This window comes from Trematomus bernacchii, unplaced genomic scaffold (genome assembly GCF_902827165.1).
Source record: "Trematomus bernacchii unplaced genomic scaffold, fTreBer1.1, whole genome shotgun sequence".
Taxonomy (NCBI): domain Eukaryota; kingdom Metazoa; phylum Chordata; class Actinopteri; order Perciformes; family Nototheniidae; genus Trematomus; species Trematomus bernacchii.
This window is the reverse complement of record NW_022987342.1, coordinates 4,443,801-4,504,748: the sequence shown is the minus strand read 5'-3', so window position 1 is coordinate 4,504,748 and position 60,948 is coordinate 4,443,801. Positions and strand designations below refer to the sequence as shown.

General features: G+C 40.6%; 5 protein-coding genes and 1 pseudogene across 5 annotated transcripts; all 6 read left to right on the top strand.

Moving 5' to 3' along the window:
- The first annotated feature begins 1,144 nt into the window (after nucleotides 1-1,144).
- On the top strand, nucleotides 1,145-6,406 carry LOC117482048 (zinc finger protein 501-like). Its single transcript, XM_034130027.1, has 2 exons — nucleotides 1,145-1,424; nucleotides 4,676-6,406. Exons 1-2 carry the CDS (start codon nucleotides 1,253-1,255, stop codon nucleotides 5,812-5,814), a joined length of 1,311 nt encoding a protein of 436 aa, XP_033985918.1. The 5' UTR covers nucleotides 1,145-1,252; the 3' UTR covers nucleotides 5,815-6,406.
- Nucleotides 6,407-9,381: 2,975 nt separating this feature from the next.
- On the top strand, nucleotides 9,382-12,181 carry LOC117482040 (zinc finger and SCAN domain-containing protein 31-like). Its single transcript, XM_034130013.1, has 2 exons — nucleotides 9,382-9,672; nucleotides 10,642-12,181. Exons 1-2 carry the CDS (start codon nucleotides 9,480-9,482, stop codon nucleotides 11,760-11,762), a joined length of 1,314 nt encoding a protein of 437 aa, XP_033985904.1. The 5' UTR covers nucleotides 9,382-9,479; the 3' UTR covers nucleotides 11,763-12,181.
- A 2,996-nt stretch (nucleotides 12,182-15,177) lies between these two features.
- Nucleotides 15,178-17,317, top strand: LOC117482035 (zinc finger protein OZF-like). The gene is made up of 2 exons (XM_034130000.1): nucleotides 15,178-15,478; nucleotides 15,597-17,317. The coding sequence occupies exons 1-2, from the start codon at nucleotides 15,286-15,288 to the stop codon at nucleotides 16,715-16,717; spliced, it is 1,314 nt and encodes a 437-aa protein (XP_033985891.1). The 5' UTR covers nucleotides 15,178-15,285; the 3' UTR covers nucleotides 16,718-17,317.
- Nucleotides 17,318-21,614: 4,297 nt separating this feature from the next.
- LOC117482083 (zinc finger protein 184-like) lies at nucleotides 21,615-24,681 on the top strand. Its single transcript, XM_034130085.1, has 2 exons — nucleotides 21,615-21,887; nucleotides 22,006-24,681. The coding sequence occupies exons 1-2, from the start codon at nucleotides 21,716-21,718 to the stop codon at nucleotides 22,698-22,700; spliced, it is 867 nt and encodes a 288-aa protein (XP_033985976.1). The 5' UTR covers nucleotides 21,615-21,715; the 3' UTR covers nucleotides 22,701-24,681.
- An 11,783-nt stretch (nucleotides 24,682-36,464) lies between these two features.
- Nucleotides 36,465-39,027, top strand: LOC117482072 (annotated as a pseudogene).
- A 2,191-nt stretch (nucleotides 39,028-41,218) lies between these two features.
- On the top strand, nucleotides 41,219-44,155 carry LOC117482067 (zinc finger protein 62 homolog). The gene is made up of 2 exons (XM_034130062.1): nucleotides 41,219-41,502; nucleotides 43,148-44,155. The coding sequence occupies exons 1-2, from the start codon at nucleotides 41,343-41,345 to the stop codon at nucleotides 43,945-43,947; spliced, it is 960 nt and encodes a 319-aa protein (XP_033985953.1). The 5' UTR covers nucleotides 41,219-41,342; the 3' UTR covers nucleotides 43,948-44,155.
- Nucleotides 44,156-60,948: the final 16,793 nt, after the last annotated feature.

Sequence of the window (60,948 nt, the reverse complement as noted above, 5' to 3'; positions counted from 1 at the left end):
AACTAAAGTCTGATTTAAGACTTGGTTATGTTTCACATCATTAATACAAATATGCAAAGTAACTAAAGCTATTCAATAAATGTAGTGGAGTAAAAGTACACCATTTACCTCTGAATGAGTAGAAGTACTAAGTAGCAACATACTTAAATACTCCAGTTAAGTACAAGGACCTCAACATTTTACTCAAGTACATTAATTATATATATTGTATTTATAACTTATATAAATATAACTGAATTAGTTTAAAGAGAGAAAACATTTTGACTAAAAGTTGACTAAAATGTAAAGATTTTTCATCGACTAAAACGTTTTGAGTTTTCGTCGACTAAAACTAGACTAAAACTGAAGGATAAAAAGGACTAAAATGTGACTAAAACTAATAGCTCCTTCTCCAACACAAGGACAGATACAGGGAAACATTCCTGCCAACAGCAATAACACAGTATAAATCACCTCTGGCTGGCAGAGAACGCACTGCTCCATAGTTTCTATTTTGTTAACTGGACTTATAACTTCTCACTCTACATCTTGATTTATTTTAATATGCCATTCCGTGCACACTTAATGTAAAAAGTATCCTACTTTTGTATTGTGTTAGCTGTAAATTGGCCCTTTAATAGTGTTCTATTTGTCAGATAGTTTACAGATTTGTATCTTCACTGTCAACCTGTATATTTTTTTTGTTCTGTTGAATTGCTATTTTTGAAATGTTTATATTTTATAATTGTTTATACTAAATATGTGCAATGCCTTGCTTTTTATGCTACTGTAACGAAAGAACATCTTAATTTGGGATCAGTAAAGTATATCTTATCTTACGACAAGAGAAGAGTGTTAGTTTCAGGGTTAGCTGATGAAAGTCAGCATGCCTGTGGGAATCTGGTAAGATTATCAGACAAAGTATTCAGTTAAGTGTTATTAAGATCAACCAAAGTTATAGAAAGAATGTAGTGCTTGTTTTTTGAGTGTTTGTGTTGGTTTTTCCTGACAATCGACAAGAATAGATAACTACATTACAATAAATTAGAAAATGTGCCCTCATTGTTTGGTCACATTAGGAAAGTAACACTCCAGTCCAGTAGGTGGCGGCAACGCACCCTAAACGCTGGGGGCCACCCGCGATCAAACCGGAAGTACAAGGAGCAATGCTAACATCATTAGCTGAGCTCTGAGCGGTATTTCCGAGGGCGCGACGCCTGTTACGACGTTGTAGTGGTTTCGTGGATAATTGTTAACTTATATTTTGGCAACGATGTATTCAGTTGAGTGTTTTAGGACATATGTCAACCAGCGACTAGCTGCTGCTGCTGAAGAAATAGTTGGAGTTTTTCAGAAAACTATCGCCGAGTACAAAGAAGAGATCGATCGTCAGAGCAGACTGGTGGAAGTCGTTCGGACACAGGAAATAAAGATACACACGATAGGTGATTATCATTATCAAACAGGGACATGTGAATTATATATGAATCTGTGTTTTCATATATAATGTATCAGGTACTAAAATGCTCTTGTGGCTGTAATAGGACAGGGAGACTGGGGATGGCTGCAACTCGCCTTATTCATCCAATCAGAAACATGCTAGTCTCGGATGACTTCATGCTGTAGTGTAGATGCTCAGCAGATACAGTGTGCATGTGCTTCTGCAATTATTGAAAAGATAGGTTTTGCAGGTGTAAAAGTATTTTCTTTTTAGAGTGGACAAATATGCTTTATATGTTTGTTTATTATCATTTGAACAATGACAAATATTCTCATGAATATTAAACACAACAACCTCTGAACATTACAAATAATCGCCTCAATTCAACCTGGAAGTGTGTGTGTGTGTGTGTGTGTGTGTGTGTGTGTGTGTGTGTGTGTGTGTGTGTGTGTGTGTGTGTGTGTGTGTGTGTGTGTGTGTGTGTGTGTGTGTGTGTGTGTGTGTGTGTGTGTGTGTGTGTGTGTGTGTGTGTGTGTGTGTGTGTGTGTGTGTGTGTGTGTGTGTGTGTGTGTGTGTGTGTGTGTGTGTGTGTGTGTGTGTGTGGTGGCGCAAGGCATATGCTCGAACGGGAGCTGCCTGAACGCTGCAATCATGTTGCGCGCACTATCTGTGCTGACTTTTCGTACAATGTCCCACTGTCTGGCTACCTGCATAAAGTCAAGTGCTCGGCGCAGTTGTCGGCGAAATGTCGGCCAGAAAACTGTGAAAAAGTACCCGCTAGCCGGAACTACACCTAGTAGAAACGCAACCAAAAACATATGTTCAAATATGTGTGTGTAGCTAGCACATGGTTTTATGTCACGGCTGGCTACTGGAACATGTTTTTGTCCATAGTTAATGAGCCATGTTGTGATAGACCAGGGGTGGGGAACCTCCGGCCTCCGGGCCGTATACGGACCGCGAGACCATTTGGTACGGCCCTCAAGGTAATTTATAAACACACGCAAAAAATTAAAGAAATCTAGACCGCAAAATAATTAAACAAGCGAGTGCCTGTTTTTCCTGGCCAAGGTCTGGGTCCTTGAACACAACACGAGCCTAACGTGTCATCACATGGTATATGTCTCGTCTGACAGGGGTGCAGTTCTGACGCAGAGCACCAGAACGCCGCTCCGACACTTCAGGAATTGCAGTACCCATAAGGAGCCGTACACATGCCGCAGTTTTTACGTGGCTGTGTCTTTAGTTGAAAGCCCAGTGGCGATCTGTTCATCTGTCATACTGATCATACAGTCAATAACTTTGTTGTTATTAGCATCTGGTTAGCTAGCTATGCTAACGAATATAAGAAGCTTCTACAACCAGTGAGGTAAAGGCACATCTTTATATGATCATTATAGTTATACAAAAATAAGAGAATAAAGTAAACAGGTATAAAATACTTTATGACAGTAAAAAAAAGTTGTTATTAATAAACAAGAATACAGTTTGAAAGGGGAGTGATTTGTAAAATATCCATAAAGAAAAATAAAATCTGCTTACAGTTCTGTTTCATATGGGTGTTGAGAGATCATCAGATGTATCCATAGATCTCTTCATTTTGCTCTCAAATTGCATCAGATTGATGCTTTTAACTTCAACATTTAAACATTTAAAATCTTCCCGGGGTAGCATGCCCCCCGGACCCCCTAGAGGAGGTTAGGTCCCCCCCCCCACTTGAATCATGTTCACATGGATAGGAAACTAAATACATTTGCACACATCTTGTGTCCATATCTTTCTGTTTTGGTGGTCATGCCACAACCGTGCACATGAATGCATACGTGAGTCATGTTAAGATATCTGGATTAAGAGGTTGCTTTTTCTTTGCACAGCAAGTTATTTTGGGGTGATTTAAAGGATGTTTAACCCAAATACAAAGTTATATTGCTTATTTGAACATGCAAAAGTGATTTTGAGGTAAATAATGAGGATAGTTCACCCAAAACCCAAGGTTCATATTTAGCAGAGTGGGCAAAAAAATCAGTTTTAAATCAGTTGCCGTTTTGGGCTATAAATAATACTATCTTATTATTGTATGAATACAACAATTACATATTTTAAGAATACTATGCTCATTATTAGGGATGCTCCGATCGCCAATTTTGGGGCCGATCGCCGGAATCAGTATCGGCCGATGCCGATCGAGTGGGCGGGGCCTAAATGGAAGATTTAAACATCACTTTAAATCTTCCATTTAAAGTGATGTTTAAAACTCAGTTAATGGGGCTCATTCACTGGAGCTTCCACAAACAACAACCAACATAATTATTACATTCAAATGATGTACATTATTCAAGTTTACATTAACTTTGGATAATAACACGGGAGAAATGAGCGGAAGCGCTCTCTTTTCCTCTCTCCCCCTCTCTCTCTCTCTCTCTCCTGACAGCCCGTCAGTATCTCATGCAGCTCACTGATCCAGTAATGTGTGAGGCCGACAGTGAAGAATAAACATATTTATAACTAGTTTAGCTTGTTCCAGAGGTAGATAAAATAGCTAAGTGTGTTAGGTCTAACTCTTAATGTGTTTTTCTGCTCGGCTCACCGGTCCGTCACAGCGGGTGGAGCTGCAGGATTTCTGCTTCACACACACGTTGCATACCGCTATTTTACTGTCTTTTTCGGGCACCTTAAAATAATGCCAGACCGGTGAAGCCATTTTGGCGAGCTTGTTTTGCCGCGCACAGAGAAAAGTGTCATGTATTTTACGTCATGCGATCGGCTCTCGCGATCGGCATGTTTAGAGAGCACCGATCGATCAGTAGAGAGTGAGTATCGGCAGATCTCGATCGGTGACCGATCGATCGGAGCATCCCTACTCATTGTGGCAAAAACGGAAAGTTAAATAGTGAAATAGAGTATTGTTTAAATGTTGCGACTTGCGACCGTCCCTGATGTGTGTTGCAACTGTCCCTGGTTTGGGGTCTATTGCAATATTCAACCTTTTACCTTTGAAATGTATATTGTTAACAATCTGTCATATTTATTCATCTTTAAATTATGTGGGTAATTAGGACATACTGTAGTGTATATGATATGTATGTTTATTATATAAAAACTGTGTTGGTCTAGTCGAATAGTCTCTGATAAACTAAGAGAAATGCAAAAAGTGATGCAATTGTCCCCAGTCTCCCCTACAACGTTACATGTAGCCTACTAAAGTCTCCTTATGTCTGCAGTAGTATTTATTCCTCTGGTTTTCTGTCCCTTCAGATCTCCCAGAGCAACACGTCTGTAAGGAGGAGGACGACGAAGAGGAAGAGGAAGAGGATGAGGAGGAATTCTTTGATGAGCAGGAGCCTTTAAAGATTAAAGAGGAGCAGGAGGAGCTGTGCACCAGTCAGGAGGGAGAGCCGTTTAGATGCATAGTGAAGCAGGAGATCGATGCCTTTATCCTGACTGCATCTGATGAGGAAAGTGAGCACCAGCTCCTCTCTCATGTAGCTGAGAGCCAAGATCAGGTAGGAGGCGAGCAAGCCTCAGGATCAACTAGAAGTGCAGAGCCAAGACCACAAAATCAACATTTTGAAAGCAAAAGTCCCAGTAATGATGTAAACAACACTAACTTGTCAGAGATGCACAGTGATACTCACACAGGTAAACAGCTTTTAATATGCGTCACATGTGGAAGAGATTTTAAATTTAGATCATCGCTGGAGAGACACCTGTTAATCCACACAGGTGAGAAGCCATTTTCATGCAACCAATGTGGGAAAGCTTATCAAAGTAATAGTCACCTGGTAAACCACATCAGAACCCACACAGGGGAGAAGCCATACTCTTGCCAAACATGTGGGAAACGATTCTGTCGACCATCAGAATTGAAAAACCATATCAGAATCCACTCAGGTGAGCGGAACGAATTTCCCTGCAACACATGCGGGAAGATATTCACTCAGAAATCAGTATTGAAAATTCATATTAGAACCCACACAGGTGAGACGCCATATTCCTGCCAAACATGTGGGAAAAGTTTCCGCTATTACGGTCACTTGACAGAACACATGAGAATCCACACAGGAGAGAAGCCGCACACATGCAGCTTCTGTGGGAGAGCTTTCAGGCTTCGAAGTAACTTGACAGACCACATGAGAATCCACACAGGGGAGAAGCCGTATCCTTGCAGCTTCTGCGGCAAAGATTTCAGTTCTAAAAGTAACTTGAGGAGCCACATGAGAACCCACAAAGGGGATAAGCAGTTTTCTTGCTGCTTCTGTCAAAAAGATTTTAGATCTAGCTGTAACCTGACAAGACATATGAAAACGCACACGGAGGAAGAGCTGTATGACGTCAGCACAGCGGCTCCAGAGACTCAAGAGAATCAGGAGGAAGCCAGTCGGGAAAACCTGTAAATGGATTGGTTATTCATTGTGAAAATGTTAAGAATGTAGTGTACTTGATGTTCTTTAAACTGAAAATAAGCAAAACATTCTGGTCAAGTCCACTTAAGATCAAGCTGGGCTGTGTGTGGCCGATTAACTGAAATTAGTTTGACACTATATATATATATATACTATTCATATACACTGCCTCAGCAATGAAGCAACTGAGGTTATACCCGTGGATGTCGTTCTACTTGTGAAAATACTGGAGCGCCCAATGACGCCTGCACACAAGTTTGGCATATTTCGGATATGTAACCACTGTCAATTCATGCTCTCCCGCAGGGCCGCCCCTCCCTACACGCAGAATGCATGGAGCCTTATCTTGCGGAGGGGGCCTCATCTTATGCGCAAATGCGGCGCAATTATGCGCTCCACAGTTTCCTCGCTGCGAGGCTCCGGCGGCGGCACTAACAGTTATCTTATGCCATAACTTGCTAACATGCTTGTATATAATGTATATATTGAACTTCCAACACTATATTGAACCCAAAGGTCAAACTTTGAATGATTTGCTGATTACTGTTGTTACATGATCAAATAAAGTAAACATTTCACGGTATATTGAGTTGTGAGAGTTTCTTTAGCACACTTTTTTTATTAAATGTGTTTAAAGGGTGATATGGTCATCAATAGAGTTGTATGGCTGACAATGTATGCAGAAGTGACATTAACATATAAAAATGTATTGTGAAAAGGAATCTAACTTCGACAACCAATGTTAATATCTAGGCCGTCTCCGATACCGAACTCCGATGCTGATAAGGCTCCGGTGAATGGCCGTCCAATCTTTTTAGGACTAAACCCCCCAGAATCTACACGCAAGATCAACGTAATCTGCTTAGGGGGGCGTTTACAGCGTGGCCTCTTAACACCAAACTGCCCGTCGTATCCCTATTTTAGGCACTCCAGCCACGGATGTCCGACCGCTAGGATAGCAAAACGGAGTGTGTAGTGTAGTAGGTGTTGGTGGGCTGGTAGAACCCCAGAGCAGTATCTAAACTGCCCCTGGAGGGGAAACCCTGTGTCGTTGGGAGACCCCTTGGTAATTAGGGCAGCTTCAGGACCCACAATCCCTAACCCCCTATTTTGATCCCCTTATACCAATTAAAACAATGCAAATGTAAAATCAAACCCAGCCAGAGTCAAACATTAATATCACAGCAGTGATATTACCACATCAGCAGAGCATATGTCATATTTCAACATCAATCAAAACCCAGTAGCCAATATGAAACTACAGTTTAACCTTAGCAGAGTTTCTATTCCCTTAAACAATTTCAAATCCAAATTATCAACTAATGTCAGCCTTTTCCAAGGAAGGGTGTTCTTACCTCACTCTAAGACCAAGCAGATACCTTCAGAGACCACGAGAGAGACCAGGAGTTGGGTCGAAATGTACAAAGTACAAACCGGTTTTATTAAGGTTTTAACAAAAATAGAGGATTACAAGAATCCAAAAAATAACAAAAGACACAAGGTCAAAATACAAAAGTCCTAAAGCCGTCTAATGGCGCATTTCCACTACACGGTCGGCCTCGGCCACGCTCGGTACGGCTCGGTACGGCTTGGCCTTAACAGGGCCGACTCACTTCATGCTGCGCTTCCATTACAGTTTAGGAACTGGGGTAGTTACTATAGTAACGCAGTGTAGGCGGAGCCGTGACGTCATCTTCAATGAGAACTCCAGAAACACAACACAGCCGTTAGCTGTTAGCACTCAGAGCTCACAGCTCCTTATATATGTTCAGAAACTCGACAAAAGTTAAACAAGTACACACCACAGACTGCCTGTATCATGGTGAATACAGTCGCTGCTTTATTTATGTCTGTATAGGCCGTTGTTGTGAGTGTGGGCGGTCGGAGCATATACTGCGTTAGCTTAGCCAATCTCCACCTAGAAAAACACGCATTTTAAAAGGTTTTTCGCCTGCCGTCTGTCTGCAGACTTGACAAAGCATTAATTCATGGTTTTTACTAACCGGTATCAGTATGTTGTTACTTCGGCATCATTTTGAAACGTGTATTACAATTAAATCACGGTCAAATATGTCCATCTTGTTGTAGTTGTAGCCCCCTTGCCAGCGCTCCTCTCTCTAGTTTAGCATACTCAGCCCGACTCAGCCCTGTTTGTTGGCCTCGATAGAACCACAATTTTCTCGGGCCAGAAAAGACGTGAAAAAGTGGCCCCGGGCCGGGCCGGGCCGGAACTAGGCCTAGTGGAAGCGCAACCAAAAACGGGCACGGCACGACACGGCACGCTTAAAGCGAGCTCCGCGCTGTAGTGGAACTGCGCCATAAAAGAGCCCAAACCCAGGCCCAGGGCCCAGGGCTTGGGCCTCAGAAAACGTCCTCCAAGCTCTCATGCCTCCAAGCCTCAAAAAGCCCCCCTTTCTCTTCACACATCATCTTTTATAGTCTCTAGCCTCCTCCCTCTCTGTGTCAGGTGGTTTACCCTTTTCTATCTTTGAGGGAGAAGGAGGTCACATATGTTCAACTTTTACTTAATGAACAATTAAAAATGTAAAGTTAAAATAAAACAAATAAAGACTTATAGTAATAATATGCCATTTAACAAGAGGGAATATGAACGTTTTTCATGAAAGCAGAACACATTGTCAATGTCATGTTTAGAATCAAGTTTTTTTCTTTAAACATTTAATTTCAAATATGCAAACTTTATACTTTAAATTATTAACAGAGACTTCATTTATTAACAGAGATACGGACAGCTTGTCTCTATGATTCGCTTGCCCAGGAAGTTGATTCGACCCTTTGCGTAGGCCGCCTGCATCCTGTGCTAAGTTCATTGTCTTCATACCTGCTGTAACCGCTCTCAAGGTGTCAAAAACCACAAGCGCCTTCTCAGAATTGTAGCTGGAACTTTTACGCTTTTATTGCCCCATCTAGCATAGGTCAAAAGTTCAGGATGTTCTATCTAGTTTCACATGCCTGGTTTCACACGTCTGAAAAGACATGATGGAAACATACATCCTTTCTATTTACAGCCAATTTAGCATCTTTTTATCAATGGTAAGCTTAATAGAGGTAGGTGAGGTAAAGGTCAGGTCTGACACGGCCACTTAAACAGCAGAACTGTCAACAATTGGTGGTTGTATTTTAATTTAAATCTGCGAAGTAACAAACTAAATCTGTAAATAAATGTAGTTAGAAAGTACAACATGTGCCTGCAAAATGTAGTGGAGTAAAAGTATAAAGTAGCAAACTTTGAAAATACTCAACTTAAACAAGTTCCTCGTTTTTTTTACTCTTTTTCAAGTACTTGTGTAAATGTACTTAGTTACTTTACACCACTGGTAATTACGTTACATTTTAATCTGTTACTCACCAAGCCGACACACTCATTTGGATTCATGTCCATTAATACAAGTGGACACGAAGGCGAGGGTGAGCAACCCACTTCTTTTATTTTTTATTATGAATCCTGACTTCTGCAAACTCCAGCCCAGTAGAGGGCGGTAAATCACTAAGTCGTTGCTCACAAATGCCAATTAAATAAGAAGTAGAAGAAGAAAACATGCAGCGGAAGTAAACAATAAACGCTGTTACCGTTAGCTCAGCGCTATCGATGTATTGATTCAACTATTGTTGTATTCTTTTCATGTGGTGAAACAATGACTTCTATTATGGCAACAATGTCTTCAGTTGACTTTTTGAGAGAGTTTGTTAACGAGCGGCTCTCTGCTGCTGCTGAAGAAATATTTGGAGTTTTTCAGAAAACTATCGTAAATTACGAGGAGGAGATCAGACGGCAGCGCAGACTGCTGGATGTCGTTTTGAAACCGGAAATAAATATATACAGAATAGGTAGGTAACAGGTGTACTAACTGCATTAACAGAAAACATAGACATTCGCAACGTTGCTTTTACTTAAAGTGGACCTATCATGCTATATTTGAAAAATATATTGTAGGGCCATACCTATATAAAACATGTCTGTGAAGTTTTTTTTTCAAAATACCAAACAGATCATCCATTGTAGCCATGCCTCATATTGCTCAAACCCCTCTTTTGCAGCCCTGTTAGAGAAACGCAGATTTTGGGTCCTTAGCTTGAAAAAAATAAATAAGAGGAGGCGGAGCTAATGCCTGATCAGAATTCTACCGGAGATAAAGTTAAATTCGGTTGTGATAAAACGCCATCCTGTTTAAACCACGTCAAGGATTATTTCTGAAATAGTATGGAGCTCAAATGCTTTTTCTCTTGCAGGTTTATCACAAGGTGAGTTCTTTTTTTATTTCCTGCTTTTTAACACTAGAACCGCCAGAGATTCTTTATACCTAAAACCGCCACTTGGGTCAAATTGACCCGCTATTAGAATGCATTGATTTTCAAGGTAAAATGTTCTTTTATTGAACAGAGAGTTTTGATCGCACAGGGATGAAACGTATACCAATATAATCTGTGGACTCTCAGGGCTCGACATTATAAATGGCCCGCTGGGCCGGAAGCATTATTTAGACACCGCGGCCAGCATAACGTACTTTCAACTCGCCCCACAGCTGTTTGCTGCGGAGCGCAGCGCGAGCAGTCTCCCGTGAGTCAGTTCGGATGGAAATCTGTATCAGCTCGTTGTACACCCGTTTTTTAAAGGTTTGCGTACGGAGGAAAAGAGAGAGGGTTTTATTTTCTGACGCTGCGTGAGTTCCCAGACGCACCGGGGACACATATGTATGTATAAAAGACATCACAAAGTGCATTTTGCATGATAGGTCCCCTTTAAGTTCCATTATGTGTACAGCATTATCCTATTTTATTTGTTCTCTGTCCCTCCAGAGCTCCCACAGCATCCTGTCTGTGAGGAGCAGGTTCTCTCTGAGCAGCAGCTCTGTATTCAGGAGAGGAACTCCAGTCTGGACCAAGAGGACCCAGAGCCTCCACAGATTAAAGAGGAGCAGGAGGAGCTGTGCACCAGTCAGGAAGGAGAGCAGCTTGGACTGGAGCCGGAGACTGATGCCTTCATGTTGACTGCTACCAAGGAGGAGAGTGAGCACCAGCTCCTCTCTCACAACTCTCATGTAGCTGAGAGCCAAGATCAGAAAGGAGGCGAGCAAGCCTCAGAGCCAAAACCACATCACAAAGGCAAAAGTCAAAGTAAAGATGTAAACATGAACTTGTCAGAGATGCACAGTGATACTCAACAGTCTTTAAAATGTGATACATGTGGAATGTATTTCCAGGAAAAATCATCACTGGACAAACATCTGAAAATCCACACAATAAAAAAAACACTTTCTTGCAACACTTGTGAGAAAATATTTGCTAATAAATCAGAATTAATCATTCATACAAGAATCCACACAGGTGAGAGGCCATATTTGTGCCAAATGTGTGGGAAAGCTTTCAAAAAAAATAGTCACTTGAAAGAGCACGTGAGAATTCACACAGGGGAGAAGCCATTTTCGTGTCAGACGTGTGGGCAATGTTTCCGTCGATCATCAGCTTTGAAAAATCATCTGAAATTCCACATGAGGGGAAGCCATGTTCTTGCAAAACATGTGGGAAACGTGTCCGGTAAAAATACCATATTCAGTAGTAACTTGGGAAGCTACACAGAAACACACACAGGGGAAAAGTTGAATCCCTGCTGCACAGAGCCTCCACAGATTGAAGAGGAGCAGGAGGAGCTGTGCACCAGTCCGGAGGGAGAGCAGCTTGGACTGGAGCAGGACACTGATGCCTTCATGTTGACTGCTACTGAGGAGGAGAGTGAGCACCCGCTCCTCTCTCACAACTCTCATGTAGCTGAGAGCCAAGATCAGGAAGGAGGCGAGCAAGACTCAGGGTCAACTGGACATGCAGAGCCAAGACCACAGAATGAATATCACAAAAGTCAATATAATAATGTAAACAACACACATTTGTCAGAGTTGCACTGTTATACTGACTCGGGTTAACAGCCTTTAAAATATAACAAATGTAGAAAAGATTGTACCTCTAATTCATTACTTGAGACACCTGAAAATCCGCACAGGAGACAGGCCACTTACATTCAAAACTTGGTAAATCTTTTCAACATAATGGTCACTTGCAGGGTTAGGAGTACTACTTTAAAAAGGTCTTCCATTGCAATTACAAATGGCCTTTTAAACCATTCAAGTAACCTAATGCAAGTCTCACAAAATACAACTAATGGGACCTGATAACTGTCCATTACTTTTGTTTTGTACTTTCTCTATGAAATGCAATGCCAATAAATACAAGAACAAAATAATATCAATAAGATGGAGTAAACTTAAAGGTGGGGTACGTCATTTTGGAGAAACCAGCTCGAGTGCGCTAGATTTTGAAAATACACAACCGGAAAAAATCTGCCACTTCCTTACAGAACCCCTCCTCCAACACACACGAACGCGCACATGACCAATGAGGGCACGAGATAAGTTTGTGCACAGATGAAAGGCTGACAGGCAGGTAGGCCATCCAGTTATTTTAGCCGGGCCGGCTAAAATGATTGGTCGTGCTTTTTACAGTACTGCGGCTTCCACAGATGACATTTTTTTATGGATCTTTTGTCAAAGCACTTAAGATATTCATTGCTATCGGGATGTTAAGAGCGTTCCATGGAATATAACAAAAAGTGTATCTCGAGCCGGTTTCTCAAACGTACCTATCCCACCTTTAAGTGTATGTAAGACGACAGAAATCCTATACTTTAGAAAATAATAAACAAAGATATCTTGAAAACAAAAAAGGTATCTTCTGCTCATTGTTTTTGTTTTTAAGAGAAACCTGCCTTTTATTAAGCATATGTATGAAAAAATAAAAAATGAACGAGGAATGTGATTACGTCTTATTTTCTGCAACTGTATGAGAATACAGTTTATATTTTTACATTTGATGATGTTATTACCAGGGGTGGAGGGATTACTCGTATTATTTACTACAGTAAAGGAAGCAATACCACAGTGTAAAATTACTCTGTTAGCCTACTTGTAAAAGTCCTGCACTCAAAATTGTACTTAAGTTAAAGTATAAAAGTTTTAGCATCAAAATATACTTTAGGTACCAGAAGGATAAGTACTCATCATTCAGAATGGCACACATAGGCACCACATGTTTTAAACTAGAGAATGCAATTCCTGAAGAAATTGCTAGTGGGAATGCTTTATGCTGAAAAGCTGACGCTAAACTGCTATGCTGAAATGTAATGTGTAAGAAGAAAGTGAAGAATTTAGATTGAAATTATACATGAACACTGGGGGCTTGAATGTGTGATGAGAGAAGAAAATAAAGTAAAAAGGCTTGGAAAAGCAGCAGAATATTTGAACTGCAAACTTTTGAACTAACTTGATGGTGAATGATCTGTCGCCATGCCAACGGCATTTGATGACATCCCATAATATGCTTAGATGCGTTGATGGCTGCATCGTTACCAAACCTGTGAAGTTTTGGGCCGTTTGGAGCATTTTCACTGAAGTTATGAGAAAACCGTGTTTCATGGTGAGCATTGTGTCGCCATGGCAACGGCATTTGAAGAAATCTCAAAACGGTCCCGTAGATGTCTTCACGGCTGGACTGTTAGCACATGTGAAGTTTGAGCACTTTTTGAACATTTTCATAGGAGTTATAGCGACATAGTTTTATGGCGAGGGATGCGTTTCCATGGAAACGGCATATGGTGAGATGTCAGATTTGACGTAGAGCTGTTGAGGCATGGAGAGGTGATATACAGGTGAAGATTGTGGGACGACCGGACCGTGTCCATTGGAGTTACAGCGACATCGTGTTTTATGGCGAGGGATGCGTTTCCATGGAAACGGCATATGATGACACCCCATAATTGACGTAGAGCTGTTGAGGGCAGGACCATTAACCATTATCTGAAGTCTGGTGCTGTTTTGACCCTTTTCATAGGCGTTACGACAACATCGTGTTTTATGGCGAGGGATAACAGATATCGGTGAAATTTCAAAGCGTGAAACATGTCAAGGAACTTGAGCATCTGAAGTGTACTTTTTGTGTACTTTCGGGTTAATAATGTGGCCTTTTTGGCAGATTAACTAAAGGTGTGCGGCTGCTGTGGTGGGGAAAGGTGAGGCTGAATTTACAATGGAGTATAATGGAGACATGTTGAAAGTTTTTGTCACTTCATGCCCTCAAGAGGCATTTTGTTTAATTATTTTGCTTAATTTCTTTTATCTTTCAAGCTACGAGATGTTTTTCTACGTTTGTCATGAAAAATTATGTCTCAGGAATGTAGGGTTTGGGAATTATGGCAGGTTTAAAAGAAAATATGAAGGCAAAATTAAATCTGTCCTCCACTCTAGCTGTGACATCACGCACTCTAAAATCTGAAGAAGGCCTCTTTACCAAGGTCTGAACAATGTTTAATATCTCTAAAAGTAAGAATCAGATTTAGAAGTTGTGTTACACGAATAATGTCAGAAAGATGTGTGACATTTTAAAGTTGGAATGAGGTTTCTGAGTGAAAGTATGAAGGAGCAGTTAGCAGTTGAAGAAGGAGCAGTTAGCAGTTGAAGTTGCATGAAGATTGTTGAAGTCTGAAGAGTTTCTCCATTGACTTCCATGTTAAAAATGGGATGTATTATGGGATGTATCTCTGGAATTATGAAAGTTATGAATGATAAAAGTAATAGCCATTGATTCCCGACCGAGCTGAACGTTTTGATCTTTGAACGGAGTTTCTGCGATGTTCAATGTGGGAGAAGAAGCAGCGCAAATAACCCGGCGGAATAATAAAGAATTTTGTGCGTAGCATAACAGATAGTTGGAATGCTGTGTCAGCATTTCAACTAAATGATTGTATAATAATTATTTATGTATGAATGTGTTCATAACTTGACCTTGGTAAAGGTGGCTTTTATTATAATTATTTTATACACACAAGCTGGCTAGCTTAACATATACAAATGTATTGGTGCATTTTTATTTTGCATTATAATTTAAATCTGCGAAGTAACAAACTAAATCTGTAAATAAATGTAGTGAGTAGAAAGTACAACATTTGCCTACAAAATGTAGTGGAGTAAAAGTATAAAGTAGCACACTTTGAAAATACTCAACTTAAATACAAATTCCTCGTTTTTTTACTATTCTTCTAGTACTTGTGTAAATGTACTTAGTTACTTTACACCACTGGTAATTACGTTACATTTTAATCTGTTACTCACCAAGCCTACACACTCATTTGGATTCATGTCCATTAATACAAGTGGACACGAAGGCGAGGGTGAGCAACCCACTTCTTTTCTTTTTTATTATTAATCCTGACTTCTGCAAACTCCAGCCCAGTAGAGGGCGGTAAATCACTAAATCGTTGCTCACAAATGCCTATTAAATAAGAAGTCGAAGAAGAAAACATGCAGCGGAAGTAAACAATAAACGCTGTTACCGTTAGCTCAGCGCTATCGATGTATTGAGTCAACTATTGTTGTATTCTTTTCATGTGGTGAAACAATGACTTCTACTATGGCAACAATGTCTTCAGTTGACTTTTTGAGAGAGTTTGTTAACGAGCGGCTCTCTGCTGCTGCTGAAGAAATATTTGGAGTTTTTCAGAAAACTATCGTAAATTACGAGGAGGAGATCAGACGGCAGCGCAGACTGCTGGATGTCGTTTTGAAACCGGAAATAAATATACACAGGATAGGTAGGTAACACGTACTGACTGCATTAACAGAAAACATAGACATTCGCAACGTTGCTTTTACTTAAGTTCCATTATGTGTACAGCATTATCCTATTTTATTTGTTCTCTGTCCCTCCAGAGCTCCCACAGCATCCTGTCTGTGAGGAGCAGGTTTTCTCTGAGCAGCAGCTCTGTATTCAGGAGAGGAACTCCAGTCTGGACCAAGAGGACCCAGAGCCTCCACAGATTAAAGAGGAGCTGGAGGAGCTGTGCACCAGTCAGGAGGGAGAGCAGCTTGGACTGGAGCCGGAGACTGATGCCTTCATGTTGACTGCTACTGAGGAGGAGAGTGAGCACCAGCTCCTCTCTCACAACTCTCATGTAGCTGAGAGCCAAGATCAGAAAGGAGGCGAGCAAGCCTCAGAGCCAAAACCACATCACAAAGGCAAAAGTCAAAGTAAAGATGTAAACAACATGAACTTGTCAGAGATGCACAGTGATACTCAACAGTCTTTAAAATGTGATGCATGTGGAATGTATTTCCAGGAAAAATCATCACTGGACAAACATCTGAAAATCCACACAATAAAAAAAACACTTTCTTGCAACACTTGTGAGAAAATATTTGCTAATAAATCAGAATTAATCATTCATACAAGAATCCACACAGGTGAGAGGCCATATTCGTGCCAAATGTGTGGGAAAACTTTCAAACAAAATAGTAACTTGATAGCGCATATGAGAATCCACACAGGGGAGAAGCCATTTTCGTGCCAAATGTGTGGGAAAGCTTTCAAAAAAAATAGTCACTTGAAAGAGCACGTGAGAATTCACACAGGGGAGAAGCCATTTTCGTGTCAAATGTGTGGACAAGGTTTCTGTCGATCATCAGCTTTGAAAAATCATCTGAAATTCCACATGGGGGGAAGCCATATTCTTGCAAAACATGTGGGAAACGTGTCCGGTAAAAATACCATATTCAGTAGTAACTTGGGAAGCCACACAGAAACACACAGAGGGGAAAAGTTGAATCCCTGCAGCACAGAGCCTCCACAGATTGAAGAGGAGCAGGAGGAGCTGTGCACCAGTCCGGAGGGAGAGCAGCTTGGACTGGAGCAGGAGACTGATGCCTTCATGTTGACTGCTACTGAGGAGGAGAGTGAGCACCAGCTCCTCTCCCACAACTCTCATGTAGCTGAGAGCCAAGATCAGAAAGGAGGCGAGCAAGACGAGCCAAAACAACAGAATCAACGTCCATAAATTCAATATAATAATGTAAACCACACACATTTGTCATTGTTGCACTGTTATACTGACTCGGGTTAACAGCCTTTAAAATATAACAAATGTAGAAAAGATTGTAACTATAATTCATTATTTGAGAGATACCAGAGAATCCACACAGGAGACAGGCCACTTACATTAAAAGCTTACATTAAAAAGCTTACATTAAAAACTACTTACCCCTAGTAGTACTCCTACCCCTAGTACTCGGGGTAGGAGTACTACTTTAAAAATGTCTTCCATTGCAATTAGAAATTACCTTTTAAACCATTCAAGTAACCTAATGCAAGTCTCACAAAATACAACTAATGTGGCCTGATAACTGTCCATTCATTTTGTTTTGGATTGTCTCTATTAACCCTTATGCCCTCCTCGGGCATTTTCGTACATCTTTCCCGACTTTTTTTAATTTTTATTTAGTGATAATTTCAGCTGTGTTACAGCTTTTGGTATGGAATTTTGCCAGAAGTCTTCTTTTTAAATCCATTGTTGTTTACTCTTACATGTTTTATGTACTCTCGTGATGCATTTTGCACCCTCTCGACACCTTCGTGGCAAAAATGTACACGCCCAAAAAACTGCTATTAAATCCATGCATCAATATTTTGTCGTCCTGTTTTTTTCATGAATCTCTTAAACAACTTCTAACGTGCTCAAAACTTTGGTGGTTATTAGAGTCTTGGATATGTCAAAGATTAGCAACAAAGTTGATTTGACTGCATTATTATTTTTTACGTAGTGTCAGATACTACCTCTGGACACCTTCGTGGCCAAAAATGCCTCATTGACTTCCATTCAAACCACATTTTTTGATCTCACTGCCATTGCAGTATAAAACCATGCATTTTGTAATGTCAGCATTTCCTTTAGAAGAAAAGTAGTGATATTTGAAATGTCTACTACACCAGATTCAACCGTTTTCCCACTGCAGGCCGATGCATGAAATTCTTACATTTTTGCCAGTTATATTATGGAGCAGTGTGACTACCAGGGGGCCCCGAGAGTGGTGTGTGTGTGTGTGTTTGTGTGTCTGTGTGTCTGTATTTGTGTGTGTGTCATTTCCAGCAGCAGACCAGCAGGTCCTGCAGCATGTGACCTGGTGCTCTCTCTCAGGTGGTAGAAAAACTATTTCTTAGGCCTGTGCACAACAGCACACACCTCTCCTCCCTCTCTGTGTGTGTGTGTGTGTGTGTGTGTGTGTGTGTGTGTGTGTGTGTGTGTGTGTGTGTGTGTGTGTGCGTGTGTTTGTGTGTGTGAGAGAATCTGTAAGCATGCACGGATCATTTCATGGGTAAAAAAAGGGCATCTTTTGAGGGATGTGTTTCATGTGTCTTTGAAGAGCTGCTTGATTACTCAAAAACAAAAACAACTGTTAGTGTGTTTATGCACCTAGCTGCCAAAGACAAACATGCAGTTTGACGAGGGGTTATTTCATTAGTGAGCAGAGAAGGAGAAAGACCTGGAGCAAAGAGAAGGAACAAAAATGAAGAAGCATTTCAGTGCAGAAGAGACTTTAGAAATAATCATGCAGCCTTCATCTGCCAGCGAGCTGCAGGACTCACCTGAAGAAGACACAAGCTTCGAGGGGGGGTCTGACACGGAATGCTCTCTGGAGTCCAGCATTTCTTTGAGTTCCTCTGACCTTTCCTCTGAAAGTGGAGAGGATGCCATTGAACACAACTTTTGATCAGAAAAACAGCAAAGGTAAGACATATTTGCCGTTTTGGCTCCGTAAAGCTACGTGGTGTGTTGTCTGGGTTTGCCTTCGCTGCCCTGAGTTTTGGTCGTACAGTGATGATACTTATACCTCTAGAATCTGTGGAATCTCAGCTTTAATCTGATATCTTGTTTGTGCAGATCCGATAAGTAATAAAGTATTTCTACCGTGAGTTCTGTGCTAAGTGCGTTAGCATTTTTCCGCTCAGGGCTAATTCAGAGGCTTGATATTACCCTTGTGTTTTGTTTAGCTAAAAATGGTTAATATTGTCGGATAGCTGAGTTTCTTCCCGTTAAGTGGGTATGACACATTCATAGTTTGTTAAATGTTAAGAAGCCCTAACCCTAACTGGTTAAGAGAAACCTGTCTTTTATTACCTGTTACGCACCGCCCCCCCGGTACCGGGCGGATAAACGCGTCATTTGCAGGAAACAACGTCTAAGGAATCTTAATATTTAATAAACTATGAATGTTTTATATCCATGTAACGGGAAGAAACTCAGCTAACTGATCTTTTTAATTTTTTTTCCCAAAAAAACCCACAATGCTAACACTCAGCCTCTGAATTAGCCACGAGCGAAAAAATGTAACCTAAAACTGCACCTAAACTCACTCATAACTCCCTTATTACTTATCCTAGATGCACAGCCAACCCCTCGTTTTGCATCACCTGGAGACACAGAATCTGTGTAAAAAACCTCAACACTCAGTGATAAACATTTGCAACGCTATAAACGAAAGCGTACATCAGAACATGTGGAGCTAGGTAGCTAGAAACGCTAACATGGCTTACCTTGGTCAAAACTGGTCTTCAATGGCATTAAAACGATAAAAAAACGATGCTGCAGTTAATCCATAGGTTAATCCAATGTGTCTGTGTCCTCTTTGAAATGATTTCTGATAATTCATAAGCAATAAAACTGCTTTTTCGTTTCCAAATGTCAGAGCTAGAGATAGGTCCACTCTGACGCAAAACTATAATTTACAGTTTTTTACTAAAAAAGAAAAATCTGAATTTTCTTTAAAATAAAAAACATCTATATTGATTCTGACACTTCTACATCCAACTCACAGATGTAACCTTGCTTTGATAAAAGAAATTATTCATATAACCCTTTTAGAAGTTAAGTTGTAGTCATTTGTTTTGGGCATGTCATTTTCGAGCCTGAAACATGAAAAACAGGCTTGGTGCTTAACAGGTTTATTAAGCATAAGTATGAAAATATAAAAAATGTACGAGGAATCTGATTACGTCGTATTTTCTGCAACTGTATGAGAATACAGTTTATATTTTTACATTTGATGATGTTATTACCGGGGATGGAGGGATTACTCAGATACTTTACTACAGTAAAGGTAACAATACGACAGTGTAAAAGTCCTCAGTTACTTCTACTGACTACGTCCTGCATTCAAAATTGTACTTACGTAAAAGTACAAAAGTATTGCCATCAAAATATACTTTAGGCACCAGAAGGATAAGTAAGTAGGCCTATTCATCATTCAGAATGGCATAAATAAGCAGCACATATTTTAAATGATTGTTTAATAATTCGTTATGTATTCATGTGTTCATAACTTGCACTTGGTAAAGGTGGCTTTTATTATAATTATTGTATACACACCCACAGGCTAGTTTAACCTATAATAATGTATTAGTGAATTTATTACATTACATTGCATTTAGCTGATGCTTTTATCCAAAGCGACTTACAATAAGTGCATTCGACCAGGAAGATACAAACTTGAATAAAACAGAATCACATAAGTACATCAGGTTTCATAGAGCCAAAACATTTCAAGTGCTTTAGATAAGCCAGTCCTTTATTAGTATATAAGTGCTTTGTTAGCAATTCTTTGTTAGTAATTCTATCGCTCCAAGTGGAGTCGAAAGAGATGAGTTTTCAGTCTGCCCCGGAAGATGTGTAGGCTATCTGCTGTCCTGATTTCATTGGGGAGCTCATTCCACCATTTTGGAGCCAGGATAGCAAACTGACGTGTTTTTGCAGATGGGAACTTGGGTCCCCCTCACAGTGCTGGTGCAGCGAGCCGTTTGGCCGATGCAGAGTGGAGTGCATGTGCTGGGGTGTACAGTTTAACCATGTTCTGGATGTAGGAAGGGCCAGATCCATTCACAGCATGGTACGCAAGTACCATTGTCTTGAAGTGGATTCTAGCAGTTACTGGAAGCCAGTGAAGTGAGCGGAGGAGCGGCATGGTGTGGGAACATTTTGGAAGGTTGACGACCAGACGAGCCGCTGCATTCTGGATGAGCTGCAGAGGTCGGATGGCACATGCAGGTAGACCAGCCAGGAGGGAGTTGCAGTAGTCTAGGCGTGAGATGACGAGAGCCTGGGCCAGAAGTTGCGTAGTTTTCTGGGTCGGGAGGGGACGTATCCTTCTGATGTTGTAAAGAGTGTATCTGCAGCAGCGGGTTGTAGCAGCGATGTTTGCTCTGAAGGACAGTTTGTTATCTAGGGTCACACCCAGATTCCTTGCAGTCTGAGTCGGGGAAACAACAGAGGTGCTGATGTTGATTGTAAGGTCAAGAGTGGGACAATCTTTTCCCGGAAAAGCAGTTCAGTCTTGTCAAGGTTGAGCTTGAGGTGGTGAGCAGACATCCACTGAGAGATGCCAGCTAGACAAGCAGAGATGCGTGCGACGACCTGGGTCTCTTTATATATATTTTGTATTATACATCTTCGAAGTAACTTGCAACTAAATCAGTAAATAAATGTAGTGAGTAGAAAGTACAACATTCCCCTACAAAATGGAGTGGAGTAAAAGTATAAAGTAGCTAACTTTGAAAATGCTCAACTTAAGTCAAAGTTACGTTTTTTTAGTTTTTTTTAACGCTTTTCTAGTAGGCCTACTTGTGTAAATGTACTTAGTTACTTTACACCACTGGTAATTACGTTGCATTTCAATCTGTTACTCCCCAAGCCTACACACTCATTTGGATTAATGTCCATTAATACAAGTGGACACGAAGGCGAGGGTGAGCAACCCATTTCCTTTCTTTTTTCAAATGATGTTTTACTGGCAATAGACTTATGCTTCTCCAGCCCAGTAGGGGGCGGTAAATCACTAACTCGTTGCTCACAAATGACAATCAAAAAGAAGTAGAAGAAGAAAACACGCACCGGAAGTAAACAAACCACGCTCTGTTACAGTTGGTTCGGCGGTATCGATTAATGAGTGAACTAAGATACGATGTTATAGTAGTTTTGTGGGAAAAACACTATATTTAGGCAACAATGTCTTCGGCTGAGTTTTTGAGAGAGTTTGTTAACGAGCGACTCTCTGCTGCTGCTGAAGAAATATTCAGTGTTTTTCAGAAAACCATCGTCGAATATGAGGAGGAGATCAGACGGCAGCGCAGACTGCTGGATGTCGTTTTGAAACCGGATATACAAATACAAAGGATAGGTGTGTAAAACGTACTCACTTCAATAGCAGAAAACAAAAGAATTGTCAACGTTGCATGTCCTCAAGTTCCATTATGTGTACAGCATTATCCTATTTTATTTGTTCTCTGTCCCTCCAGAGCTCCCACAGCATCCTGTCTGTGAGGAGCAGGTTTTCTCTGAGCAGCAGCTCTGTATTCAGGAGAGGAACTCCAGTCTGGACCAAGAGGACCCAGAGCCTCCACAGATTAAAGAGGAGCAGGAGGAGCTGTGCACTAGTCAGGAGGGAGAGCAGCTTGGACTGGAGCCGGAGACTGATGCCTTCATGTTGACTGCTACTGAGGAGGAGAGTGAGCACCAGCTCCTCTCTCACAACTCTCATGTAGCTGAGAGCCAAGATCAGAAAGGAGGCGAGCAAGCCTCAGGGTCAACTGGACATGCAGAGCCAAGACCACAGAATGAATATCACAGAAATCCCAGTTACGAAGGAAACAACATTAATTTGTCAGAGATGCACACAGGTAAACAGCCTTTCAATTGTGACTTATGTGGAAAAGACTTTCAAAATAACTCGTCACTGAAGACGCACCTCAGATTTCACACAGGTGAGAGGCCATTTCCTTGCAATACATGTGGGAGAGCTTTCAGACATAAAAGCCACTTGAAACAGCATATTAGAATTCACACAGGGGAGAAGCCATTTCTGTGCCAAACGTGTGGGAAGCGATTCTGTCGAACATCAACATTTAAAAGGCATATTATGAAATTCCACATGGGTGGAAGACGTTTTCTTGCAAAAGATGTGGGAAATGTGTCCGATATGATGTTCGATTGAGAGTCCACATGAGAAGCCGCACAGGGGAGGATCCGCATTCTTGCATCATCTCTGGTAAAAATGTCGTATTCAGTAGTAACTTGGGAAGCCACACAGAAACACACACAGGGGAAAAGTTGAATCCCTGCTGCACAGAGCCTCCACAGATTGAAGAGGAGCAGGAGGAGCTGTGCACCAGTCATGTAGCTGAGAGCCAAGATCAGAAAGGAGGCGAGCAAGACTCAGGATCAAATAGACATGCAGAGCCAAGACACACTGCTCTGCTTTCTGCAGTGACCTCAGCAGCTGTTCTCACTGTAAACATCGCGTCACGATTGAAGCAGTTAATAAAACAAAATAAGTAGCCTATTATCCAGGGGAGAGACCGTTTGCAGAGCTGTCATTGGTTGAGATCGGTCCAGCCGTGCATCACGCCTCTTTTAAACATTACTGTTGCCGGAAATACATCCGCAGAGGATACATCAGTATCCTCGGTCATAGCCCCTCCAGAGAGCCTCCTTGATGCTCGATCCTCGATGTGCATTTAGAGAAATTAGATGTCCTTCATCATGGCACGTTGAAATCGATTTCCGGGTCACTACCGGAGGACCGAGGAGGCAGAAATTTGACAATTGAGAAAGGGCTACAGTCAACTAGACATGCAGAGCCAAAACAACAGAATAAACGTCACAAAATTCAATATAACACTGCAAACAACACACATTTGTCAGAGTTGCACTGTCATACTCACACAGGTTAACAGCCTTTAAAGGTCTCTTATCATGCAAAATGCACTTTTTGATGTCATTTATACATAAATATGTGTCCCCGGTGTGTCAGGGAACTCACAAAGTGTCAGAAAACAAAACCCTCTCTCTTTTCCTCCGTACCCGAATATCTCAAAACGGGGGTACAACGGAGTTGATCCAGATTTGCTGGCGATATGACGTAATATCGGAAATGTAGGCTGGCTTTACTCCCACGGCACTATCAGAAACGTCGCGTCAGAAACAATGCGTGACATGTTTTGGAAGTAATATGGTCTTTGTTTACATTAGCAAGCATCGATAACACTCGGAGCCAACCTCTACTGGAGAGAGTATGTGTAGAAAAGCAGGAAATTAAAAAAGGAACTCACCTTGTAGTAAACCCGCAAGAAAAAAAGCATTTGAGCTCCATACTGTTTCAGAAATAATCCTTGATGTGGTTTGGAACATGATATGGCATTTAATGACTGCAGCATGTAACTGTATCTGAGCAGTGCAGCCACTCATCTCTCTGCAGCTCACAGCTTGTCTGCGTGCTCTAAAGGGGGAAGGGCCAGCAGCTACTGACCCAGAATCAGCAGTTCTCTAACAGGGCTGAAACAGAGGGATATGAGGGATGTCTAAAATGCATGATACGTTTGGTATTTTGTGCAACACACTTCATAGACATGTTTTTTGTATTTATTTTATATATCTGAGACCCATAATATATGCCTAAAAATAGCATGATTGAATATCTTAAAAATATAACACATGGGGAAAAGATTGTAACTATAATTCCTTACTTGAGACACCTGAGAATCCACACAGGAGACAGGCCACTTACATTTAAAACTTGGTAAATCTTTTCAACATAATGGTCACTTGCAGGGTTAGGAGTACTACTTTAAAAAGGTCTTCCATTACAATGACAAATTAGCTTTTATTTAAACCATTCAAGTAACCTAATGCCAGTATCACAAAATACAACTAATGGGACCTGATAACTGTCCATTACTTTTGTTTTGTATTGTCTCTCTGAAATGCAATGCCAATAAATACAAGAACAAAATAATATCAATAAGATGGAGTATACTTAAGTGTATGTAAGACGACAGAAATCCTATACTTTAGAAAAGAATAAACAAAGATATCTGGAAAACAAAAAAGGTATCTTCTGCTCATTGTTTTTGTTTTTAAGAGAAACCTGCCTTTTATTAAGCATATGTATGAAAAAATAAAAAATGAACGAGGAATGTGATTACGTCTTATTTTCTGCAACTGTATGATAATACAGTTTATATTTTTACATTTGATGATGTTATTACCAGGGGTGGAGGGACTACTCGTATTATTTACTACAGTAAAGGAAGCAATACCAGTGTAAAATTACTCTGTTAGCCTACTTGTAAAAGTCCTGCACTCAAAATGATACTTAAGTAAAAGTACACAAGTATAAGCATCAACATGTACTTAGAAGGAAAAGTACTCAGAATGGCACAAATAAGCACCACATAATTTAAATGAATGTATAATCATTATTAATATATTTATTTGTTCATAACTTTCACTTGGAAAAGGTGGGGTTTATTTGAATTATTTTATACACACGCTGGCTAGCTTAACCTATAATAATGTATTAGTACATTTATATTTTGTATTATCTAAATCTTCGAAGCAACTATACTAACTCTGTAAATAAATGTAGTGAATAGAAAGTACAACATTCGCCTACAAAATGGAGTGGAGTAAAAGTATAAAGTAGCAAACTTTGAAAATACTCAACTTAAGTCAAAGTACCTAGTTTTTTTTAACGCTTTTTCTAGAACTTTTGTAAATGTACTTAGTTACTTTACGCCACTGGTAATTACGTAGCATTTTAATCTGTTACTCACCAAGCCTACACACAAATGTGGACACGAAGGCGGGGTGAGCAACCCACTTCCTTTCTTTTTTCAAATGATTTTTTACTGGCAATAGACTTCTGCATCTTCAGCTCAGTAGGGGGCGGTAAATCACTAACTCGTTGCTCACAAATGACAATTAAAAAGAAGTAGAAGAAGAAAACACGCACCGGAATATACAAAGTTCCAGGGGTGTGGGTTTGGCCCATGGATGTATAATAGAGAGGCGAAGTCCCTCCCTTTCCGGTGGACCTCCGTGGGACCTTATTTCGGAAAAATTATGTATTGAAGTCAATACAATGGTCCCGTTTGAATTGTGCCACGAATTACACATAATGATGTTTGTCAATTTAAAAGATAATTTTGCAAGTAAAAAAAAAAAATGTTTTGCCGTAAAACTGTGAAGTAAGACTTTTTTTTGTGTGAAACCGTTCAATGAACTTCATCTCTGGTCCCGCACAACAACACACGTCACCAAGATGGCCGTCACATGTCTTGCCAAAAAAGGGATTGACTACCCTCACTATCACCACAATGAAACACGTCCAGAAGAATGTCATGCAAAGCTGCCTGCCTGCCTGCCTTCCTTCGATTCTCCCTGAACTGCCTGATCTTTTTAATGTTCAATGTTAACCATTTGTGCAGATAGCATGAAGTAGAAAAGATCGCCGATGCTAATGTAGCGTCAATGTTAGCATGTCTCCCCCGGGGGCATCCGGGCTTAAACGGTGTATTATAGAATGATCACACCGGTGTGACAGTACTCTTCAAAGGGTTCACGAAATATGACTACTACTCTACTGTTTAACACTTTGGTTAACTTAATGTTACTTCATGTTAAGGCTAATAAAAATTACACGGCTAAGGCTGTAATGCTAACTAACGTGCTTGCTACTAGCTAGGTAGCTAACTTGATCCAGCCACTCCTGGTCCTTTCATCAGACGGGAAGCGAAAGAACGAGCAACACCCATTGCTGGTATGATTACAACCTGGTACTAAGCACACAGGCATCTTGTTAAAGTTATCTTATCTTAGCTATCTCTTATATTTAGTGGAGGAAAACAGTTATGACATCACTTATGCGACTCTGGGATTTGTAGTCTTTCTAGTTGCGTATTTTTCATAGTCTTTCAGTTTTACGACAAACTGACTTTTTTGACATGGAAATTATTTTTTAAGATTGACAAACATATGTAATATCATAATTCATGGCACAATTCAAACGGGATCGAAAGATACGTTTTCTCTCCCCATTGACTTCAATACATAATTTTTCCGAAATAAGGTCCCATGGGTCGGAAGTAGATGGGCGGGACTTCACCTCTCTATAAGAACTGGATACAGCGTGGGAGGCGGGGGTCTCGTTCTTTTCCTATGAGAGCTGCTCATTGGCGCATGAAGTCAAAATGGCCCAACTTTTGAGAGAGCGAAACGTCACAGATTACCCGTCATGCCTGGCTGTCAGAGCAGAAGAACCCGTATGTGCGCTCACAGAGCATGCGCCCCTTAAGCCCCGCCCCCCGAGCTCCCACTCTCGGCACACTAGAATGAATGGAGAAAGAAAATAAATCTAGATTCGGCTTTTAGTGCATTTTACAACCTTAAGGACCTAATGATTATAATAAGGGCTATAAAATAGTTAATACTGGGTAGTTTATTTAGTTACAAAAAAACTATCCACCGATTTACAGACGTCTCTTTCCCCATGTTAGTCAATGGGAAAAAGTTGTTTTTGGCCGGGTGACGTCACGGACTGATACGGGAGTTGCAGTACCGCCGTTTGGACACAACAAATGTTGAGCACAGAGTCCGGCGCACTTCCTGGGGGCTTGGTTTGGCCAACAGTATCCAGCTGCAGCCGCAGTAGCAAGACGGTACACGACACGCCCCCCTAAACGACATGCCCACCTGACACGACACTACGGTGGCTGAGAGACATTAGGCTTGTTTGAGATGAGCGAGACCGACGCAGACCTGCGCAATTGCGATCGCCGTCTTGCTAGTGCGTTGCATGATGGTTAGTCATTTTGTCCGACTTGGGCTGAAGTCGAATAGTCCATTTAGCTTAGGAACCTTCCTAACGGAGTGAAATGACCCGGAAGTCCCTCAGTGGCAGCCATGATAAGTGCCGTTCGAATTCTCTAGATCAGGGGTTTTCAAAGTGTGGGAAGGTGAGCCTCCCCTCAGAGAACATAAGAACAGCCGCGCCCCCCCTCCCAATTATTATTGCTATTATTATTATTATTGTTGTTGTTGTTGTTGCTATAATGCAGGGGTATTATTATCCAGTGGAAAAGTTACGGTGCTTATTAAGCATTTTAAAACGTATGTGGTAACTTGCCAAAGTGCTTTGTTTTGAACGTTCATCAGTATTATAATCAAAAAGAGAAATATGAACGTTAGTTTTTACTGAAATGATCAAATAAAGTCAACATTTCACAGTCTTTACTGAGCTGTGTGGGGTTTGTTCAACTTTTAAAAGATGTTTGAATGGTGATATACACAGTGATAGATGTTAAGGACTAACGTTTATAATAAATACATCTGTATTTATTTTAAAATCTTTTCATAGTTCATACAATCATACGTATTGGGATCATTTGTATTAATGTGGACCGGAGGGAGAGGGTGACAAGCATAAGTTTCACTTTCCTTTTTTATTTCAATTCCAACTTTGGTCATGAAGAATATGTTTCTCTGTTGTCCACGTTCATAAAGCATAAAACAACAGCATCAGAGCACGATGCAGAGTCTCTAGATGAGTTTACAGTAGTCCCTCATTCTTATTGCTCCATAGTTTCTCTAGAAATAAAACCACCTTGTACATTTTACTCACACATAATCTGTTTCATATTTAATACTCCATAATTCCATATATTTTGAATATATATATATTTGTATATATATATAATATCTGTATGTATATTTTCTATTTTGTATTTTGACATGTATATTTTATATTTTATTTTATATTTTATTTTATTTTATTTCTATTCTTGTATATTTTGTTTTATTGTAAAATGCCTTTTATGCTGCTGTAACAAAAACAATTTCCCAATTTGGGATCAATAAAGTACGATCTATCGATCTATCTATCTATCTTATTAAACATCCATGTTGTAGTCCGCTGTATAGAAAACTGTAGTTTACATAGTTTCCCCACAGCAGCAGACGCACATTTATGACGTCCGCTGGCGCATCATAAACACGTCGGATAGTGAAAGTGCAGTCGGATTCTCTAAAGTACCGCAGTCTCTTCTCCTAAGTCCTTTTGAATTCTCCTATCGACTATCCCTTAACCCTGTGACGTTTCACTCAGAGGTCAAGGGATAGACGATAGGGATAGACGTTAGGAGCTGATTATTGGATTATTCGACTGCAACCTTGCTCTGGAGGCTCGACTACATGAGACAGTAGGCTTGTTTGAGACAAGCGAGACCTGCGCAGACCTGCGCAATTGCGATCAACGTCTTGCTAGTGCGTTGCATGATGGTTAGTCATTTTGTCCGACTTGCTCTGGAGGCTCGCCTACATGAGACGTTGAAATCTCGCGGGACAAAGACGCCCGCAGACTTGAGAGCGAGGCGGCGCAGTTTCTCTCCACGAGCTGCGGAAGCGAAATGCTTGATGGGAAACGACTTGCTGGTATCTCGAGCTGAGCGCTCATTGGTGGTTTTTACCCCGTGCTGGTGATGAAACTCTCCATTGGCTCGGCAAAAGTGTGTTGTTGTTTTGTGTCAGTTTTACGTCGCCACTTCCATTCACATTTTTCATCATTGTTCCACAATGTTTATCATCATTAAATTAATATCTATATATTTGTATACTATACTTGCACTGCTTACCGTTGTCATACTTTATATATCTTAGCATATTCATACAACACACTGTTCATACTAGGCTAGGCTACTGTGTATATAGTGTATTCATACCCCTCACTGTTTATTCATCATTCAATTCATTCTATATTTTATTCTGTAGATTGTGTACATTACTTTTCACTTTACTGCTTTATGCACTCCTGGTTAGAAGCTAAACTGCATTTCGTTGTCTCAGTACCTGTAATCTGTGCAATAACAATAAAGTTGAATCTAATCTTGAGCAGGAACAAATGTATTTACTTAGTACATATCTGACATTAACGATTAAACACATTTGTGCATTCTTTATAAATGCAAACTGGTCAAGACCACTGACGGAAGTAGTTTTGAAAAGTAGTGGTTCTGTCTTTTACATGTAGGATTCAACCCCCCTTGTATTGATTTGTTTTAAAATGAACAGACACTTGAGTCATTCATTTGTAGTGATATAATAATTGTGGGATTTCTATTGCATCCACTTCATCTGCAATGAAGAACGCCAACGCAATTCCCGCCATTGCAAACCGAGTCAAGCCGACTCCGAGCTGTCCGACTTCAGGCGAGCTTTTTGAGACCTCCCCTAGCTGCAATCGGCTATTCTCGTCTACTTTCGAGGCGAGCCGCAGCTCATCTCAAACAAGCCTAGTGATACCGTACATGGCAGATTAAAAACGAATTGCAAATGTTATTGTAGCGTTTTAAGCAACTATTTGGCAAATAAATGAATAGTCTATCCGTTAGAGACACAACAGTATATGACTTTAAGTACAAATCATTGTCTAATTAATACATTAAAACAAAAAGGGGGCTTAGTAAACTTTATTTTTATTTTTTAGTACATATAAAATAGGTAATAATGAGATAATCTATTAATTATGTATGTCTAACTGCTACACATGTGTTTATACATAAATGTAGATATTTATGAACATCTAAATATAGTTGTTAAAGGTTTTAAGATATAAATAATCACATCATGGGGTCATTAAGGTTTCAAACAGGTTCATGTAAGGTAGGCCTACTATAACATGAAAACATGATTTTTAAAACTAATTTCTGAATCTAACATGAGCCTGTAGTTTGGTATGTTGATATGGGCTGGACACCCCTTCACAATGAGCATCATTGACTTTTTTTAGACCAGATTAGGAGGGCCAGTCAGGCCACTAATGAGCTCAATCATTCACATGTATTATTATTACTTTATAAATTAAGAGTACTAGGGGTCTATTACAAAACCTTTGAAGGAATCGTCATGCATTCTGAATGTTTCTGTACTTTAAAAACAGGCATCATGGCTCAAGATCCTGTTCTTGTTTAAGATTATTCATACTAATTTGTGAATTTAACATCCATATTCACTCTTCAAAACTGAAACAACTAAAACATTTTTTTTATAAAGCATTGCAGGCCTAAAGCTCCACGTCAGTGACCTATATTTTAATTTCTTCCATCAAACTTTAAAAATGGCAAACAGCATGTTTTTAAAGATTTAATCTTTTAAGAAACAAAATATCAATTTTGAACAGAAGGGTTTAAACACACGTTTTTAATGCAAATAAACTTGAAACATAAACCTATTTGTCATTTCAAAATTCACTTTTATTGTCTGCGTGAAAGGCACAGTATAGGCTATGAGCGAATACATATCAACATTCAACAATTACAAAGTCGTATATATACCATGTGCTATGTCTAGGATTAAGTATGAGACTTTTCAGCCCGCGACCCCCAAAATAACAGTGCCAGAGACTGGCGACCCCCGACGGGATAGTGATCTCCAGTGTGCTGGGCAGTGTGTCGGCGGAGGGAGCCGAGGGCACCACCGGAGGAGAGGCGAGCGATGACAGCATCACCGTGGTGCAGATAGGGCAGAATGGGGAGTACCTGGGCACGGCGCGGCTCCCCGCACAGACTGAGGGGACTTGTTACACGGAGCCCATCACCGGGGAAGCTGCCGGACCCGAGAGTTTTGATCCTGCCTGCGGCGGGAGAAGGCGGTCTCGGCCTGCCCTTGGCTCTGGGGTCCCTCCTTAAACAAATAAATAAAAACCTTTTAAATAAAACATTCATCTTAACAGATAAGATTTGATCATTTATTTTAAACGTCAGGCCTACAGCATGGCCACAAACCCCATCTAAAAACAGATGCTCTGTCCTAATTACCTGATTGCATCCACCTGGGTTACTTGGCTCAACCAAATAACTTTATATAAGTTTACTTTAAACCACACTTAAAATAATAATATAATTATACATATGTCTACAGTATAGCTAATAAATAAATAAACATTCAAATGTGAAAGACACCTTCAATGAATATTTAAAACTTACACAAAATCTGATTCTTGTAAAAATTAGAGTACACGCATTGTTCCATCTGTCAAGCTAAGATATATCTTAGCTCTTAGCTTGACATGCTCGTTCAGTTACCATGTATGCTAACTGGACATGCTAGCTCAGTTAGCATACACATATATATATTATTTATGTATTCCATTCCTTTAAATTGAATATTTAAAATACAAATTAGCAAAATAAACACAATTACACTGCGCTAAATAGCCAAATCGACAAACAACCGAGAACCTAAATAGTATGTAATTATATCTAAAACCACAAGACGTTAATTACCTGTACTCGGTGTGCCATATTGTCTGTTGTGTGTTCTCTGTAAACCTCCATCTCTCATTAAATATCCTTGCGTCAGCGTCTCACGTGTTGGGCGCGCTCTCTTCTGACCATATTTGGAAGTACAACTTCCTACAACTTCCTACAACTTCCTACAGGTTCAACCTCCACCGTCTGGCTGCGGCTGCAGCTGGACCCTTCTCGGTTTGGCTGGACAAGTAAGGAGAGAACGAGGGCATTTGGAGTGGAGTGGAGACCATAAAGTTTGCCAAAGCAAGCCCATTTAGCAGTGTTCCCCCATGGCTTTTCCCAGAAGCTAATATAGATGTGAGTATCATAGAAAGGAAAAAAGAGTGGCAAATAAATGAAGTGAGAATTAAAACGAGTATGTACCTGAACGAAAAGTATTACAATTACCTCAACATTTACACAGATGGATCTAAGAAGCAAGAATGCGTGGGGATAGGCGTGTATATCCCAAAATTCAAAATATCAATCTCAAAACGAGTGTCAAAATAACTTATCAGTTTATACAGCAGAAAATACTCGCACAATTATTGGGCTACAATAGGTTGAAGAGGTCAGACCTGATAGGGTGGTGATATGCACAGACTCACTATGCTGGCTTGAAAAGCATACAGTCGACAAATAACTGTTAGAAAAGATTTAATCATTGAATTTAAAGGGTGGGGTAGGTAATTTTGTAGAAACCAGCTCGAGTGCCACTAGAATTTGAAAATACACAACCGGAAAAAATCTGCACTTCCTTACAGAGCCCCTCCTCCAACACACACGAACGCGCACATGACCAATGAGGGCACGAGATAAGTTTGTGCACCGATGGAAGGCTGACAGCAGGTAGGCCATCCGGGCCCGGTTAAAAATGATTGGTCGTGCTTTTTACAGTACTACGGCTTCCACAGATGACATTTTTTTAGGATTTTTGTCAAAGCACTTAAGATATTCATTGCTATCGGGATGTTAAGAGCATTCCATGGAATATAAACAAAAAGTGTATCTTGAGCCGGTTTTTCTCAAACTTACCTACCCCACCGTTAACATTGCTTACTGAAGTTGCGGTCGAATAGTCCAAAAATCAGCTCCTAAGTTCTAACCCTATCGTCTATCCCTTGACCTCTGAGTGAAACGTCAACGGGGTTAAGGATAGTGGATAGGAGAATTAAAAAGGACGAAAGGAGAAGAGACTGCGGTACTTTAGAGAATACCGACTGCACTTCACTATCCGACGGTTTATGATGCGGCCAGCGGACGTCATAAATGTGCGTCTGCTGCTGTGGGGAAACTATGTAAACTACAGTTTTCTATATACAGCGGACTACAACATGGATGTTTAATAAGAACGAGGGACTACTGTAAAACTCATCTAGAGACTCTGCAACCGTGCTCTGATGCTGTTGTTTATGCTTTATGAACGTGGACAACAGAGAAACATATTCTTCATGACCAAAGTTGGAATTGAAATAAAAAAGGAAAGTGAAACTTATGCTCGTCACCCCTCTCCTCCGGTCCACATTAATACAAATGATCCCAATACGTATGATTGTATGAAAAGATCTTAAAATCAATACAAAGGTATTTATTATAAACGTTAGTCCCTTAACATCATATCACTGTGTATATCACCATTCAAACATCTTTAAAAGTTGAACAAACCCCACACAGCTCAGTAAGACTGTGAAATGTGACTTTATTTGATCATTTCAGTAAAAAAACTAAACGTTCATATTTCTCTTTTGATTATAATACTGATGAACGTTCAAAACAAAGCACTTTGGCAACTTACCACATACGTTTTAAAATGCTTAATAAGCACCGTAACTTCATGATATCATTTCTCGTTCATAATCGGTTGTTTCCTCCGTGAACGGGCCGACTGTTGTGTGACGGCAAATGCCGCGGCCCGCAAGGCATTGTGGGGCAGCATTTTTCTCCTCTCCTTCGGTTAGGAAGGTCCAGTGGTTCCTAAGCTAAAGGAGGTTATAAAGGAAGTTTGAAACCTCCTTTCCTTTCATTTAGAGAATTCGAACGGCACTTATCATGGTCTGCCACTGAGGGACTTCCGGGTCATTTCACTCCGTTAGGAAGGTTCCTAAGCTAAATGGACTATTCGACCGCAACCTGAGAACGTCAGAGGAGGGGAATAGAGAGGCGAAGTCCCTCCCCTTCCGTGGGACTCATGGGACCTTATTTCGGAAAAGGTTTGTATTGAAGTCAATGGAGAGAGAGAAAGATTATCTTTTGATCCCGTTTGAATTGTGCCATGAATTACACATATGATTGTTTGTCAATCTTAAATAATAATTTCCATGTCAAAAAAGTCACAGTTTGTCGTAAAACTGTTGAACTTATAAGACTATGAAAAATACGCAACTAGAAAGACTACAAATCCCAGAATCCGGTCCCGGTCCCGCATGCTGGCTCTTATGGAAACGACTAGCTCCCCTTGTGTGTATGTACAGCTCTCAACATGCCCAGACTTGTAGTGATTTTCACCTCTTTTAATACTTTTCGCCTCATTCTTGAAAGAAAGAATTGAAATGTGCCACCGTGACGTGCCGTCTTGGTGTGTGGTGCGAGACGGGAGATGTAGTTCATTGAGCGGTTTCACACAAAAAAAGTGTTACTTCCTTCACAGTTTTACGACAGCATTTTTTTTTTTTGACTTGTAAAATGATCTTTTAAATTGACAAACATCATATGTGTAATTCGTGGCACAATTCAAAAACGGGATCGAAAGATAATCTTTCTCTCTCCATTGACTTCAATACATAATTTTTTCCGAAATAAGGTCCCATGGAGGTCCGACCGGAAGGGCAGGGACTTCACCACCTCTATAGAGAGGCGAAGTCCCCTCCCCTTCCGGTTATCTCCAATATCTTTCGATCCCGTTTGAATTGTGCCACGAATTGCACATATGATGTTTGTCAATTTAAAAGATAATTTTGCAAGTCAAAAAAATAAAATGTGTCGAAAACTGTGAAGTAACACATTTGTTTGTGTGAAACGCTCAATGAACTACATCTCTGGTCAACAACACACGTCACCAAGATGGCCGTCAGTACTGTCTTGTCAACAAACGATTGACTACCCTCACTATCACCACAATGAAACACGTCCAGAAGAATGTCATGCAAAGCTGCCTGCCTGCCTGCCTTCCTTTGATTCTCTCTGAACTGCCTGGTCTTTTTAATTTCAACCATTTGTGCAGATAGCATGAAGTAGAAAAAGATCGCCGATCGCCGATGCTAGCGTTAGCGTTAGCATTTCTTCTCCCCCGGGCTTAAATTGTGTATTATAGAATGATCACACCGGTGACAGTACTCTTCAAAGGGTTCACGAAATATGACTACTACTCTTACTGTTTAACATGTTTGGGTTACTTAATGTTACTTCATGTTAAGGCTAATAAAAATGACAAGGCTGTAATGCTAACTAACGTGCTAGCTACTAGCTAGCTTGATCCAGACACTCCTGGTCCTTTCATCAGACGGGAAGTGAAAGAACGAGCAAGACCCATTGCTGGTATGATAACAACCTGGTACTAAAGCAACACAGGCATCTTGTTATGGCCAGCGCCATATAGATAGATTATATCTATATGGCGCTGATCTTAGCTATCTCTTAGTGGAGGAAAAACAATTGTGACATCACTTACGCGACTCTGGGATTTGTAGTCTTTCTAGTTGCGTATTTCCATAGTCCCAGTTTACGACAAACTGTGACTTTTTGACATGGAAATTATTTGTTAAGATTGACAAACATCATATGTGTAATTCATGGCACAATTCAAACGGGATCGAAAGATAAGTTTCTCTCTCCATTGACTTCAATACATTATTTTTCCGAAATAAGGTCCCATGGGTCGGAAGTAGATGGGTGTGACATCGCCACTCTATAGATGTGCAGTGATGGGTGCCTGCACATGAGGGGGTTCAAGGGGAATGAGCATGCTGATAAATTAGCAACAGATGCGTTACAAAAGGAAATAGCAATACCAGTTTCACTTTGAAAAGGAGAAGGAAAAAGCAATAATTAAGAAAGAAGGGTATGGAAATATGGCAGAAAAGGTGGGAGGAAGATCAGAAAGGGAGGAGATACCACAAGTTACAGAAATCAGTCATAACAAAGATCTATACAGAAAGGAACAGACGGGAGGAGATCACCATCACGAGACTCAGATTGGATCATACAGGATTAAACGGCACAATGGTTTTTAATGGGAAAAAAGCGAAGTTGAAGAATGCAGGGGGTTGTGGAGTGAAAGAAAACGTGGAACACATCATTAACACTGCAACATGTACAAAACAGAGAGGGAAAAACTAAGAGACAGGGTCAGAGAGGCAGGAAGGAAGTGGAGCCTGATGGGGATACTGAGAACAGAAGGTGAGGGGGTAAGAGCTACCAGGAAGGCCATTCTTAAGTATTTGAGTTAAACAGGATTGATTGGAAGAATTTAAAACAACGTAAATACAGTGGTATAATTCCACAAGTGGTGATAGGATGATATGGTGATACACACTCTTGTACAGTAGGTGGCGGTATGCACCTTAAAGTTGTTTGCAATCCGCCAAAAACCGAGAGGAGAGAAGAAACACGCACCGGAAGTAACAAACCACGCTCTGTTACAGTTGGTTCGCTGCTATCGATGAGTGGAGTAAACTAAGATACGATGTTATAGTAGTTTCGCGGGGAAATACTACACTTATATTTAGGCAATAATGTCTTCGGTTGAGTTTTGAGAGAGTTTGTTATCCGAGCGACTCTCTGCTGCTGCTGAAGAAATATTTGGAGTTTTTTCAGAAAAACCATCGTCAGAATATGAGGAGGAGATCAGACGGCAGCGCAGACTGCTGGATGTCGTTTTGAAAACCGGAAATACAAATACCAAGGATAGGTATGTAAAACTTACTCACTTCAATAGGCAGAAAACAAAGGAGAATTGTCAACGTTGCATATACTTAAGAGTGGACCTATCATGCTATATTTAAATGATATATTGTAGGGCCATACCTATATAAGATATATTTATACGTTTCTGTTTTCAAAATACCAAACAGATCATGCTTTTAGCCATGCCTCATTTCGCTCTATGTGCTGTTAGCTGTCTACGGGTCTGATTCTGCTGACCACGCCCCCCTGCAGGAGAGGTGAGCCGGTGCTCTGATCAGCTGCTGGGCTGGTCAGAAGAGGGGGAGAAAAAGAGATCTCCGTCCTCCGTGTTTTATTATATAGAGTCGTTATTCATTTGTTTTAAAGCTCAATAAATAACAAGAAGACCTTTGACCGGCACTTTTCTAATTTTGTCTGGAAGATTTAAACTTTAACGGACATCTGACCGGCGAAACAAACTGAAACTCTGCCGCACGGTCCCCTCGTTCCTTGGAAGAGGCGGAGAGGTGGGTGTTTGTCATCTGCTGGTGGACTAACCCGGAGAGAATTACAGTGCTTGCCCTCGACGGGGAGGGATTGCATTGCAGTGGGAGCAAACGCTTGCCTCGGGGAGGGAGAAAAAAAGCCACAGCGGAGAATAACACAGAAGGGTAACCATGGGTAACTATGGGCGGGAAGTCTTCTTCGCTGCTTTTGTGGCAGACTACAGCTGCCACTTACAGGCCTGGCATATGTACTACAAGCGTCCTCCAGCGCTTTCGAGCGGCAATGGCCGGCCGTGGCCCAACCCCACATTCCCCTGATAGGTGGAGAGTTGGCCCAATAGCCGTATGCGCCACCGTCCTGGACGTCAGGGACAGTGTTCAAAATCTGGATCAGTTTTTATCAGATCCGTTGCATAAAGCCGCCCCTTTTTTAGAGATTTTGGGTATGGAGGGAAATAGAGAGGTTGTGTTTTTCTGACACTTGGTGAGTTCCCTGGAAGCACCGGGGACACATATTCAATGTAATAAAAGACGTACAAAAGTGCATTTTGCATGATAGGTCCCCTTTAAGTTCCATTATGTGTACAGTCATTATCCTATTTTAATCTGTTCTCTGTCCCTCCAGAGCTCCCACAGCATCCTGTCTGTGAGGAGCAGGTTCTCTCTGAGCAGCAGCTCTGTATTCAGGAGAGGAACTCCAGTCTGGACCAAGAGGATCCAGAGCCCCCACAGATTAAAGAGGAGCAGGAGGAGCTGTGCACCAGTCAGGAGGGAGAGCAGCTTGGACTGGAGCCGGAGACTGATGCCTTCATGTTGACTGCTACTGAGGAAGAGAGTGAGCACCAGCTCCTCTCTCACAACTCTCATGTAGCTGAGAGCCAAGATCAGAAAGGAGGCGAGCAAGCCTCAGGATCAACTGGACATGCAGAGCCAAGACCACAGAATGAATATCACAGAAATCCCAGTTACGAAGGAAACAACATTAATTTGTCAGAGATGCACACAGGTAAACAGCCTTTCAATTGTGACTCATGTGGAAAATATTTTTTCTCGATAACAACACTGAACAGACACCTCAGAAGCCACACAGGTGAGAGGCCATTTCCTTGCAATACATGTGGGAGAGCTTTCGCAAATAAAAGCCACTTGAAACAGCATATTAGAATTCACACAGGGGAGAAGCCATTTCTGTGCCAAACGTGTGGGAAACGATTCTGTCGAACATCAACATTTAAAAGGCATATTATGAAATTCCACATGGGTGGAAGACGTTTTCTTGCAAAACATGTGGGAAATGTGTCCAATATGATGTTCAATTGAGAGTCCACATGAGAAGCCGCACAGGGGAGGATCCGCATTCTTGCATCATCTCTGGTAAAAATGTCGTATTTAGTAGTAACTTGGGAAGCCACACAGAAACACACACAGGGGAAAAGTTGAATCCCTGCTGCACAGAGCCTCCACAGATTGAAGAGGAGCAGGAGGAGCTGTGCACCAGTCCGGAGGGAGAGCAGCTTGGACTGGAGCAGGACACTGATGCCTTCATGTTGACTGCTACTGAGGAGGAGAGTGAGCACCAGCTCCTCTGTTCCTCCAAACCCTGCCCCCTCCCTAAAAATAATGAGTGACAGGCTAATAGTAACCTGATAGAAACGTTATTATTCACTTAATCACTGATTGAGATATGATGAAGCTAACTTAATCTCATACATTCATGGGATTTATGTAACAGTACGACAGAGAATAAGTGTGCACCCACATGCACTATTTTAGTTTTTATAATGCTGTTGTAAATACTCCTGTTGTCTGCTGTGTTCAGACTCAAGTCATGTGTGTGATTCAGGACCTTCAGTATCCTTTTTTTAACAGAAGACCATTGCTATAAGCTGCAGCTAGACTGCAGAAGCATTAGTTTTTTGTTTTTGATGGAACAATTTCACACACAGATATAGGGAGGCTAGACCAATACAATTGATTTAATATGGTTTATAATTTCATGTCAAGACGAAGAAAAAGAAGAAGATGGCTGAACTGTTCCGTGTCAATCCTGTGGAGATGGAGGTTATACATTTCCAAAATCATGTTCAGCTTAAGTCTCGGCAAAACTCACAACATTTCTGGAGCCTTGCAGACCCAGAAAACTATAAGAACATTCACCAAGCAGCACTGAACATGTCTGCTTTATTTGGTTCTGTTCTACATACCTTTGTGAAGCAGCTTTTTCTGACATGAATGAAATCTAAATACAGAACAAGACTGACTGATGAACATTTAAATGGCTCTATTAGAGTGAACCTAAGTGGGTACACTCCAGCATACACCTCTATGGGTGGACTCCATGCAGTGCCAGTCATCTCACTAACTGAAAAAGAGTGAATGCCACTTATTTTACACATGTACCATAAGATGCTTGTAAGGTGGTGATTAAGGCGATGTATTTACTATGTGGGCCATAATAATCCCTGGGCGCCGTATGGCAGCCCACTGCTCCTAACACTAGGATGGGCCAAATGCAGTGAAACCGTTTCGTTACATAGTACCTTTACTACATAATGACAATAAGTTGAATCTTCTTCAATAATAAGAAGTGAAAAAATTGTCTTTTTTTCTTGGACATTTATGTGAATTGTCAGTGAAGTACTTACTATGTGGGCCATAATAATATGTGAGAAATTGTCGTTTTATTGGACCTTGATGTGAAGTTAAGAATTTTGATAAGCTTTGGGTATTGTAATTTCACACGTGTACAAAAGTAGCTTAATTCAACTGATGAGTGCTATGTGAATACATGTAAGCGATGTGATGCAAGTAGCTCTTGGCCACTTTCATTTTTTCAAAGTAGCTCTCAGATGAAGAAAGGTTGGAGACCCCTGCTCTAGAGATTGAAGAGGAATGCTGCACCAACCGGGAACAATTGTAAATGGATTGCTCGTGAACCGAAGATCGATTCTAAAATAGAAACAATTAATGAAGTGGGAATTAAAACGAGTATGTACCTGAACGAAAAGTATTACAATTACCTCAACATTTACACAGATGGATCTAAGAAGCAAGAATGCGTGGGTATATCCCAAAATTCAAAATATCAATCTCAAAACGAGTGTCCAATAACTTATCAGTTTATACAGCAGAAATACTCGCAGCAATTATTGGGCTACAATAGGTTGAAGAGGTCAGACCTGATAGGGTGGTGATATGCACAGACTCACTCTGCTTTGAAAAGCATACAGTCGACAATAACTGTTAGAAAATATTTAATCATTGAATTTAACCATTGCTTATTGAGACTTCAGAGGAGGGGAATAGATGTGCAGTTATGCTGGGTGCCTGCACTTGAGGGGTTAAAGGGGATGAGCATGCTGATAAGTTAGCAACAGATGCGTTACAGAAGGAAATAGCAATACCAGTTTCACTTGGGAAAGGAAAAGGAAAAGCAATAATTAAGAAGAAGGGTATGGAAATATGGCAGAAAAGGTGGGAGGAAGATCAGAAAGGGAGGAGATACCACAAGTTACAGAAATCAGTCATAACAAAGATCTATACAGAAAGGAACAGACGGGAGGACATCATCATCACTAGACTCAGATTGGATCATACAGGATTAAACGGCACAATGTTTATAATGGGAAAAAGCGAAGTTGAAGAATGCAGGGGGTGTGGAGTGAAAGAAAACGTGGAACACATCATATTACACTGCAACATGTATAAAACAGAGGGAAAAACTAAGAGACAAGGTCAGAGAGGTAGGAAGGGAGTGGAGCCTGATGGGGATTCTGAGAACAGAAGGTGAGGGGGTAAGAGCTACCAGGAAGGCCATTCTTAAGTATTTGAGTTAAACAGGATTGATTGGAAGAATTTAAAACAACGTAAACACAGTGGTATAATTCCACAAGTGGTGATAGGATGATATGGTGATACACACTCTTGTACAGTAGGTGGCGGTATGCACCTTAAAGTTGTTTGCAATCCGCCAAAAACTGAGAGAAGAAGAAGAAGAAACACGCACCGGAAGTAAACAAACCACGCTCTGTTACAGTTGGTTCACCGCTATCGATGAGTGGAGTAAACTAAGATACGATGTTATAGTAGTTTCGCGGAAAATACTACACTTATATTTAGGAAATAATGTCTTCGGTTGAGTTTTTGAGAGAGTTTGTTATCGAGCGACTCTCTGCTGCTGCTGAAGAAATATTTGGAGTTTTTCAGAAAACTATCGTCGAATATGAGGAGGAGATCAAACGGCAGCGCAGACTGCTGGATGTCGTTTTGAAACCGGAAATAATAGGTATGTAAAACGTACTCTCTTCAATAGCAGAAAACAAAGGAATTGTCAACGTTGCATATACTTAAAGGTAGGGTAGGTAAGTTTGAGAAACCGGCTCGAGATACACTTTTTGTTATATTCCATGGAATGCTCTTAACATCCCGATAGCAATGAATATCTTAAGTGCTTTGACAAAAAATCCATAAAAAAATGTCATCTGTGGAAGCCGTAGTACTGTAAAAAGCACAACCAATCATTTTAGCCGGCCCGGCTAAAATAACTGGATGGCCTACCTGCCTGTCAGCCTTCCATCCATAGCCGTGGGAACATGTTTCAAATGGGGGGTGCTGTGGGGATGACACCAGGGCTGGTTCTGACCAGTTTGCTGCCCTAGGCAAGATTTTTGCTGGCAATGAAAAACCTCTACAAAAGACCAACACACTACAATAAGAGAAACGTATTGACATGGTGGACAGCTTATATAAAAAGGCTTCAAATGTATTTAGTATTGTATGAACATGTTTTAATTGTGGGGTGGACGTCACATCCGAGAGTGCTCCCCCGGGGAGATTTTTTTTAACATTTTAAAGTAAAATGCTTCAATCTGGTGCACTTTGAGCACACAATTACTAGAGACTGATCTAGGGGGTACAACTCTAAACACCTATATGAAAAAGATCGGTTTGCATTTTATTAACCAAATAAGTATGTGAACATAACCAATAACCTACCATAACCAATAACAAATAAATGTAACGTATTTTATTTTTGTGGTTCATTTATATCTTATTTTACCTAGTTAACATTGATTTATTGATGCATATTTTGTAATCTCTCCAGTTTTAAAGGATATTTTTGGTTTACTATCCTATAGTATAGGCTACATTGGAATGATTTCAAACCTGTTGTTATTTATCCTAATAATTATAAAGGTGTGCCTTGGGAAATATTTGTTTACATAAATTGTGACCAAACCGTTGAGACCCACTGAGATAACTTAGACTAAAGTGAACTTTCTAAAACCCTCAGAGTCCTTTACCTCACTGAGCCTCTCAGTCTGACAGGACAGAACTCTCCCTCCACATTATTGTAGAAACAGCTTCTTTTATCCGTTAGCGCAGCAGAAGCTAACAACAATCCCGCCGGTACCGGTGCACCCCCTCTCTATCTATCTATCTATCTCTCTCTCTCCCTCACTTTGGCTGTGAGCTGCGGGCGCCAGATAAGCCAACATCCCCCACTTCATCACTTACAGCGCCCATCGTACAGGACAAATGGAAAATGTAACCGGGGTGAAAAGGGTGTTATCTTACTTAATTATGAATGTTGTTACATCAAGGCTGAAAATTCTCTTTTTTGTATTATATTTGTATTTAATCTTGTGGAAGTGCAGATCCCCTGTCCTCCACCAGGGGGTGCTGCAGCACCCCTACTTCCCACGGCCCTGCTTCCATCTGTGCACAAACTTATCTCGTGCCCTCATTGGTCATGTGCGCGTTCGTGTGTGTTGGAGGAGGGGCTCTGTAAGGAAGTGGCAGATTTTCTCCGGTTGTGTATTTTCAAATTCTAGCGATCTCGAGACGGTTTCTCAAACTTACCTACCCTACCTTTAAGTTCCATTATGTGTACAGCATTATCCTATTTTATTTGTTCTCTGTCCCTCCAGAGCTCCCACAGCATCCTGTCTGTGAGGAGCAGGTTCTCTCTGAGCAGCAGCTCTGTATTCAGGAGAGGAACTCCAGTCTGGACCAAGAGGACCCAGAGCCTCCACAGATTAAAGAGGAGCAGGAGGAGCTGTGCACTAGTCAGGAGGGAGAGCAGCTTGGACTGGAGCCGGAGACTGATGCCTTCATGTTGACTGCTACTGAGGAGGAGAGTGAGCACCAGCTCCTCTCTCACAACTCTCATGTAGCTGAGAGCCAAGATCAGAAAGGAGGCGTGCAAGCCTCAGGATCAACTGGACATGCAGAGCCAAGACCACAGAATCAACACCGCAAACGTCACCAAAGCAAATTGTCAGAGATGCACTGTGATACTCGGCAAGACTCAGGAGAGTCTGCAAGAGATTCAGAGCCAAAAAAACTGAATCAACATCCTGAAAGCAGTAACAATGCAAACAACACTGATTTGTCCGAGATGCAAAGTGATACGCACACAGGGAAACAGCCTTTAAAATGTGACAAATGTGAAAAATATTTTAAGTACAGGTCATCACTGGAAAGACACCTGATAATTCACACCGGGGAGAAGCCATATTCCTGCAATACGTGTGGGAAAAAATTTACTCAGAAGTCAAAGTTGAACTATCATACAAAAACCCACAAAGGTGAGAAGTCATATTCTTGCAAAATTTGTGGAGAAAGTTTCAAATACGATCGCCTATTAACAGTCCACATCAAACGGGAGCATGCAACATCTGTTGGAAAATATTTGACCGGCCACAAGTGTAAAAAAAAATCGTATTAGAATCCACACAAGTGAGAAGCTGTGTGGAATATTTCCAATACTACACAGCCCACGTGGAAACACACACAGGGGAAGAGCTTCCAAAGATCCACGAGGATCAGGAGGAGCTGTGCACCACTCAAGTGACTGGATTGTTTATTCATTTTGAACGCTTTCAGAATGTTCTTCTTTACACTTAAAAAATTAACTTGAGGAATATGATGGTGATCATGATGATGATAAAAAAACTCCAATTGGACTATGACTAATACACTGAAGGAAGGAACTATTTTCTTAAGAGACACCTGCTTGTTCACAGTGGAATGTAACTACATTTACTCAAGTAATGTACTTAAGTATAATGTTGAGATACTTGTACTTTACTTGAGTATTACCATTTTCTTAAATGTTTAACTTCTACTCCTGTACATCTCAACGTTTCTTTTTACTGCACTACGTTTATTTGAGACTTGTAGTTAACATAAATTACATGATAAGGAACATGTGTTCATATACACACTATTATTCTCCTTGGGAGTACACAAAGTATTTGTTCCACATTGAGGAAATACAATATAAAAACATTCTTATGTTTTTGTTCAGGACAAAAACAGGATAATATAATATTCTCTGATAACAGTTTATAGAAGAGCGATTCTGTACAATGAGTACTTTTACTTTTGATATTTTAAGTACATTTTAATACGTTTGAACTCTTAAAGGTGGGGTATGTCATTTATTTCAGAAACACTTTTTGTTATATTCCATGGAATGCTCTTAACATCCCGATAGCAATGAATATATTAAATGCTTTGACAATAAATACATACAAAAATGTCATCTGTGGAAGCCGTGGCGCTGTAAAAAGCACGACCAATCATCTGAGCCGGCCCGGCTAAAATAACTGGATGGCCTACCTGCCTGTCAGCCTTCCATCTGTGCACAAACTTATCTCGTGCCCTCATTGGTCATGTGCGCGTTCGTGTGTGTTGGAGGAGGGGCTCTGTAAGGAAGTGGCAGATTTTTTCCAGTTGTGTATTTTCAAATTCTAGCGATCTCGAGCTGGTTTCTCCAAAATAACCTACCCCACCTTTAAGTAACATTTTTAATTCACAACTTTTTGTGTTTTGCAGCGAGTCATCATAGGCTAACAGATGACTCAATACACCAGAATAGTTGTTAATTAACAAGGATAATCTGGTGTTTTTGAGTTGATGAGTAGTGCAGATATCACTGTCAAATCAATCGACAGTAAGGGGAATACTTACTTCCGGGTGTACAATTCTCCGTTATCCAATGGGAATGGACGCTCACATTGCCTTTAACAGCCGCCGACACAAACGAATGCCATGCTTCCATGAGCGTCAAATCCCGCCGCAGATGGGAATACATTGCAATCAGTTGAAAGCCATTTGCTTCCCTTTATGAAGCTGAAGGAGCCTAGGAGCGTCCCAACTGCACGCCTCGGGACCCTGACCAAGCGTCGCTCCTGGACGTTTATGGAGTGAGAGTGTGTTGACCGGGCGCGTTTCAGAACCGGAGCATCTTGCGTGCCGGCTCGCAGTTTTTGTTGATTTGGGCATATTTCCTGGACAGGCTACTTTGTACAGACAAAGTTAATATAATATTGTAATATTCCAGTTATAAACTACATGAATCAAAGATGTGTTGCTGTATTTTAGTTGTAAAAAATGCATTCATCATCATAATTATTCTATAATATATATAATTTGCACAGTGCCATGTAAACCGGAGGAGAACGCTGGCATTTCTCCTCCTACTTGAAAGACTATGGAGGGATAGGTCTGCAAATTTGTTTATTTTGGGGATTGACTGGATGCTCTGACCGGTCCACTTCCTGCCCGGCGCCTCTGCAACGCCTCGCGTCGCCTCGAAAATAGACTTGCATCCTATTTTGAGCGAAGCCCAGCGCCGAGACGCTTCTGGGACGCTTCTGAGCCGTAGCGCGGCGCGTCTGGTGGAATAGCACCCAATAGGCGCGTTCACACCGGAGTACTTTTCCCACAATAGTTAATCAGAACTACGATATATTTGAGTTCACACCAAAAAGCCCCAGGAACTAAAGTAGTTCAAATTAGTTCATCTGACCCGCTTTTCAGTCCCTGCTAGAGAGCAGGGACTGTCGTGGAAGAAAATAGTTCATACGTCTGATTGGCTGTGCGGAATGCAAACCACGCCCGTTTGACTCTGAATTTTTTTTTGTAAGCGGCCATTGTATTTGCTCGCTTCGGGCAGCGCACCCGAAGAGATTACTTTTGTGAAAGCAGTTATTATAGCAACACTAAATAAATCATCGGAGCGGTGGAGTGATGAGGATGTGTCGGCGCTTCTGGCGATTTACTCGGAGGACGCGAAGCGCCGCATTCAGAAGCTTCTAATGCAGTTTCCGTGGCTCAGCAAAGTTAGCAGACCTGGCAAAGTCATGTCGGGACGACTACGAAGGTAAAATAAAATACATGCACTGCACTGTTTTAATCTGCACAATACTGGTCTTAGATGTACTTTTATTTGCTCAGTAGATCGAGCTAGCCATGCTAGAACTTGCTATCATAGGTCCAAGCTGGCTAACAACATCTAGCTAGCTAGCTATTCTCAGCCGTGCCTGCTATGAACACGTTTTGACTTGTGAATAAGTGTGCAATGTTCTGTAATTTGCTTCACTAACTCATGGCACTAATCGTGTGTTTAGAAACTAGTTTTCCCCTCCGGGATAAAACGATAATATAACGTTAGCAATTAGCATGCTAGCTGGACATAATGCTACCTCTAACAATACATTGTAGTTGCTATAATTTCAAGTCATTTGCAACATTCATTCTACATGTTAATGGTAAAAGCTTAAACAGTTGATTACCTGCATGCCACAAAGACTGATATTCTAATATTTTTGCACATTTAAGTAGAAATGTAATTGAAATTCTATTTATTTTTCCTTTTTTTTATTGATTGTTATAATTGTACTCAGCCATGTTATGTTAGATGTCAATCCACTTACACTGGAACTACTCTGGCCTTGAAAGAAGGTTACACATCTAACTGATGTCCACTAATCCCAATAAAACAAAGTTCAAGCATACATTAAGCACAAAACAATAAATAAGGGCACTTTGATATTTATTTTTTATTTGATATTATTTCATCCTATCTTATCTTCTACTTTACACCTGCATTTTGTACACTGTCCCTGCCTGCACCATGTCCAATGTTGTCTCTGTTGACAACCTACTAGGCGATTAAACTGATCTTGTATCTTGCTTATTTCTCTTTAGGAAAGCGGGCACGGGATGACAGCTTCCTTGACACCATCATAGCGATGGACTGCCGTGCCATGGTCAGCAAGGAGAATGAGGACCTGCGTGCCAAGGAGATGCACGACGAACGGCTGCTGCATTCACACAAGGCCCAGGAATCGGACGACCAGCTGCTCATGGTGATGCAGCGCCATGCTGACTCGGCGGCGCGCCAGGTGGAGGTGTCGGCGCGCCAGGTGGAGCAACAAAATACCTTTCAGGCTGGGCTTCTGGAAGTGCAAAGCGAGCTGATTAAATCCAACAGGCCTTCAATAAAAAAATTAAGAAAACTTGTCGTCGTTGATAAACTGTACAATGACTTGTTGGGAGTCGTGTGGTGTAGTGGTCTGGTGCGTTGGTGTTCGGATCAGGGGAGCACAGGTTCAAACCCCACTGCAGTCAGCATGTCGTTGTGTCCCTGGGCAAGACACTTCACCCCAAATAGCCTAAACCTGGGACAGTTAATTTTGTATTATTGTGATTATATATATATATATATATATATATATATATGCCACTGTTATTAATACTGACACTTCACTTTGCACTAAGGTGTGTCTGCTGCTGAGCCTATCTATTGTTATTATTTATATATATATATATATATATATATATTGATACTACTGACTTTATTTGATATTGAAAATGTTAACTTGTATTTACATGCATACGACACACCTGGGACAGCGTGATGCTGTTATTGATATTTTCTTGAGTGTGCAATAAAAGAGAACCTACATGGCGATTAAACGGAGCCTGTATCTTACATTTTTCATTACATTTCATGTAACTAAGCTTGCTTATTTCTCCTCTGACACTTTATCTTTACAGTGACCTGTGTAGCATCCTATACATCACATGTAAGTGATTATTCTGATACCATCATGTTTAATCTGTTATAAACTGGCGTAGTGTTGTGAGTTCAATATTTTGAATTAATTATAGTAAGGGAACATCTTAGGAGTTAGTGTGAGTTTCAGAGCAGTGTAATAATTATTTGACCTAAAACTAAATGTTTTTATGAACATGACATGGGGATTTGCTAACTTTTGATTTCCCCCATTTTACACGACACAAATGGAGGCCACTATGGGCCACAAATAACACGTAGGTTTCTGTAGGGTTCATGGCAGACGGATGCAGTTGTTCTCAGGAGGATATATAATAAAGGTGTGTTAGCTGCTAAGCCTATTTAGTGTGCATACGACACACCTGGCACAGTTTATTCATTTCACACGTAGCGTAGCGCGTGCATGTCGTCGTCCAATCCTTTTGTCAATCCTTCTTAACCGCCTTCGCTTCCGAATCAGCATTGCTATTGCATTTGACTGGTCGACGATCTGTATTTGTGTTTGCTTAAATAACTCAGACGAAGCTCATGTCTGCGGTCGGAAGGTAAACAGACGCCTCATTTACAGCAAGTGGGCGCGGGGAGGTTTTTCTTCTTCTTTTTCTCTCGGTTTTTTTGGCGGATTGCAACTTTAAGGTGCATACCGCCACCTACTGTACTCGCCGTGAAGTTGTTTGCGGCCTGCCAGTAAACCCAAAGCAGAAGAAGAAGAAGTGACGTCAGCGGTTCATTTGCCTAATCCACCCCCAGGAACTCATTTTGGTGTGAATGCGATCTGCTTTAGTTCATCAGAACTAAAAGAGCTCTCATGAACTAAAGTTCTCATGAACTATTGTGGGAAAAGTACTTGGTGTGAACGCGCCTAATGACTAGAGTGGCCGCGATCTTTGCGAACGCCGCAGCGCAGCCGAAACGCGGCCGTAACGCGACGCAGACGGACCCGGTGGAATCTAGGGGTAAGCGCGCCACAGTTTCGCTGCTGCGAGGCTCCACTAGCCACTTACGTATAGGACAAAGCAAATAAATACGCACAGACATTTTCGGATTCATAAAACACTGCGTACCGGCGTAGGACTTGCGTGCGGCAGGTCCTACGCCGGTTTCTCTTCATAAATCACAATCAACTCGAAATGCAGCTTTTGCAGGCTTCACGTACGCCCATATTTGCCTATAAATAGTCAAAGAAACGTCCTGTATTAATATTTATTTTGACTGACTGCATGAAGAAGATCGCAGGAAATGACGACAGAACAGCTAAAAAATACATTTCACACCGTGTCAGATGTTGGTTCTTTTGGGAAGGTGGAGACAAATCACATTGTTTGGTGGATGCAGTTTGAACCAGCAGCATGGAGGTCGGATCGTCACCAAAATAAATAAATAAGTGGTCCGAAAAAAGTTAATGACAAAATACACGTAACCTTCCTCAGGCAGTGTGTCGGTGTGTTTGTGCCGGGGACAGGAGACCCCCACCCCATGATGAGAAACTGTAAGAAAGTATCGGGGGATCCCTGCGGAGTGGAATCAATTAATGTTTATTTTTTTATTTGGTGGTTTGTGTTCCAGCTGTCGATCAGCTGTGCGCAGCGTCTCCACTGCAGCCTGTGCATCTCAACCCCCCCACAGCAACTCTAGTTAAAGGAAATAAAACTAATGTGTTGAGTTATATCAGCTGCCAAATCTATCAAATATATGGGGTTCTTAGTTTCCATACCTCCTGTGTTTTATGAGCGACTTATCAAGTCTTAGCAAACGGCATAAAACATGATTAAACATGATAGTATATAAAACCATGCTCGTATCTATACAACCTATAGAAAAGCAAAACGGCCTCAGTTTAGACGTAATTATGTCCTTCTGCATACCGCATCATTTATGAGAATACATGTCATAACATATTCTAGGTGGTTTTCAATAACATATCCGTATATATTTATTTTATTTATATACCTAACCTCCTCTAGGAGGGAAGATTTTTTTTTAAATGTTGAAGTTAAAAGCATCAATCTGGTGCACTTTGAGAGCAAAATGAAGAGATCTATGGATACATCTCTCAACACCCATATGAAACAGACCTGTAAGCAGATTTTCTTTTTCTCTTTATTGATATTTTACAAATCACTCCCCTTTCAAACTGTATTCTTGTTTATTAATAACAACTTTTTTTTACTGTCATATAGTATTTTATACCTGATTACTTTATTCTCTTATTTTTGTATAACTATAATGATCATATAAAGATGTGCCTTTACCTCACTGGTTTTAGAAAAAGCTTCTTATATTCGTTAGCATAGCTAGCTAACCAGATGCTAATAACAACAAAGTTATTGACTGTATGATCAGTATGACAGATGAACAGATCGCCACTGGGCTTTCAACTAAAGACACAGCCTCGCAAAAACTGGCATGTGTACGGGTCCTTATGGGTACTGCAATTTGTGAAGTCCCGGCCCGGAGCGGCGTTCTGGTGCTCTCCGGCAGAACTACACCCCTGTCAGACGAGACATATACCACGTGATGACACGTTAGGCTCGTGTTGTGTCAAGGACCCTGACCTTGGCCAGGAAAAACAGGCACTCGCTTGTTTAATTCTTTTGCGGTCTAGATTTCTTTACAAATATATAATTTTTTTCTTTATTGCGTGTGTTTATAAATTACCTCGAGGGCCGTACCAAATGGTCTCGCGGCCCGTATACGGCCCGGTGGCCGGAGGTTCCCCACCCCTGCTCTAATACTTGTACAATTGAAATGTACAAGTAAAGTCATCTGATAAGCTAACTGCCGCACAGAGTTTTAGATGTATCAGTCATCTGAAACAAAGGTTCCTCTCTGCAATACCATAAGCAGACAGACACAGTTTGTAGAGAAAATAGTCGATCTTTCAGCAGCTTAAGGGCCAAATACTTTCCCAAGGAGATGGTAGAGAGTAGAGACCAACACGGAGCTAAAATGGACATGCAACATTGTCAACAAGTTTGCCATAACTACCTATTATGAATAGCCTACATACCGATATTGCGATTCATTATTGTTGTTCTGTTAGGTGGCCCCTCCCCCTCTTCATTGATATTGTCGCGTTGGTTTTTTAATATTGCGCTCACTTCTTTGAGTATGTATTTGTAAAAGAAAATGTTTTCACAGCTTGTTTCTGCTGCCCCCAGTGTCCAAAATAATATTTATTTTCTTGCGGGTTTAAGCTAAATGTTATTAATATAAAAATAAACATTAATGTTTCGAGGGATTTTGATGGCCATTTTTTGAGATTATTTTGACACAGCTATAACATTTGATTATATAAAGCAAATCCTAGCAATGGCCTCATCAGTTAGGTGAATATCAGATACGGGTGTAAGGTGGTTTACTTTTTTTTAGTTAACAGAACAAGAACTTAAATTGAAATTCTCCATTATTCCCCATCTGTGTCCTGACTTCCTGACATTTAGAGAAAATGTTCTCATAAAATGTTGGCAAAACAATACAGGGATTTTTATACACTAGTCACTTTGAGTTCAGTCAACTTTGCTTCCATAAAATGAGTGGAAGTAAGTAATCGAAAATACACTTTTTTTTTCCAGAAAGCTTTCCCAAAGAAGCAACACAACAAAATGAACTGAACTACAGTTAACTGTATGAACTTAGCAAAGGAGCCCTGAGGAGGCAAAGAAGGTGAAGCTGGACAGTGATGAGAAACATTCTTCTTCTTAACCACATCAGTAAGTTACAAACCTCCCTACTTATTTATACACTGGGCATTTTACTCTGCCTTTATCATAGCAGGAGATCAGGTTTGAAGTTATATGAGAATCTTTAGTTGCTTCTTACTTTGCACATTAATGTTAGCCACACCGCTCCCGGTAGCTCACGGTGATCTTTTTCATGTGAAAATCAACATATTTGTTGTGCAGTTTGGTCAAAAATGCACTGTGTCCTGTGTTGTTGGTCTCTCTGAGGAAAATGGGATTCCACAGTGGCACCAACAATAATGCTACTATGAAAGTCTAGGAGGAAAAAGCTTTCTGCTTCCGCTTAAAATAGTGACTGACTGAAATGAACGACATGCAGCTTTGATACTGACAGGTCAGTCCTGCCAACAACACACCAACACTTTGGTTTTACAAGCTGACCTTATGGCACTTGGTTGCGTTACTAAACAACTGCCTTAACTACCTGTCCCATGCACTGTCATTCACAACAGAAATATAGATGTTTGTTGAATACATATAAAGGGCAGAAAAGGGCTATCTTTAAAAAATAAATAAAACACAATGGCAGAAAAGTCCCTCTGAGGCTTTACCTGTGTCGTCTGCCAGAGAGATGTTAGTGAACGTCCCATCATCCTCCTCATCCTCATTATCCTGCGTGTCAACGTCCTGAGTGTCCTCTTCTTCCTCCAGCATGGTGTCCTTTCTGTTTTTAACTGACAGACGCATTCATCTGCTTTCTACCATCCTTTCTTTAAACTTTGCTCTTTCCTGTTCTATTCTTTGGGCCCGGCCTCCCGAGTGACGGTTACCTGATTTACCTGACTGGTGGATTAGGTTACTGAGTTGTCACGGGGATTGGTCTCCATGGGGACCACTGGAATAACTATCAGGGGTCAAAGGTTGACTCCCAGTCTGTTAGTGTGGGCAGAGTGAGACATAATAAAGACAGCACATACTGTCACACATTAACCTGAAAAGCATGTAAATACAGTTCCAGGATTTAGTTTTGTCTGCTGCTTTTCTCCCGTCAGCTCTAAAACCAGAACATAACAAATCTGCAGTGCTTTCACATTGTGTAAATGCGTTATTTCACAAGATTTTGCACAATTATGTTCATGCATCTCACCTAATTAGACAATGTGTCAGTGCAGGGTTAACCTAAAGTGACATGCGTAGGAACGTTTCTGTAGATCTGTGGGAGCAGCCTGCACTCTGGTGGTTCATGTTGAGCACTGCAGATCAGTGACAGAGTTCATGCTCCATCTGAGGGCAGCACGCAGTGACACACTTGGCTCAGCAATGAGAATGCTCTCAAGGTCTAGAGCCAGTCATAGCCAGAACGGGTACATTTTTAGAGGTTTCTGTAGTATATTCTTTTATGATGTACCTGAACAGAGGTGGGAAGTAACTAAGTACATTTACTCAATAACTTTATTTAAAGGGGACCTATCATGCAAAATGCACTTTTGTACGTCTTTTATACATGAATATGTGTCCCCGGTGTTCCAGGGAACTCACCAAGTGTCAGAAAACACAACCCTCTCTATTTCCTCCATACCCAAATCTCTAAAAAAGGGGCTGCAACGGATCTGATAAAAACTGATCCAGATTTGAACACTGTCCTGACGTCAGGACAGTGGCGCTACGGCTATTGGGCCAACTCCACCAATCAGGAGGAGACAGCCACGGCCATTGCCGTTCGAAAGCGCTGGAGACACTGTAGTACATATGCCAGGCCTGTAGATGGTGCTGTTCTCACATAATCTGCCCTTGCAAAAACAGAGCTAAAAAATGTCAAATTGAGCAAAATGAGGCATGGCTAAAATGCATGATCTGTTTGATATTTTGAAAAAAAAAAAGTATAAATATGCCTTGTATAGGTATGGTCCTATACTATATTATTCAAATATAGCATGATAGGTCCACTTTAAGTACAATTTTGAGATACTTGTACTTCCATGTAATGCTACTTTGTACTTCTCCTCCACTACAATTCAGAGGTTAATCGTGTACTTTTACTCCACTACATTTATTTTATATATTTAGGTACTTTACAGATTTGAATTAATTATGTGAAATATAATCAACACTTAAATAAGACTTTAGTTACACCTAGAGTAAATTCACAAGCTACCCTGCAGTATATTGTCATTCAAACTAGCTGCACCTTTACCAGCTTTGATAACACTTTAATGCATTAATAAGTATAGAACATTTCATTTATATTATTCTGAAATGGACCAATCTGCAGAATGACTACTTTTAGTACTTTAAGTACATTTTGATGCTAATACTTTTGTACTTTAACTTGAGTAACATTTTGAATGCAGCACTTTTACTTGTAACAGAGTCTTCACTCTGGTACTTCTACTTTTACTCAAGTACAAGAAGATCTTAGTACTTCACCCACCTCTGTACCTGACTACAATTTATTGAAATAAGATTGTTGGGGAGTTTGGCAGATAACCTAGAGCCAGTGGTGGCGCCAGAGTATTTTTGTTGGGTAATCTATGGTAGGGCTAACCCATACAGTGGTGGGGCTCAAGTCAGTATTTGCAATGTAATTAAATACACGCTATATTCAGTGGCGTTTTCTCCCGGAGGCCAAGGGAAGCCAGGCTTCCCCTGTTTTTTCGGATTGTAGTTATAATTTAAATAAATAAATAAAAACACTTTGTTTTGTTTCGATAATTCTCCTTTGCTGTGTGTTGCTGCCGGCCCGTCTCTCCCCCACTCTCATTGAGTATTTTACAAAGAGTGAAACAAACAGCGCCCCTCTAGATGTTATGGTGAAACAGTAGATTGCATTCACTGTTGCGAGAGGAGGCCAGCTGAATCGGGCTTCCCTTGGTGAAAAAAAATTGAGGGATTGACCAATCAGATGAGGCCCACGTGATGCCCCTGCCAACCTGTGATTGGTCAGGGCCATGCCAAGGGAAGCCAGCCGCCTCTGGCTTCCCTTCAGAGGCGGCTGGCGGCTGGCGATTTGATTGGACACTGCCATCCAATCGATCACCTGAATAGATGAGATTGTTTATATTTTTTGGACTACGGACTGACTGAGCTAATTACAGAGACGAGGACTGTTGCTGCACTTGTGTGTTAGAAAGGGAAGGGAAGAGAAGGTGGACTATCGCATGCAAATGTTTCTGTACATAATTGTTTTTGAATTCATGTGTGTCATACACGCCTACTGATACTTTGATGTGAACGTAAAACTTTAAAGGTCTCCTGATTTACTTTGTGAATGAATGCTTCTTTTTTATTCATTACCGAATCTGCACTGCGCATTGAGCGGCTGGTATTGCATTTGGGGGGGGGGGGGGGTCTGCATAAATTAATAAGAAAATGCTTAAATTAATAAGACGAGAGAGTTTCGGCTGGAGAGTGCGTGCGGACCTGTCGGTTAGATAACAGGCGTGTGCAAGTCCTGCATCTGTGTGATACAAATGTGTGTAAAATGATACCGGGCGCTGTAATCACTCATCTGGTTACGTTATTGGGATCAGATTTGGGAACAATAAGGAGAGGAAGTATGTCCGACAACAAGATTTAGAGGTGTTATGTGCAGTGGCGACTGGTCATTAGGGGCAGGTGGGGTACAGCCTCACCTAGTGTCAGCAGAAAGTATTACAAATAATGATTACAAAAAATGCAAAAAAAAAAATATATATATATAAAATATATTTTAAGATCATGTTTAATCATCTGATTCGTCTGTACATTGCTGTTTTAGTCTGTGTTCTTCTAATTAGTGTGTCTACAGTCACAGTGTGTGCCTATTGAGCTGTTTAGAGCCATGTGGGACAAAACCTGATCATGCCCCTCCCTCTCACTGTGAAGTGAACGGTGACTGTAAAAACTACACTCAGAGTATTTTCCTATTTAATGTGTGTGGCAAAAAAATAATGACCATAGGGGCACTGAGCTGCCATCCCCACCATACGTCATCTCACATCATTCAGAGCTGATTGGCTGTAAGTACGTGTGCCGCGAAAAGTGTGGTGTGTGAAGAGGAGACGAGAGAGCTGCAGTGACGTGTCCTAAAACCCGGAAGTAAGCTGCGCATGGCTTCCCTCGACAAAAAAGCAATGAGGTTTCTCCATAGGATTTTAGAAAATAGCTCGAAATAAGATCTGTGGGAAACGTACCTGTTAGATAAATGCACGTTTTGTTCAGCCGGATAATATCCACATGTCTACCCTACTTTTATAATTTTTTTATCATAAATCTATCGATTAGATTTATGATAGACTTTTGAAACTACAAGAAGATAAGGAGGACTTTTACAAAACAGTTATAGACATTTTTGTCCAGAAGGATAGGCAAATGGACTTCATCTTCAAGTCAAGGTAAGACCGCAATTTTTTGAAAATGGGATCTTACTAAGAGAGAACAATTCAATATTTAAATGATAAAATTACATTTTTTGGGTATCCTTTTGTTGAACTGTCTGTTTAAAATTAATCGAAGCATCAGACAAAAAAAGCTTTTGAAAATAATATTATATTTTGGTTTAGGTCAAAATATAATATTTGTAAACCTGAAGAGTCAGTGCCAGTGCCTCACCAGCCATGAACCTCACTGCACGTCACTGCAGAAGCTTATATATAGACATCTACGTTTTTTGTGCCCCACCACTTTTGTACATATAAAAACGCCACTGGTTATGTGAATTAATTGTGAAAGTTCAGTTAGATTTCAGAAAAAGTAGTTTGAAGCTCTGTAAAAAGCTGGTTAGTGGATCGGTTGAGTTTAATTTCGTCAACATTTGTTTATTGGTTTTATAAATTTAACACATGAAGCAATCATTAGAAAAACAGCCGGATTAAACATATGGCATTATTTAAAAATATATATATAAAAATAGCATCACAAATATAGGACGGAGTATAATAAAAACACGAGGGGGGTTACATAAAGACGAGAAAAGGGTAAAAGACCATTTCTATCGGTCAGTCTTTTATGCTTTGCTATTTTGACAAATTGCCATTCAATGAATAATAGTAGTGAATGGCGATGCAGGTGATACAACTGCTGCTTAAACATTTTCTGCTAATAATAGTGTGAAGGACTGGAAATACTATGTAATATAACATAATAATATAATAATACAAACAAGAGAAGAACCCTCTGCAGACAAGTCAGATCGGGTATTTAAGTCTCGCCAGCTGAAAATAAGTACCATACTGTGTGTTCAGATAGTATGAATTACAGCAGCATGTGGTTTTGTTGTCTGAAAGACAATCTGCATTTTGTGTGTGTTTGTGTTATGTATATGTGTTGATCTTCTGCTCACTTGTTGGTGCTTTGGTGCATCTACACTGAAAAACTGAAACATTGACTTTAAATGATTATATTATGTCAACAGATTACACATAACTTTATTAGGTTATTTGAAAGCAATAATATTAAGTGGAACCTAATATTTTGTATGTAAACTTAATATTATGGATTTCAATTAACCTAATACATTTATTTGAAATCTGTTGACATGATAAATTTAAATAGTTATTCAACATATTACACATAACTCTATTGGGTTACTCGAAAGCAATAATATTAACTTTAAGTATTAGGTTCAACTTAATATTATTGCTTCAAATAACCTAATACAATTATGTGTTGACAAAATATAATCAATTAATGTCAACGTTAAATATGTTCAGTGTGCTGTCTAAGACGCTGTCTTACTCCAGCCAGCAGGTGGTGCTTTTTGTTTCTTCTTCTTTTGTTAGTACCAGCCAATTGGAAAGACTTACATTAAAAACATAGGAAGTGATACCCACTAGAGATGGCAAATCCGGATCCTTTTACGGACTCAGGGTCTTCTGAGTCAGTCATTGAAGAGATCCGGATCATACGGATCATACGAGTCATATGAGTCAGCATCACCAAGACCGTAGAAATCCTATCGGTGAAACCGAAAAGTTGTTGCATTTCACGAGCATATTAAACTGACGTTATATTAACCTCTGCTACACAGTGTATTTTGCTTTAACCTCTTAAGCCCTGAGCCTGTTTTTCAGGTCTCAGGCTCGAAAATGACATTCCCAGAACAAATGACCATATCTTCCCTTCTAAAAGGGTTAAATTAATCATCTTTTTTCTCAAAGTAATGATAAACCTGTGAGTTGGATTTAGAAAAGTCAGAATCAATATAGATGTTTTTTATTTTAAAGAAAATTCAGATTTTACATAGTAAAAAACTGTAAATTATAGTGTCTGTCCAAAAATTCTTTTTTACAGATAGTGAAAACTACCCTTGGATGATGGGTTAGTAGACTAAAAGCTTTAGGAATCCAAAGTACAACATATAATAAGTACCCTGTATCAAGATTGATGCAAAACAAGTGAAATGTGACCTTTTTAGAGAGATTTAGCCAAAAACTCCCACTTTTGGGGTCATTTGGGTGGATTTGACCTATCTCTGGCCCCCCTTGCTCGATTTTGATGAATGAAATCTCTTTATAACCGCTAGAGCCAATGGAATCGAGGGAAAGTTATATACACACCAACACGTTAACAAATAAGGAGTGAGAGTGACGCGTTAGCAAAACCGGAAGCTGCATACACTCTGGTGGCTACCATTAGCAGCTAACTTTTCCGCTCCGATTTTTACATAAAAAATGGAATTATGGATTATAAATAATTTTTTAAAAGGCACAGGTACATTATCAACCTATGGATCAACAGTTGTAGATTTTTTTTTTTTTCGTTTTAATGCCATTGAACACGTCTTTTGACCTAATTGACAGCTACGGTGAGACGATCTGCCGTAAAAGCTCCGTAAAGGTACGTGTTGTGATGTCTGTGTTTGCTTCCCCTGTCGCAATTTAGGATCGCTCAGTGATGATACTATACCTAAATAATCAGTGGAGTCTCAGCTTTAATCGGCTATATTGTATGTGCAGCTACGATAAGTAATAAGGGTATTTTTATCTTGAATTGTGTGCCGCAGTGCGTTAGAATTTTTTCGCTCAGGGGTCATTTAGACGCTTCTTATGAGACTTGTGTTTTGTTTTGGTAAAAATGGTTCATATCTGCAGTTAGCTGAGATTCTTCCCGTTAATCTGGTGCTACACATTAATAGTTTCATAAATGTTAAGAAGCCCTGAGACATTATCTCGAAAACAAAATGGTGGGAGGGGTCCAATGGGGGGACCGCCGTGCTTAAGAGGTTAATAAAAAATGTTGATCACAAAAAAAGGGTTATTTTGCGATTTGGCAAATCTGAGTCTGCTGTTGACTCGTGCATGAGGACGAGTCTGCTGGATCTCTGGATCTGCTGCTATATGGTTACGGCTCCGAGTCCGCACGAGTCTGCTCTGCTGTGTTTTGCACAGTGAGTCAGGATTTGCGAATCTGAGTCTGCTGTTGACTCGTGCATGACGACGAGTCTGCTGGATCTCTGGATCTGCTGCTATATGGTTACGGCTCTGAGTCCGAACGAGTCTGCTGTGTTTTGCACAGTGAGTCAGGATTTGCAAATCTGAGTCTGTGAAGTTCCGCTGACTAACTCGTAGGCTACTGGTCTCTCTCGATCATTGACCTGGATTCACGGATCCCGTGATTTTGATTAAGTCCATTATGTTTCCGGCTCTAAATGAAGTTTCAGTGTAGACTTCTAACAAAATTGTCATGTTGTGCAACAGTCTCCTGCGTGTAATAGCTGCATTTCCAATAAGGATCTTACTTGGCAAAACGTTTATTTTGAACATAGCACACAAAAAGAAACAAACAATGACAAATGATAGAAAATTGCAAAATAGTTAGAACATATAAAATGTCTTAATTATACAATTATTATTATTAAACATATAATTATATCTAATCATATGCCCCCCATATTTTCTCATGGACTGCGTAATCATTGCAATACTGGTGTTTGTATGTGTTAAATGTGTGTAAAGTGGTGTCTTTTGCTTTAATAAAACATATTGATCACAAAAAAAAGGTCATTTTGCGATTTAGCGAATCTGAGTCTGCTGTTGAATCGTGCATGATGACGAGTCTGCTGAATCTCTGGATCTGCTGCTATACGGTTACGGCTCTGAGTCCGCACGAGTCTGCTATGTTTTGCACAGTGAGTCAGGATTTGCGAATCTCTGAGTCTGCTGTTGACTCGTGCATAATATAGCCGCGGGTGCTGGAGGAGGGGCTATGCTCGTGCACATGACGAGTATGGATCTCTGGATCTGCTATGCTATTACGGTTAGGAGCCGTCGGCTCCTCTGAGTCCCCACGAGTCTGCAGGAAGTTTCACTGATCTGCGTCCCCTCCCCTGAGCCAAACGATCACTTCTGGCAGCTATCCTACTTGCTAAAGGGTAGGCAGATGGACTGGGGTACGTTGTAATGTGATTTTACATGTTATAAAGAGAGTAGCGAGTGACGCAATTTATAGTTTTAATTTGTACGTCACACCAAGTGTGGGACTCAAAGGACTCGGGTTAATGGAGAGGGGAGACTCGTCACGACCAGCTCATTTTTAGGATCCGGGTTAATGATCCGGATGAATCAGGACTCGCCCATCTCTAATACCCACATGTGAGTCGTGGTTGAAAGGGACAGAGGGGAGAATATTATTGTTTGAATCTGCATCCATCCTTCTTTGCTATGTTGTTGAAAGCATTGCTTGTAAGTATTTTTGGCTTTTTTGGCCTAAGAGGATATCAACGACTATTTTGAGGTTTCAATGTTTAAGTAGATTGCTATTCATTGATGTTTGATGTATGGTTAGCACATGTTTTGTAGTGTGTATTACACAGCACTTTTGCATGTAAACATTTTATATGCATATTTTGTGATGTTTGTGACGTAATTAACCGTTGTATATATATTTCTGCATCACAGCTAAGTGCCTAATTTCAATGTATATTGTGTTTCTTTCAGTTTTACTCTGTTGACTTGTGGATGTAAACATCTTACTAAAGAAGATAAGCGCTTGCCACTTGTCGAGGAGTTATCTGTCTGCATATCTGTACTCATAACGACAGTGAGGGTAGAACAGTAAAAAAGCAGATTCGTCTACATCATCAAAATATCAGGTGGATACACACGTCAGTCTTCCCTAAGAAACTAAACATGTCTCAGCCAGGAGATAATTAATCAGTCCACACTCATGCATCAAAATCATCAAAGGGCTCCAGTAAGTC

What these genes read in the sequence shown, in the direction of transcription:
- LOC117482048 (XM_034130027.1), top strand. Translation starts at nt 1,253, where the DNA reads ATGTATTCAGTTGAGTGTTTTAGGACATATGTCAACCAGCGACTAGCT. An exon ending in AATAAAGATACACACGATAG is followed by an intron (nt 1,425 to 4,675) that starts GTGATTATCATT and finishes CTGTCCCTTCAG; the next exon opens with ATCTCCCAGAGCAACACGTC.
- LOC117482040 (XM_034130013.1), top strand. Translation starts at nt 9,480, where the DNA reads ATGACTTCTATTATGGCAACAATGTCTTCAGTTGACTTTTTGAGAGAG. An exon ending in AATAAATATATACAGAATAG is followed by an intron (nt 9,673 to 10,641) that starts GTAGGTAACAGG and finishes CTGTCCCTCCAG; the next exon opens with AGCTCCCACAGCATCCTGTC.
- LOC117482035 (XM_034130000.1), top strand. Translation starts at nt 15,286, where the DNA reads ATGACTTCTACTATGGCAACAATGTCTTCAGTTGACTTTTTGAGAGAG. An exon ending in AATAAATATACACAGGATAG is followed by an intron (nt 15,479 to 15,596) that starts GTAGGTAACACG and finishes CTGTCCCTCCAG; the next exon opens with AGCTCCCACAGCATCCTGTC.
- LOC117482083 (XM_034130085.1), top strand. Translation starts at nt 21,716, where the DNA reads ATGTCTTCGGCTGAGTTTTTGAGAGAGTTTGTTAACGAGCGACTCTCT. An exon ending in TATACAAATACAAAGGATAG is followed by an intron (nt 21,888 to 22,005) that starts GTGTGTAAAACG and finishes CTGTCCCTCCAG; the next exon opens with AGCTCCCACAGCATCCTGTC.
- LOC117482067 (XM_034130062.1), top strand. Translation starts at nt 41,343, where the DNA reads ATGTCTTCGGTTGAGTTTTTGAGAGAGTTTGTTATCGAGCGACTCTCT. An exon ending in TTTGAAACCGGAAATAATAG is followed by an intron (nt 41,503 to 43,147) that starts GTATGTAAAACG and finishes CTGTCCCTCCAG; the next exon opens with AGCTCCCACAGCATCCTGTC.